Genomic DNA, 51,466 nt, shown 5'->3' on the forward strand with positions numbered 1-51,466 from the left:
CCATGCTGGCAGAATGAGAAGGGCGATCATATTACAAACTGTTATTAATAGCCACCCTCTCCCCTTTCTCATTGTAAACTAATAGCTGACATGCTCTCACACTGTATCTGAGTCTCTCTGTGCCACTCCTCTATTAAATCTAATTTCTCTGCTCCAATTCAAATATAGCTGACGCACAGGCTAGAGGAGTGTGCTCAGAGCACGCTCATGCATCAGCCAGTCACTGTAGCTATAATATATCATCTCCGTCTTCAGTCAAACATAAACTGTCATGAATTGTGATGTTTTATTGATGAGAGTTCAGGACTTTTTGCACATGAGCAATCCTGTTATGTCAACACTTCCTACAGAGAATCTCTCATATTTGTTTAAATACTAAGGGGTTTCCTGATGTGTGCTGAAGTAATCTTTGCTGATTTAAAGTCAAAGCAGTCATTTTTAGTAGAGCTAACGTGTACAATTCGTTCATTCTGGTGTTTGAACAATGAGAAAAAGCCAGACTTTCCACCTATTGGGAATGGTTGGAAATGAACCAAATAAGTGAACCAAATATAACTGAGACCAGTTGTGGAGGGTGGCTAGAAAATTGGAGAACTATTAAAGGTTATTTTTTCTGAGAAACAAACAAGTGTCCCCATTTTCTCTGTTTTTCTAAAGACAACTACTCTCTGACCCTCTATGTGGACTCTGTGGACACCATGTTGTTCAGAGTGTTGTCCAATAGAGCTCTTATTTTTAGCAAGAGTGTGTCTCCTCTGCAAAACTTAATATGGGAAAGGCATCTTAGAGCTCTCCTTTCTACCCAGTCTCATCATACATCTATCCATACCTTCAGCCCTCAAAGACACTGAGATGGTATCTGCAGCTCTCCAAACAGCCAGCAACACTGTTTTCCCTTTTCATAGCTCTAGCTCCAAACAGGTGGCTCTACAGCCTAAACATGGCTCCTCCTATGTTGCCCCCCCTTTGCTATTTTCCTGAGCACTATCCACCCTGACTGACCCCACCACTGTCATTCCTACATTTTAGACAGCCAATGGTTTGCGGATGGGCAGGATCAGTATTGTGCCCCCTTTACTGCCCCAGAAAATGGTACCACCCTCTTTAGCTAGTGACATCAGCAAAACCATGTGCAAATCTGTTTTAAAAGGAGGGTATTAATGTCAGGCCTGCTCTTCTCTAGCCTGCGGGACAAGAAGAAGACACTAAGTTGTGTTTGGGACAACATTAACTTCTTTAAGAGTATTTTAGTTGCCCTTCTACCCCGCTATCACCAGGCATTGAGAAGAAGAGTTCTTGCAACGAACAGGTGACGATAACCATGAAATGGTGCTGGGTGTTTTTAGGGGTCTTCGCTTCTTTGGGGACCCTGTGCTGGGGAGAGAAGGGCTTGGAGATCCCTGAGTATGATGGCAAAGACCGGGTCCATGAACTCAGTGCCAAGAACTACAAGTCCATCATGAAGAAGTATGACGTAATGGTGCTTTACTACCACAAAAATGTGGATGGGAATCGCAGTGCCATGAAGCAGTTGCAGATAGAGGAGATTGCCCTGGAGGTGGGTGTCTGCCAAATAATGACACTGAATGAATATGTGGTGCATGGGTGTGAAGGGGCATGGTGGGAGGAGGGGAGTGAGGGAAAGGTTTCAGATGGGCAATTTGGCACCACACTGGGGGTTCCTGGATGCAGTCGCAGCTTTCACACTTAGGGTTATTGATGAGTGGTATTACCCATTTGACATTTAAGAAGAAAGGCAAAAAAGAACAGATTATTCAGTGAGGCCAAGTTGAATAATTAATAGATCATTCAATTGTGGCATCTCACGAGTATGGCTGCCCATGGACGAATGCTTTAGAGAGGCAGCCATAATGGAGAATGTGGGGGAAAAGATGCAGGGGAGTACTCATCTGGAAGTCTAGACTATGGATTAACATGCATTCAGTCACCTACTATCAGATTATTTTCCAAATTAGGTAATCATACAATGATTCCAGTTTCAGTGTTGAGCATAATTGATGTATCTTCACACAAACTCACAGAAATAACTGAAACTTTGAAGACTTACAGGATAACCTGTCCATGTGGACACTTATGGCATATTTACATTTTATTGTGTCATGCAGCTTGTTCATTTAATCCAGCTACCTTTAGGTATGGTTGATGCTAATGATTATTTGTTCATTATTTGTTGAACTTGATTAATTGACCCCTGTAGCTGCCTGCTTACATCATTCAGGAGAGACTTGGATTCTTATTGAAGTTAAACTCAGGTGAAATGATGTTGCAGCCTTCATAGAACTACACCAACCATGCTAACCATTGTAAGAATACGTAAAATATGAATTTTGCAAAAGTAACAGCAGAACAGTGACAAAAAATCTGGTGAAAAAACAATGAGATTTACACATTAAAGTCTCACGAATACTGAATAGTCATTTTTCTTAAATTTTATTTTTGCATTTAAATTAAACATGACATGCTTATACAAAATCAACCAAAAACAATTACTGTTTTTAACATTTGTGAACTTATAAGCATGAAAGGAAAACAACAACAACAAACAAACAAACAAAAAAACAAAACCAAATAAAATAATTCACGCGGAGTGTGAGGCATGAATTATGATCAGTTATTTTTTTAAGGGAGTACTTTAGGGATTGGATTAAAATGATTTATCTGTGTCCGGTGTCCTGTATTCTCACTAATGCAGATAAATCCTCTCCCTTTCAATTACAACGCGGGGTGAGACAGGGGGATCCCCTCTCACCGCTTCTTTTTGATATAGCCCTGGAGCCCCTAGCCATTAACATAAGAAACCACCCAGGTATACAGGGAGTTAAATTTGGGAATGTGGAAAGTCTTGTTAACATGTATGCAGATGACTTACTGATCTGCCTTTCCAAACCAGAAATCTCACTCCCTAATCTTCTAAATTGTATTAAACACTTATTATCAGGATATATGATCAATTGGGATAAATCTGAATTTATGCCAATAACAGATAATCTATGCCCAAAGTTCCTCAGCTCACTCCCATTCAAATTAGTAACTACGTCTTTTACCTATCTTGGTCTTAAGATCTCTAAAAATCCCAAACTCCTTTATAAATTGAATTTCCTGGAAATGCTGGATAAGCTCAAAGAGGATATTAGAAAATGGAAACTGCTTCCTCTGTCTCTGATCGGTCGAATAAATGCAGTTAAAATGGTGTCTTTGCCACGATTTTTATATCTTTTTCAAAACCTTCCTATTCATTTGCCACTTAAATTTTTTAAGCAGCTTGATTCATTGATTCACTCATTTATTTGGGCAGGAAAACCCCCTCGGATATCCATGGCTCATCTTCAAAAAAACACTTCCTGCGGGGGGTTAGGTCTCCCTGTGTTTAGACATTATTATTGGGCAGCAAATTCAAGAGCTCTATTGCACTGGCAGTGGGGTTCGCCTATTGATTATTGTCATGACAAGCTTCCGATCTGGCTCCAGGTAGAGGCAGCAACAGTATCTGAAGCCTCATTACCGGTCTTATTGTTTTCTAACACGGGTTCTTTTAACAATTCGCTCAGTCGTAATTTTGTTGTTAAACACTCCTTAAAGATATTAAGTCAAATTAGGAAATCTCTCAAATTACCTGATTTTTCAGTAGGAATGCCAATAATACATAACTACTTGTTTAAACCAGGTAAAATGGATAGGGTGTTTTTAGAATGGGGGGAAAAGGGATTGAAATACATTGAGGACTTATATACAGATGACAAATTTATGTCCTTCCTTCAACTTCAAGAAAAGTTTCAATTACCTCAATCACATTTTTTTCGTTATCTTCAAATAAGGAATTTTGTTCAACAAAACTTTTCAGACTTTCCACTGAAGCCACGAAGTTATACTTACTTTGATATAATTCGGAAAGCAGATTTTAAACATTTGATATCTCAGTTTGTTAAGTGCTTTACAATCCCAGTTGATTCCGACCGAATTAAGAAAACATGGGCTGAAGACCTCGGGGTCCCTCTGTCTGAAGACCAATGGTCAAATTGTTTGTCCAATATTCAGAAAGGCTCAATAAATGCCAGATATAAACTAATCCAGTTTAAAGTCATTCATAGACTACACTTTTCTAAACTTAAACTTAACTGGATCTATAATTCTGTATCCCCCTTATGTGACAGATGTAAAGTCGGTGAAGGTTCCCTTGCACATTTATTTTGGCATTGCCCGGTTTTGAATGCTTTTTGGAGCCGGATTTTTATGTGGTTTTCAAACCAATTTAGGAAAAAAGTACCACGTGATGGTACATTGGCTATACTTGGATCATTTGCATCAGTCGAATCTTTTTCCTTTTCACAAAAACAGATAATTACAATGGGTATGCTGGCTGCAAAGAAACTTATTCTTTTACAGTGGCGGTCTTCTTCGGCCCCGTGTTTTAACAGGTGGCTTAATGAGATGGTGTCTGTGGGCAGGGTGGAGCAGATAAGATTTGATAGAGAGGGGAAACTGGCGAGTTTTTGTATGATTTGGCAACCATTTCTAGAATTCTTAAAAAAATAACTGATCATAACGAATACTGAATAGTCATGACTGCAAAATATATAATTTTTTCATTGTGCCTCATCCTGTTCTGTATATTTCTTAATTCCCACATGGGAATGAGGCAGGACAGTGGTGCACCGTCACCCCAGGGCTGAAAGGTCTTGGATTGGAATCCGACCTGATGGAGTTTGCGTGTTCTCCCTGCATCTGTGAAGGTTGCATTGGGATACTGTGGCTTCCTCCCATAGACATGCTTTGGTTTAGGTTTATTGGTGTGTAGTAGTTTGTCTCTATGCGTTAGCTCTGTGACAGGTTGCAAGCCCACACATGACCATGACGTGGATGGAAATGGGAAAGACATTAATATTATTCCTTTGTTATCATAAAATATTAATCCTTTTGATCTCATAGTGTTTACACAGTGGCCCATAGGGTAGTGGTTAACACATTGACCTAACACATGACCGCTCCCTGGTTTGAGACTTCGAAGAACTTAACATCTTAGCATAATTGTGTAAAATACGTATGTGGATCTACTACTTTGACCTCTGATTGAATAAGAGGGTAGCTAAAATAAGCTCTTTTTTAGAACAATAAGTTTTGTATGAATTTCATACAAGGTCATCCAGGCCTTTGTCTTTAAGACATGCTTGTATAGTTGACTTGTATCATCTGGATTAATGGATAAATAAAGCTCGGTATCATCTACATAACAATGACAATGTATGCAGGGACACATGTTCAATATAAAAAGTATCCGTCCCAGCAGAGCACACTCTGGAACTTTGCAATTTTCATGTCTGAGACTCCCCATTTCCATACACGCGTTGGAATCAGACAGACACAACTCAAACCTCTGCAGTGCAGTTCCTTTAAAACCAACAGTGTGTTACAATGTCTCTGGTAAAATATTGTGGTTAACCATATTGAATGCTGCACACAGGTTACCTCTAGCTATGTTAAGCCTAAAATGTTGTATACAGTACAAATATAACCTATTACAAATTGCTTTTAGTCTAACAACATCAATTATGGGATAACATGATGTCATGCTCATTTATCTGCATGGCATATGATGGCAAAGCCAGAATGTTGCGAAAGCAGAAGTAAATGAGCCCTTTCTCCTTTAAGCACCTCTGAGGCAGGCACTTACTGATAGATTATCCAGAGATACTGCTAATCAGCCAAAGGAGGAGGGAGAGTATGTCTGCTCAGAAGACTTTTATTAGGTGAATAAATATGAACAACTCTTTATTAGACAGTCCACAGCTGATGCACCTGGGTCCTGCTGTCAGCCAGTATATTCACCATAGCAGCCTTTTGCTTGTCAGAGCAGAAGTGTCTTCTTACAGAAGCGCAGTGTACTTTACACTAGACTGCATAAGTCACCGCTGGAAATAGACTGGGACAGAGCTGCATGCTTAGCAAGAGGCTAAAGCCCTTGTGAGAGTTTAAGGCCATATTTCACATCAACTACATCTCCCTCATTTACTACATGCCCCCCTGGACACAGGCTGAAGTCTTAACCCTCTCAAGGCAGGCATTGGCGATTTGCAACAGTTAAAAACTAACAACCTGATTACCCCACATACATATTTTATGAGGTTTTTTTTTTACTCAGAAGTACCACTGCAGGACTTGGTTGTGCATTAGCAACAAAAAGTTTAATTTGAGCCTGAGAGGGTTAAACCATCATTTACACACCCAAGTCACTGGATCTGATCAATTTCCTATCTGTGGTGCCAAGTGCTGCTTCTTGGCTGGAGAAAGAGATGCTTAGTGGAGCATGTCCCTGCTGGACTGTTACTCTCTTACTGACTTCCCGCCAGTCGTGACCAATCACGAACCATCCCCTTCTGCTCCAAAGGGGATGGTTAAAATAGCTGGTCATTACCACCTATGAATCTGAAAGTGTGAATTATTAAAGTGGAGAGCTCGGGGGCTCAGATCTTTATTAATTTTGTTTAAAAGCGAGGAATGACACGTATGATGGGATGTATTTATTCATCATTTTCTTTCTTTTTTTCTTTCTTTCTTTCTTTCTTTCTTTCTTTCTTTCTTTCTTTTTACTTTGCAACAAAATAAATATAAATATATTACAACTTTTATTAACATTGACTTGATTATCTTAATTTCAGTAAATGTCAAGCTATAGTTATGTTTAATTTAGGGTTTTCATGCATGGCCTTCATTTAAATAGAAATAGAAATGCAGTTATGTCTTGCAGACACAGTTGGTGTGCTAGCAGATTATATCAATTGAAAAGACCTGCACTCAGAAAATTTTCTATAGATGGTTTTTGCAAGTTGTGACGTATTACATATAACCTGTGCACTCTGGAATGCAAGCAGCAAGTAAAAGTATAACTGAAAATAATCTCAGATAAGACTCAAACTTTGACTCCTTGATCAAACGGTGTGCATGCTCGTGCGTCTGACCACCTGCCCATCGCTTCACACAGACTTTGTAAAGTGAAAACAAAAAGTGTTATTTCTAGGAAGCTCGAATAGACTTCATAGATTTCAGACATTAACACCAAATGAGAAGCATGAAGTTTCACTTTAAGGACTAGAAGTTGGTATCAATCACACCTTAGCTGGTTTCACAGATTTTTATACTCATGCTAGAATTATCTGAATGTCTTAAATGGCATTTAGCTGCATGTGTTTGTGAAGAAGCTCACTCAATTGTACATATATGTGGGAAATTATATGAATATCATGCTGGCTCGCCACAGACACATACACACACATCACAAATCCAGAGAGCAAGTCAAAAAGATATTCACTCACTGGAAACAAACTCTGGTAAAAAATGACCGCACTGGTGAAATACGTTACCAGCAAACTCAGCACTTTCCAGTGTGCTGCAAAGACTTACTCAGTCACTCCAAAAACATGCCAAACATGTCACCTTTGACCACAGCTGTAGTCACATTAGTCTGTGAAAAAGAACCGGTGTAATCAAATTACACCCTTTACTTGTAGTAGCTATGGTTTATGAAAACTCAAATTATAGTGTTTCAATTAGTAAGTTACACTGGCCAAAAACAGGGAAGGCACTTGACACAAAACTCTGCCAACTCTGCCAAATCAAAACCTACTCTTACTGTTACTATTTTTCTTATTGATTATTGTTGCAGTTCCTAGTTGTACCCACAGGTAAATTTCCTTAACCACTCAGTTATTTTCAAGAAACCATATCGTATTTTTGCGAGGCATTTTTGGCTTCACCTACCTTAGTCCTTTAAATAAATAATTATACATAACAAATTATATATTATTTATATAAAAAGAGCAACCCCCCCCCCCCCCCCCCCCCCCAAAAAAAAACAAAAAACAACTACACAAAAAAACCCCACATATAGATGAGTAGCACATGCTGAATTGTCCTTGCTGAATCTTCTACTTTACTGCTATAGTTAATTAGCACGTCAGCAGAATCTGGAAGTGCATTTTTTCCTTGTTGATATGTTGATAAAGAGGTAAAAGAAGAATAAAAAGTGATAATTTGATAGAAGTTTTCATGCTTCACCAGGCAACCGAGTATAAATATATCTCTCATGCATTTATTTAGTTCCATGCGATATGTGGGAGTTTAATCACACATGTCCAACAGCGCTGCAAAGTGACAGCAACAATCTGTTTAATGGACTTGAAGCAAATTTAGATGGCAGTGGTTAGACTTGAACGACCTAATGTGCTGGTCTTAAAATACAACCTCCACCTGCAGCACCAACAGCTATAAATATATCTCATTATTATGACAGACATTATTATGACAAATATTACAAAGCAGAAGTCATTAGGATATGATTAAAGACTAACGGACGGGAAGCAAAATTAACATCTAAGCGCCAAAAGCAGTGATTAAAATGAGTAAGTACTCAATGTTACGCTGGTTAAACACATGAAAATAATTGCATCAGTAATATGAAAACTTAAGATTCATAAGCAATTTTGCAAACATTGATCACAACTTGTTTTTCTGCTTTCTCTCTTCGTCCATCTACAAATCTGAACTCTGATCTTTGGTTGCTATGTACTGTAAATGCTCATACTCACCAGTCTCTCCACTGCGCTCAGATTGTCTTTTTCTTGCCACACTCTTAAGCAACACACCAGCTCTCTGTTTTGCAGACAATGTTGCTATGGTCCCCTTTGTACCATCCAGTAAACTGTAGAAAGTAAACTGTGAAAACAGCAGGAACCACATCAAATTACTCCTTCATTCTTGATTTACTCCACCACAACATCCGAATTTCAGTATGTTCAGAAACCAGTGACATCAATTTATTTATTTTTCTTAAATTGGCATGTTTTTAATCAGTGAGTAACATATTACAAAGAATTTGTCTGGAATAGCTTTAACGCTTTAGAGACTATTTTGCAAAGTTTTGTTTTCATATTCTGTTCTTGTGCTTAAGCCTTTTACGAAGGGATTTGTTCCTGAGCCATCTGGTCTGACTTAATAAGCATTTTCTTTATTAAAAACACGATAAAAAAATATACATGTTGGGTTTAAGTTTTCGTTATCATTCACAAGAACTTTTAATGATGTTGCCTCACTCATGAGTTTCTCTTTTGATCTTTGTGGAGCTGGGACTTTCATTGGTTAAACCTCACTAATACTGGCCTGGACCCACTCGCCTTCAGAATTGTCCTATTCTTCGTGGCATAGATTTAAAAAGGTGCTGGAAACTATACACATAGATTTCAGTTCATAATGACATGATTGCAGCATATAGTTAATGTTGATTTGTTGTCCCATTATGCTCTCATCCGTAATGGGAATATCCAGTTCTCCAGGCTGTTTGACTAGACTGAGATCTGGTGACTGTAGAGTTCATAACAAACTTTATCCTGCTGTAAGCAGCTATCAGAAGAGAGTACACTGTTGTCTCAAAGGGATGGACATGGTCAGAAATAATACTAAGGTAAACAATGCTTATTTAGTACTAAGGGGTACAAAGTGTGTCAAGGAAGTATCCCACATCCCATTACACTGATGCAAGCAGCCCGGGCCATTGATACAAACCCGGATGGATCCATCCTTCCTGTTTTTTACACCAAATTCTGATCACGCCATGCAAATGTTAAAGCAGAAATCAAAACAGATCAGACCAGGCAACATTTTTAAAGTTTCTTATGCTGTCCAATTTTGGTGAGCTCATGCAAATTGTAGCCTCAGTTTCTTGTTCTTAGCTGACAGGGGTGGCACCAGGTGTGGTCTTCTGCTGCTGCTGCCCATCTGCTTCAGGGTTGAATAAATGTTTTCTGAGATGATCTTTTGCATACTTTGGTTGTTCTCACTTTAAAAAGGGGGGTTTCCACTCTTGCCTGAAGTCATCAAATCAGTCCCCAACAAGCTGTGACATGTTTATTTCACATCACTTTTTCCTGTAGTTGAGTTATATTTAAAGTATAACAAAATGAACTGCTAACATTTTATATATTTTATATTATAATTTAAAATAAATAAATGCATGATTTTTCCAAGGTCATTGAGTCATGTCATAAACATCCATCCACATAGTGGGCATGTAATGTTGTATATGGAGCTGTCTATCTCCCAGCCAATTTGATACAACTTCCAGACTGAATTTAAGCAACTGTTACATAGATTTGCCACAAAAATGCAAACAGACAGTCATGATTCAAACAGCATCACACTGTCTGACTTTGGCGATCACCTCAATCTTTATATGTCTTGACAAACACGATGCACTGTCCTCCTGGATTTTACAAATATTCACAACAGCATTAAATAAGACATATAATACCATATTTTATTAACTGAATAATAAAGTGCTGGGCAAGAGTGAATAGACTTACTGTTCATTTCCTTCTATGTTTCTCCAGGGAGAATAGAATTATTAAGTTATAAGTAGTTGTTATATTAATAGCTAAAAAAAAAGTCACATGGGTGCACACAAGGCACGTTGTCCAATATTGTACAGAAAGTACAGGAAGGAGGCTTCTGAGTTGTCTTGTCTAATCTTCTTCCATCCTCAGAGAGATCCGGGAAAAGGTCACGCTGTCGCTGTGGTAACTGTTATTCAAAGTGACTGCTGAAGCCTTCCCCCAAATATAAATCAGGCTTACACTTGAATGGTCTTAGTTGGTTGGGTTAATAGTACACCACTAATGCATCTTTACCTTAGCTACTACTGAGAAATTATAATTGAAGCTGCTGGTCTCTTATTAACTAGAAATCCCATAAATTCTCCTCAAATACAGGTGTAGGATGTCAGCTTTTGAAATGAGTCAGTCAAAAAGACAGTACCTTTAATTCTTGTAATTATAATAATGTGAATTTCTTTGTGTATATAAATAGAAATCCGCAATAAATTTCAACAACAGTGAAACAGAAGTTTGCTTTTGCTGCCTACACTGTTTAAAATTAAGGGCCATGTGTTTAAAAAATACAAATAATCTGAATGGCCAGCCTTAAAAACCAACTGTTGCTGCAGCTGTTGAATAAAAAACAAAATAAGGCGTAACAATTATCAGTAAAAAATCAGTTAAATACACTCCTCTAAATCAGTGACCATATTATTGACCAGTGACCGAACCTTAACCTGATTGAAATGCTGTGGTGGCACTCCTAGAGAGCTCCTCATCAATGAATGACAACAAACCTCAGTGAACTGAAACAGCATCTTAAAGAAGAGTGGTCAAAAATGCCTCAACAACAGTGGAAGAGACTGACAAAGTCATAGAAAAAAATGCTTACACCAAGTTATTGCTGACAAAAGTAATTCTACAAATTACTGAATCCTGGGGAGTACTTATAGCCCTTTTAGTACTTTGACTGTAATATAGCTGAAAGGTCTTTTGCATGTGACACAACACAGCAATGGAGGATGTTGAGGTGATTTACCTGCTGCTCGGTCTGTGGCTTTTTGTCAGACTTGAGGACCACAGGGTTTTTGTGCAGCCATTTCCTTCGTTTTCCTTAATTTTCTCAAACGAGTCGCTTTAATGACTCATCATTAACTGACCAATCAGTGGCAAGCAGTCATTTGATGAGTTGGCGTCACATTTTTGGATCGCCTCAGATTGCTAGGAACTCGAGGCCAATAGGTACTAAAAAAGTACCTGGTACCAAGCCAACCAAGAAGGTACTACTGGAAAAGGGCTATTGTTTTTTCACAGGACTGTTAGTCCCGTGTGTCTGTCCATCCTCTTCAATAAATTGCTATGCACACAAGTCTTGAAGATAATCTGACAGCCTCTGAGTCATTCCTCCAAATTCAAGGCTAAATTATAGGGACAAATGAGAGTGACGAGTAACACACCTGTCAAAATGTAACATAGAATAACACAGCTTTTGAGTTGTGAGAGACCTAATCCTGTCTTATCTTCTTTCCTGGTCCCAAAATTTAAAGTGTGAAAGACATACTAAATTAAGAACAAATTTGTGAGATGTGATATCATTGGATACGACAGGAGTTATGCATACGTGAACTGTCCTTGGTGTTATTCTGCGACATCATCTCATCTGTGTTGATAGATAAAGATGTTTGTTTGCCAGCGAGACTGGCATTCTGGCTGCTCCAGTTTGTTCCATGTCAAAACCCACCTGTTGTTTATAATAATAGAAGAGTGTACCTCCTTATTTGGTTGGGGTGAAAGAGTTAAAATGATGTTTTTGCAGCCTTGTGTGGTAATATACCATGAAGCTTTTATGCAATGTCTGTTTTTCTATTTTTTTTCTAACTCTTCTCAATAATCCCAGGCGTGACTATGCAGCTCTGTGGTCAGTAATGCATATGGCCCGAGGATCCATGGTACAATATGATACCTGGATAATGTGTTTTTTGTCTATTCATGAAAGGTAAATATGATAAACTACTGGTCTTGGGTTGATCGCACTGAAACTCTACCAGGTGTTAAATTATCTGTTCAATCTTTCTGAGGTATAAAAATTCGAGCTAGTTAATGTGATTTCATAAAATATATTCCTGAATATAATCACAGAGACAGCATGCCCTTCTCTGCAGATGAATAGCGTTGAGTATTTTCATAAACAGCCTCCACAGATTACATTTGCACATCTGCAATATTGTTCGGTAAAACCACTTGACAGGTTTATCATCGTTATAGGGCTCCATCAAGCAGCTGTCAGCCACAGTGGGCCTGGATATGAAGTGCAGGTGCAACGGAGAGCAATGTCTCATGCCAACAAACTCAGTTTTCCCTAATGAAATTCTGCTATTATTGACTTTTGTCGTGTGGCAGGGTTTTTGGGTATTTGCTTGTTCTACCAGATAGCTTAAAATTGGTCATAATAAAAGAAAAACAGTATGGGATTGCATTCAGTTTTGAGATAACACAACCAGATGTATTTTTCTATGCTTAATTCTTTATTAACTGCTTCCATCCATCTATCCATCCATGTTACAAAGTGTGATGCTACACAGCTTGCCAGTCGCCAGTTCATGTATGAGTCGTTTTTTCCATGTGTACAATCATCTATAAATTTCCACGCTATCCTCTCTTTCTCCCTCAACATAACACACGCACACACACACACACACACACACACACACACACACACACACACACACACACACACACACGCACATTTTTGCCTTTTCCATCCTCTAAACATTCTTTAACCCACACCTCTTTTATTTGCATGTGCACCTGCCTTCATATCATTTATTCATTGCAGAAGGATGTTAGGGAAATGGGAAGGATCAAGGTGCACTATGAAAAAATTAAATATGAATTATGTGACTTTGAAACCCCAGCTTACATCTCTATTCCACAACGTGATGGACCTGAAGAAGGACATGTATGAAATTGTTTTCTTGCAGTTTATTGCGGAGATACAACCATAAATTGAACACTGTAGAAATAGAAGAAAACATATTTACGGCTAGATATTGATATTTTTCAAGTACAATACAGTGTTTTATTTTTTAGTCTTTGCAGAAATTATGGTAATGTAAAATTTGTCAGGATTCAGTAAGAGAGGCCTGTATGGGAAAAATCCCCTGCTAACTGTGTGAGTGGTTGATGGAGGTTTGTGTAGTCACAAAGAGGCACTGAATCTCACTTGCAGTTGCTTTGGTTGCTAAAAAAAATTGCTGTTCTCACCTGCAGTTCGTATGGAAGACACCAACTTGCCAACACCAAGTGATAGTGAATCAGTTATGAAAACGTGATTTGCACCACATGTTTTCATACAGCCTTTTTAAAATGTCTTGGTTAAGCATCAGGCACATCTTCTGCTTTGAAGGACTGAAGGTTTACTTGGTAAGTCACCACCTTCATGCAAACTATGGACCACATAAATCCACCTGGAATCAATCACAAGGAGAGTTTTGAGACAGCTTTTTTTGGGGACAGTTTGGGATGTTTGAGTGCTCCAGGAGAGTAGAAAAGTGTTACATAAGAATCAGTGCATTTACCATGTTTGTGACTAATTTCACTTGGCAACAGCCGGCAACCTCCAGCAACTATTTGCTGACCAGTCAGGTTAAGTTGAAATCATCAAATTTGAAGTTTTATGATGATGATTGTAGTTCTTTTTTAAGACCTTAATTGATGTGTGTTGCAGTTTCCAGTGTTTGTGCGTGGTGGAGAACAAAGGTAGCCTGGGTTAAAATGGCCGCGGTCTTTCTATGCGGACAGCATGTTCTTCCAGTGCCTGCATGGGTTCTCTCCAGGTACTCAGGCTTCCTCCCACAGTCCAAAGACATGCATGGGGTTAGGTTAATAGGAGAGTCTAAAATTGGCCATAGACCAATTTTAAGTGTGAACTGTTGTCCTGTTTACCCTGCGATAGACAGATTGTACCCTGGGTAGATGTTTTGGGTAGATGTTGTTTATGGGGGTTGGAACAGAAATACTAAAACAACATTGTAAAGTCAACCAAACAACTGAAAGCGCTGTGCTGAGGAGTTCATGATATATAGTAGAGGACATTTTTAAAAAAGTATTAGTGTACAGTCTGCAACAGCTTTTCTGGTATTTTAAAGATGGTGCACTGTAAAAAAAAAAAAATGCTGGCAAATCTAACTTCCTGCATACTTTAAGGTAACAGAGCAGTTTGTTGCAGCTATTCCATGGCTCATTTTCACTGCATACATTGTGAGTTGCTGGAAACACACACGTACCAATAACTTTAACAAAAGCTCTAATTAGGTCTCCAAGCAATATATGACAGTCGAACAGTAAAGCAGCATGGTCGGTTAATGCATCAGTTTTTACTTTCCTGTTTTTTTCTTGTGCAAGAATAAATAAATAAAAATGTATATGCTTGCTAATGAATAGTTTGCTGCACCAGTTAAATTGAAAACAGACATCATTTATCCAGATGGTTGCAGGTGTACCATTTTTGCTATAGTTGGTGAAATATATTTTTCAGTAGTACACATCATTGTTCCTAGTATGTGTCTCACTGGAAGGCAATCGTGTGTGCACAGACACTCTTGGCTGCATTGGCACACCTCTTATCTATTAAATGGCTTTAGTAAAATAACACATGTGCAGTTTTTCTCTTTTCTTCTCTAACTCTCCACAGTGGGCCTGACAAATGCAGGAGATTCACAGATGGTCCCAGACATTTCTGTCCTCACAGTGTGCTGTAGGGAATCAGCTTCTGTGCCTCTGAGGTTTCCAAAAGCTTTCCATGCATTTCATCAGCTCTCCTGAGAAAGCACGCTGAGCTGAAGTAAAAAATAGAATAAACTTAAAAAAGAAATCTATAAGATTGTTTAAAATTGTATTAATTAAAATTATTCATTTGAAAAGACAGTAGCTTTGAAAGTCTAATCTCTGTGGAAAATCCTAGACTGTCTCCTTGTGAATAGTGCAGTTACGCTCGCTAGTGGGAAGTCAGAGTGGGTTTTTTATGCGCTGTTGTGTCTGAATCTTTCATGACCACCCCGGTGCAGTGTTATGTAACAGTCTAGCGTAGAACGTCCTGATGTGTTACGGCAGCCATTACTAATTTACTGTCTGGCTGAGAGGAGGAAAACCAGCTGAACTTCTAATTTTGCACAGATCCCAGGACACCAGATTCTACAGGAAAATGGGAAATATTCCTGCTGTGACAAGCTTTTAATGTTTCTTCATTTGAAAGATTAAGCAATTTTAGAGTTGCAGACCAGAGCCTGGAGAAAATTAGTTTTCTGCCTTTATATTGTGCATGTTACAGACTGATTTGCAGTATTGTCCTGTTGATTTTACCATCATTTTCTTATTTTTTTTAAGAATCATGATATTGTTGCATTGTCAGAATTAATGTTATTTATTTTACTTAAACGTCATTATCATACATAGATAAATAGATAGATGCTGTGCATATAGTGTTGGTGTATTGATGGAAGGCATTCATATTAACATACATATCAACAGCATCCGTTATGACAAAGCCAGTATGTATCTTCAGCATATACAACAGAGAGGAAAACAAAACCCTGTAACAATGTATTCACTAAAACATCAACCTTAAGGAACAAACATTGATGTTTTTTAAAGGAGTAGTGACAAAGCTAACAGCAAATCTGCTACAGGCTGAGATCGGGTTTGTGTCCCTTAGGTTTTCACTGAGTGACTTACATCATAATGTCACACACACACACACGCACGCACACACGCACGCACGCACGCACACACACACACACACACACACATATGATTCATCAAGTGCTCATGTGTTCACTCAAGGAATAGACCAGAAATGCACTGGTGCAAAGCAAAAATGTCTCAGTCATAGCTAAACCAATGACAGAGAGGGAAACAGCAACTAGGTCAGCTCTTTTCATGAACTTTCACTGGAGGAGGGAATGACATTTGTGGTTGAGTTATGGCTGAAGAAGAATGCTGGGTATATGATGTCGAATGTGTTACTGATAACATGTCATGGCTGTGTGCAGACGGGCAGGATGAAGGGCCCAAGTGCAGGACTCACAGAGGCAAAAGTAAACTTAAAGACTCAAACAACTCAGAACAGACAACTTTGATTGGTGATACTGGAAACTGAACTTGAAACGGAACACACAGGCGAGTTTGAGGTTACAACGCGATGACAAGCAGGAGCAGATGCAGACACTAAATACAGAAGGGGAACAGGGCAAAGAGCAAACACCTGGGAGACACGGCTGACACAACAACAAGACGGAGTACACCAAAACAGAACCTGACGCACACAGACTGAAGACTACCAAAGTAAAACAGGAAGTACACTGACTGAACTTACAGACACAGACTCGCGAGCAGACACTCTGACATCACAGACATGACAACAGAGGGAACACAGAGTCGTGGGACCAGGGTAGGCACAGAACAGAGGAGGGGCTGAAAACACAAAACAGAAACCAAAACATAGGATAATAATAATCAACACAGCACAACTAAAGAATCAGAACATAACCCATAACACAGAATCACATCAAAACATAGGAAGCTCAAAATGCTGTGTCAAAAGGACCCAGAACCATGGCATAACATATTGTTTACATACCCAGAACAAACCCACAGTACATGCTGGCATTGTTGCACTGAAACTTAAGTTCAAAACTTTTTTACTGAAGTCAGTCAGTTATGCATGGTGAACTTTCAGCATGACAAACAACACCTTGTTTTTCTCTTGAAATATAAAGGTGGACATAATAAAAGATCTCAAGAAGGACTCACTTTTCATATAACATGTCTGACGCTTGCTAAATACTTTGTTTAAACAAGGTGAAAGGATATAGATCTGACACTAAACTGTTTTGCATCCACCTCTCAAAACTATAATGAATCAATTCAACACACTTTTTATTATAAGTAAAAATCTTTTACAGGATCAGATAATAGAGGACATAACTTCACCTAGCTGTTATTAGGTGAAGATGTGTGATTCTGATTTAGTGGGTGGCTTAGTTTTAATATACTTTTACCACTATCATTTTGAAGATCCTCCATTGAAACTTATTATAGAGAAACTTAGAAATATAAGTAAAAATGGAAATAACTGAAAGAATGGATGTCTGTCTCGATAGATGCTGTGTATATAGTGTTGGTGTATTGATGGAAGGCATTCATATTAATATAATTATATTCTTCTAATTTGTGTCTTGAATTGTTTTAGCGATATATGTGAAGTGTCTGGACACGCACACACATACATATACACTGATATGCACACACTCATCCCCCCTCCCTTTCCAAACGCCTTCAATACTTGTTCCCTCTTGGGAACACGGTGGGTCTGAGCCCGCGCTGGAATGGTAGCGCTGGGCAGGATGGCTGCTGTGTTTGCTTCGGATTACTCCTCACCCCCCACCCGACCCTGTGGCTTGTCACGTGTTCCATAATGTTGTGCTGTGGACACTTATGTGCTTTTTTTGTGCAGAGGAGTTTTTTTGTTTCCTGTTCTCATGCTGTCCTCCCAGGAGCCCAGCATGAGTAGAGGTCTCTTTTTTTCCTCTTGTACTTTCCCATTGTAGTGTATATTTCAGTGTTTTTTTTCTGTAACGCTCCCGATCTCCGACCTGTATCCCCATGTGATGTCTTTGTTGTGTGTGTAAGGTCGGGGGCTGGGGTCCTATTTCACTGCAGGGCAACCTGCACGTTGCGAATAAAGCCTTGATTGATTGATTGATTGATTGAGATGTCAGCAAAATTTTCTAGTTCCTTCTTGTGGGGGATGCTGAGGTCAGATGAGATATCTATTTCTCTGGCGAGTTCTCCGTCTGCTCCAGGGTCTGCTTCCAACTGGGCATTTCTGGAAACCCTCCAATGGGATCCTAGCCAGATGCCCAAACCACCATTGGCTGCTTTTGACACAAATGACTATTTACAAATTTCTTGTGAAATAGGAAATAATTTCATGAATGCATATATAAGCTTTGATGCTAAATTTGTGCAGTCGAATTTTGCATTATGTACAACTGATGCAATTTTACAAGGGTTTCTCAGTAGTACAAACATCTTCCACTCACACTGATGATGCTAGCAGGCTAACCTGCTAGCATCATCAGAGTAGGCAGTGGACAGTTGTATATTGGACGAAATGTGATCCCCTATTGCACTGTACAGTCTATGCTCTCAATCATTTCTCAGCATTTGATGCCACAGCCAAGCGCAGCAGGGAGCCAGAGCATGTTTTTGACAACTCACCTTGGTGCTCTTCCTCATCGGGATCACGTGACAAGCCGACTGTGACTGGGCATTAGCAGATGGAGCCAAGTAATTATGCTGCTGACCTCTAACTTGGCTTCGCGCACTCAGATTTCAGCATGGGTTGGATGATAGCAAGGGAACAGATAAGTAGGGGTGAAGTGAGGTGAGATATATAAAAAATACATATATATCTCAAGATGGAAAAGGTGTGATCTTGACACTAGAAAAGAAATGAGACCCTGAAGACAAAGCTGGTCAGCTTGATTGGATTGGATGATTGAAGTAAATCTTTACTTTTTGTGCATCATCCTCTATTCATCAGCTTCTTCGATTTATCATCTCTACCTGCCTTCTCTCCCCACAGCAAGCACCCAGAATATAATCTATTATACTTCAGGGCCTCTTGTGATAAATGGCTTCTGATACTGTTGTTTATTAAAGCTACTTTAATTCGAATTGCCTTATAAAACTCTATATTTGAATAAAAAAAGTAAAATGTAATATTGTATTATCCTCAAACAGAAATTTCTCAAATAAAAAAACATCAGATGCCACCGCTAATTTGTGACTTACTATTTTCAAGCCACACGTTTGGCATGTTGGCATTTTTGGAACCAGAAGTGATTGAATTTAAATGTAGGATTCACAAAAAATCAGTTCTTAAAATGTCTTTCCTCTTAGATATTCCACAATAAACTGTAAGCTGTTTTATTCAAGAGTTTCAGTTTTTCAGTTTTCACTTTTATTTGTCATATGCAAGTTAGCACAGGGTCAACATTGCAATGAAATGTGTTTGACGAGCAGCAGTCACTCAGCAGCATGGTACAGTAGAAGAAAATATAATAAAATATAATAAAATAAAATAAAATAGGAAAAAAAAGAGCAAAATATTAGAGAGACGTGGTAAAAGAGAAAAGATAACTAAATATATATGTGTCTATAAATATAAATATATGTACACTAGTGATTAAATAAGAAAATCTTGAAAAGAAATATGACGGGAGGGCAGATGGGATATTGCACAGGAATGAGCAGCAGAAAATTACAGTATTGCACTTTTAAATATAAATATCAATGACAATACAATGGAGTGACCAGTGCAGATTAAACAGAGTACTTGTGAAGCTGCAGGGTAGCTTCTGAGTGCTGTGTTGTGTGTGTTTAAGTGTTTTGGTTGAGGTGTCGTATGGCTTGGTGGTAAAAACGGTTTTTAAGTCTTGTAGTCCGAGCAGACAGACTCCTGTAACGTCTGCCAGATAGTAAAGAGTGGTAAGAGTGGAAGCTGTAAGGAAGTTACGAAGCAGGGTCACTGAGTGCTGAAGTGCATAGTATCTATATACCAAGACTCTGCTTATTCATATAACTGCAGAGTTGCAAACCTCATCTGGCATTAACATTGTAGCATGCACTGTCATGGCATATATTTCCATGGCTGAGCATCTCCTGTAGGCGTAATATGTAGGTGGACAAGTACTTTTGTCCATATAGTGTATATCTGGAATGGAAAGTAGAGTGTGTAGTTACCTCGAGGAACTAGTTTTGTGCACTTTTGGACTTTTTCAACTCCAGAGGTTGCCACTTGGAATGGAATAAAATAAACCATTCAATAATTGAATGTAGCAGTTCCACTTAGTTATTTTTTTTTAATTTGCAGGGTCAGTATTTCAGTACTTGGAGTACATTTGTGCATGAAGTCCTTAGGTCATGATAGTCCTTCGAATAAGCTCAGTGTAAGCCTTCTGTGTGCAGTGAGGGCCTTTCCAATTTGCTGTAAATCAAGACACTGTGCATTCCCCTAAAGCATTACTTCTTCTTGCAGTTGATCACAAGTCAAGCAGCATTTATCTATCAGGTATGTTAAGGTCTGCCTCTTGTGTCAAGTGTTTCAAAGCTGGGCTGTGAAATAAGGATTTCTCTGCTGCTGAAGTATCTGCTGATTGTTCCAATTCTTCTACTCGTTGACTGATCATGTGACGTTACAACATGCACCACAGACCAAAAAAAGTCCAGCAGCAGCAGCAGCAGCTTGGGCTGTGCAAGTTTAACTTCACATTTCTGAAAAGTAAGTGTATACTCGTTTAAAAGCTTGATCTGTTCATTAAACTCTAACATGTCCATCCATCCTCCTGCCTATTTATCTATACAGCAATGCAACCATCGGCAACAAGGGACTACTTCACCCAAATCATTAAAAAAATAATGTTGTTTAATTTTTCATACAACTCTTTATAGTATTTAGTTTGTGAAGACACATTAAAATTAAAACTAATGAGCTGTACCTCAAAATAGTTAAAAAAACAGCATGCAGGTGCAGTGAAGCGTGCAGGTGAGGTTTTATTTAACACAAATTGTTTCAATTGTTCATTGGTGGAGAATAAGTCAAATAAATGTATTTCTTAAAGAAAAAAAGCATTTTGAGATGATAATTACTTTCAAACAGATAAAGCCCACTACCAATTGTATCATGTTTTGCTAGCAGGTGGCTAGTTTAGCCTAGATTAATGCCTGGAAAACTGCTAAAGCTAATATAGCTAAAGCTAACCATGCTGCTTTTCATCAATATTTATAACAATATCCTCTCAGTATAAATTGTGTAAAATAAAGTGGCAAAAACATGATGCAGTGCTATGGAGGTTTTGTTCTGGGATAATCCCACTTGTGGAAGCTACTTTGAAAATTCTTAGTATCCATAGACTAAGAAAGAGTGCATAAGTGTTTTTGTTTTTACTGATTTGGGAGAAATTAGCCTTGAAAAAAAAAGACAACTCAGACATAAGCTACTCAGTCTGAACTTGGGAAACCAAAAGAATGGATGGCACTAAAGATTGTCTCTAAAGTGAAGCAGGAGATGCTTTCCACAGTTTACGGCTCTTACTGCTGGTGCTTTGGAGCATTTTGTCACTTATGAATGCTACCCATTTTGCAATGATGCTTTGCAGGCTGCTGTATTATGCTTTTGACTCACTTCATAGTGCAACCTTATATTTAAATGGTCGATCGTCATGTTATGTATGTAATGTAATGTATGTAATAAAAAATAAGAAGTGAGTACAAATGGAAAAGTGTATATGTTTGAAATGGTTTCTGAACTTGTGTGAAGAGAAAGAATAAGATGTATGTTTACAGTTTGTTTAAATATGTATGTGCATGTATACTGTATGTTCAGTAAATATGAGCTGCTCTTATTTCCATCACACCTGTTGCGACGTCTCTTATCCTTGACGTAGTTGGCTCAAGTTCTGCCCCTCTTGTTCTTCTGGAAAGCTTGCTGCCGTTCCTCTTCTCTTGCCAGCTATGAGGGCTGTCAATTGTTGGCTTTGGTTTCACCGAGATTGAGAAAGTGCAAGGCAGCAATCCAAAGCTTTGGCCTTTAAGCCTTGAAAATGAGATGAAATGCCAAGGGTTTACTTGTGTAAATGAAATCAAAAATCTGTTTTCAATGGTGTTCAGGGATTAAAAAATGCCCACCATTGTCAGAGCAATGAATCACAAATATCAGACTGAGACATAATCAGCTTAGGTATGGCAGTAGATTCACACAACATTCACTTTATTTGCTTTTTTTCCATCCACATGCTCAACTCATTTCTTTTTGTCTTTATCCCTTTATATAGCTTGCAGCCCAAGTTCTGGATGATTTTGATGATGAGGACATTGGGTTTGGCTTGGTGGATGAAAAGAAGGATGCCACTGTTGCCAAAAAGCTTGGTGAGCATGACAGAAACATTGCTGGAAAATTAAGGGTCTTTGGATCAATGCAAATCTATGACATCCCACTGTTTCCCACTTTTCTCACAGCCTTTCTTTATGCTGTCACTTTATGTACAGAAAAAAAGGCTCTCATCAAATTGATTCAGTTGATTCTTTTTTTTTGTTAATGAAATGTTTTAGTTATGTTACAGCACCTAATAATACCCAAAACATGGTACACAGTATTGCACTATTGAATAACTGACAGTATTGCTACACCAGAGCAAAAATAAATGTGATTTAAAAATCTATGAAATTAAATATTATTATAATGAAACACTTTTGTTGCACCAGGTCTTGATGAAGTGGAGAGTATCTACATCTTTGCCGATAACGAGATTATTGAGTATGATGGAGAGCTAGCTGCCGACACCCTGGTTGAGTTTCTTTATGATGTAAGCAAATTCTTGTCATTCATTAAGGATGTTTAAATTCAAACGTTGTTAAGTTCAGACATCTTACGATACACCTGTTGTACATGCATGTTTCAGTTGTATTATCTTTTAAAAGGATTGCTAAATTAATTTAATTATTATTCATTTCTATCCAACTTTAAGATGCTAATAAACTGAACTTACAGTTCCATCATTTCATTGTCGTTTTGTCAGGTGATTGAAGACCCCGTGGAGATCATTGGCAACGACCGTGAGCTTAAGGGTTTCTACAACATGGATGAGGTCATCAGGCTTGTCGGCTACTTCAAGAGTGAAAGATCTTCTCGTATGTTAAAAATTAAGACTGAAAGGCTGAGTCTCAAAAAGACCCTAAGCAATTAATACTGCTTTTTTTTTCAATGTGGAAATTTTTTTTTCCTGTTGTTTTTACCACGCAGATTTCACTGAGTATAAAGATGCTGCTGAGGAGTTCCACCCTTTCGTCAAATTCTATGCCACATTTGACCCCAAGGTTTAAGCTGCCTGATTGAGTATTTGTATTATTTTGGGACATTTTAGCAATTTTAATTTCAAATTTTAAGGTTATATAATTGAGCTTGGTACCGTATATTTTATAGTATGCATTTACTTTGTATCAAGTGCCTAAAACATTTAAAAATCACTGCTGTGCTACTTTATTTCTACCTTAGTTCATTGTTTTTTTCTTTTCTTTCAGATTGCCAAGAAGCTGAAACTGAAGATCAATGAGGTTGATTTCTATGAGCCATTTATGGATGAACCTATGCCTATTCCAGGAAAGCCCTACATCGAGTCTGAGATTGTTGAATTCATTGAGCAGCATGATAGGTGGGATACTAACATAAAGAGCTTAAGGATATATGTGGCTGTTTGTGTGTTTCCAACATTTTTAGATTGGGTTTCTCAGAGAGGACCAAGACATATTATTATAGCAGTAAAGTCCATGTGTGTGTGTGTCGTTTTATATGTAGTATAATGTAGTTTTGTCCTCATGCCGAACACTAATCTAGCAGTTCCATCTAGTGGTCGCTCCTATTACTCTCCTGCACTGTACTGTTGTTGATAGTAACTTTTAAAGCAGTTGTTATGCTAGAATATGCATGATCTTTTGCAAAAGTCCATTGTTAACCATAAACATGAACATTTTAAATGTCAAACAATTACAGTTTTTAACTTAATTACAATAATGGTGGTGGTCGTGTTTCAATATAGCATCATCTTATTCATATAAGTGATATATGACAAAATACTCTCGTCATTTTTATGTTATACTAAAAAAACTGTTTTGTGTTTATAAACTTTAAGATTGTTTTATGTTTCAGGCCCACTCTGAGGAAACTTGAGCCTTACAGCATGTATGAGATCTGGGTAAGAGATCCGAGATTGCTTTGTAATAAAAAAAAAAACAAACCTCCAAAACATTCAACTTATCATATTCAGAGTTACTTGTGTTGTTATTTTAGAGCATAAATATTCAAAATGCTTTCATGAACCTCTTTTGCACTTGCAGGAGGATGACATTGACGGAGAACACATTGTTGCCTTTGCTGAGGAGGATGATCCAGGTGATTTTCTGCCTTAGTGTTAGAACTAAACAGGTGAACCGATGTGGACACACTGAGGCAGAGGCTGTAAAAGAGCCGGTGATAAGAAAGAAGAGGCTAGGGCTTTGGCTAAGAGGTGGAAACCTGGGATGAGGGCTTGGGTTAGTGGCTGCAGGTGGCAGAGCTCTGTTCAGACACCAGAGCACCTTTTTTCTTATCCAACACACCAGCACAGGGTGGATGGGAGGAAATGGCTCATGAATTAAATCAGTGCGAAGTTCATATATGAACCCCATACTCCAGTACCACTGGTACAATAGCTGACCTTTCTTTATCTCTAGATGGCTTTGAATTCCTGGAGATTCTCAAGGAAGTGGCACGTGATAACACTGATAACCCTAACCTCAGCATCATCTGGATTGATCCTGATAACTTCCCTCTGGTATGAATTTTCTCAGTTAAAGTGCATATCTACTACATTGGAAATTATTTGTGTTCATGATGTAGTCTACTTACAGGATAAAAATTACCCTAATGATTTTTTTTTTAAAAATAGAGTCTCCATTTAATGCTTTCTTTTCTTTTCCTTTTTTCTGTTTCTCTTTTCAGCTGGTCCCATACTGGGAGAAAACCTTCCGCATTGACCTCTCTTCTCCTCAGATTGGTGTAGTTGATGTTGAGGATGTAAGAAAACTTTCAGCTAACCCATAAAAAACAGGTTATCTGTACAGCATGAGATACTCAAATGGTCATTACCTCATTTGATAATCAAAAGAGGGAAAAACCCTAAAATTCATGTGTAACTAATCATCCATCCATCCAGGCTCATTTTTAATTGTTTAACAATATTTGCTCGTCACCATGGTCTATTTGTTGGTGCCATTGCCAAACAGTCTCTGAAAGATTAAAGCACTTTGACAGTAACTTTTCTTAAAGTAACTATAATTGTTATTGTCTAACAAAAATGTATCAAATGTGACACATATACAACAGTCCTGATGAGGCCTTAGCTGAATCAGATTCTTAATGGAGCTTAATAGTAAGCTCTTTGTTTAGTTTCATGGTTTCTAAATTTGCCATTTTGATTCACTTCCTGGCACTCGTTAATGACCAAACAGGGTTGAGGGTAGTAGAGGAGATCAAGTAACAAGTTAAAGGAGAGGGAAACTTGCCCATCCAGCAACTGTTAACAAGTAGTCAAATGAACCCTGAAGGCAATCTATATGAAAGAAAGGGAAGACTTTGTGGGTCCTTTATTGTCTAATGTGTGTGGCGAGCACATGCCATTAACACACAACAGTTATATTGTCCTAAAGGAAATGAGTCGCCATGCAGGGCCCATGTGCATAAATGTGAATTTTTCTTTTGAATGTATAAATGTCTGTCACCGGCAGGCTGACAGCGTTTGGATGGAAATGGATGACGACGAAGACATGCCAACAGCCGATGAGCTCGAAAAGTGGATCGAGGATGTTCTGTCTGGAAAGATTGATCCAGATGACGACGATGACGATGATGAAGACGACGAAGATGACGAAGACGATGATGATGATGACGATGACGACGACGATGATGATGACGACGATGACGACGACGACGATGATGACAACGACGACGACGACGATGATGACGATGATGACGATGATGACGAATAAATGTTTTCTACTATGTTTAACTTCACTATGATTAAGCCTCTAGTGACAGAACACAAATGTAGTGCCAGTTTTTTCTATCATCATGTGGGGAACACACCCACAGGTTTCCTACTGGGGACAAATGTTATGACCTTACGGGGAACTTTATAATGTCAGTTAGAAAAGGAGATTTTCAGAGATTACTGTCTTTGCTGATGAACAGGTTGCAGATTAAAATGTTACAGTATTTACTGTATGCCCTTCTACTGCATAAAACAGTAATGACTCAAAATGTTCACAGTGAATGTGAGTATAGAGACAACTTAATGTTGTAATGTAATGTAATAGACTGTGGTTCACCCATTTCTCATTTTCTTTAATATACTGTAAGCCTGTTTCTAATGACATGTTTTCTACTTGAGGACAAGAAACACTTTCTTGTAAAGTTTTTAAAGAAAATAAAGGTAAAGATACTCGACAGTCTTAAGATTGTTGCAGTCTTGTGAAGTTTATGTACACTAAGTTTGAGCAGTTAGAATTAGCAGAAGAATTAGTTTAATCTTTCATATTTAAATGCTTGTTGCAATGCTGAATACAAAACTCCGTGTTTGGTCTGCAAGAAATATAATGGGGTTTGTTTTAGGTTTGCTTGTTAATACTTTAGTTAAATTTATTCAGTTACATCTAAGACAAAATAACAGGACACTCTTTGCTTTAGATTTATAAACAGCATGTATAATGTTTCAAAATAACAAACTAGTGGTAAATAGATATAGAAATCAATGATGGCACTGATAAATGGAAAAAAAAAATTGCTTTTATTTAGTGGAATTTGAACATGATGTCATTGTGATGCTTAACAATAAAAATACCATCTTTCTCTCAGACTAACCAGTATCCTAAATATTCAAGGTATTCCAACCTAAATAGGAATGTTAACACTTTCTCAAAGAAAATCAAATCAAAACAAAAATAAATAACTTTTTTTATTTACTGACATGGTGAAGAGAGCGTTTGTTGAATTACAAGCTGGTGTTAGTAACTGACTCACAACAGGTACAAAGGTCAGTACTGTTTCTAATCACTGGTATTTTGAGCTGCAAGGTACTGGTGCAACAGCTGCTGCCAGACACAAATGCAAAGTGAAATAGCGTGACATAAATTACTAAGGAAAATCAAAAGTGAGAGAAAGCAACTTGTCATAGCTAGAAAAGGGTTGACAAGATGGAGCACCCTCAATTTCATTGTACATGTACAATGACAATAAAGGGCTATTCTATTCCATTCTATCTTAAAATATAGTTCTGGGTAATTGTAGCTGTGTGTGTTAGTGCAGTTGGACAACTTAAAAAAATTCCAGAAACATTGGAAAAAATAAACAGTAGGCTTGGGATTTTTCATTATGTAGGCCTGCTGCAAAAAGCAGAGGTTAAATTAATTCTTCATGTAGCACACAACTACTATATTACTATATAGTAATAATGGAGACAGTAGAAATGCTTTGTAGTAAGTGCACCGTATAACTTGTGGAATTCTCTGAAATGGCTCTAATAACTGGAATGTAGATTCCAGGTCTTGCTGATAAAAGGACAAAGGTACCTGGTAGTGCAGATTCTGAGAACTCCTTCAGCTCCTCGTATTGTTGCCAAAACAACAGTTAGGGAATGTCAGGGTACCACAGCCAGTGAAGCTACTAGATTCATTGTGTGGACACAGTTACAGTAAGATCTTAATGTGTGTGCTACAACTTCACTCTTAGAGAAAAGTCGAATGAGAGGACAGAAGGGCAAGATGAAAGAAGATATTAAGAGGTAAGGGCTGCTGGTAAGTTGTCTTTGATGAACTGGAAATTTAAAGCTTAAATGTTATGTTCTAATTCTTGTTAGATTTTTTTTTAAATCTATACAACAAATGTACATCAAATTAAATTTGTGATATACGGGATATTTTAAATGTTTTAAGTACTGGCTAAAGTAGATAGTTTACAGCATTTTGATCAAATTCCAAGTAATAGGCCACGATGAATGGTGAATAAATAAATGGTTACTACGAGGTTAGGCAAAGGTTAGCAGTAAGCAATATGAAGTTTATGTATACTGACTTGGCTACAGGATTTGAAGCAGTTATAACAGCTCATGTATTCATGCAGAGGTGACCACAGCGGGTAGCTATGCATGTTTGATTTGACAGCTTTTTTACAGCAGCTAATGTTCCTCACACGACCAGGATCAGACCCCAATTTGGTTGATCCACAGTCAAAATCAGAAGGATCAGGCTGATCACAGAAAAATCTACAGCAGTTCACAATTCAAATTATTACGTTATTTTATTTCTATACATGTCATATTCCCAACTGCTCCCATTTGACAAATCTCACTTTAAACTGAATTAACTATTTACTAAACCCGATTTCATAGATGTCAAGGTAATTCGGTGTGGAGCAGAGTGACTGGCAAAGTGTTTATATACGGTAAGGCAAAGTAGGGGAAAGGTCTGCAGCAGAGGTCCTGTGCTACTGGGTATTGACATGGATACTCTCCATGAAAGTAGTTAAGCTAAAATAATATTTTAAACAAATGTAAAATTTAGATCAGATGTTATTATTTGATCCCTCATAAATAAAGGGATTTGGAACTGAAGAAGCAGCACTATATAAGATTCTTAACTCCTAATAGATTGAGCGGAAGTAAAACACAATGAGAAACTGTGAAGAGAGTGAGAGAAGAGTCAAGAGTTTAATAACCAAAAAACTGAAAGGCTTTTCAGACGGTCCCCAGTTTACGGTTACCATTGTGCATCTCTCATAGTTTAGCCTGGACCTTCTTTCAGTGTTTGTTCCAAGTCATCGGTGTAGATATGCCAGAAAGGGCCAGCGCTACGAACTGAACTGATTGTAGACACTGCCGTCATTTCTTATCACTGTTATGTGAAATAACATTTTATCTTTTGTTAAAGGGTCCAAGGGCTTACTTATACCACTGGTGCACTAAGATACAGCCTTGGTCTTTTTTTAGAGAAAGTCAAAATATTTTAATCATATTATGTAATATACTTCAACCCTGCTTTAGTATTATGATTATATTCATTAAAGCTTTTAGTGCAGAGACATTTGTAGTGATTCATTCAAAATTCTGTTTTATTCATGTTTTTTACTGTCCCTTAGCCTCATACCCCCGGTCACCTCTGTCTCCCATGTCAGAAGAGCATGACTGTATTTCAATAATGACTTCCTCTGTCAGGATTTTCAGATACCTGCACCAAACCTAACAAATAAACATTAAACCAGATTCTTATAGCGTTCAGTTTGTTTAAAGATTGTCTGGTAATTTTTAACATATAAGATCTGGCTTTGATATCCAAGACTTATTTTCCTGATCCTATCCACACCAGTTCTGCAGATAGATATGGAGGATGGGGAAGTGGAAGATGAAAGTTATAACGTTATAAACGCTGTCAGCTCAGAAACTCCTGATATGAGCCACATTAGTTAACTGTACTTACAAAACATACACCAATTAATAATTTGATTTTTTTCGTCCAGATATCGCTTTTTCCAGCTCTATCTATGTCGCGACTGTTTCAGGTCATCTAGTTTTCTAGGGCTGTGTCACTAATGAATGAATGAAGGGATCTATGTCTCTGCCTCTGCGTGTCTGTCCTTCACTTTCGAGAACTGTTTATCCGATTCAAATTTGAGGCCATATATTGCAAGTTATCTGAGTACAGTAAGTGTTGTGTCAAGGCTTAAGTTTTTGGGATAAGAAGGGTTTTGTTGCCCTGAGCTGATTGTGCTGCTTGGTTGCCTTGTGTCTGATTGTTATCTTGTTTCAAGGTAGCTGGTATTTGCCTTTCAGGTTTAGTAGCATTTGAAATGTATGTTATTGCAAATCTCATAAAAAGACACTTTTTAAATCATCTTTATAGGGACATGTACATCTTTAAAGTAAACATTTTTTAAAGTGAAAAGGAGAAAAAAAAGTGTTTTTTCTCTGTTGTTTATCCTTTAAATATTTAAATCATGAACACACAGAGGATTATTAGGTACACTTGTTCAGCTGCACATTTAAATGTCTAATCAGCCAATCACATGGCATTAATTCATTACATTTAGGAATGTAGACTGGTCAAGAAGACCAGTTGAAATTGGATGTAAGGATCAGAATGAAACAAAAGCTCAACTCCTCGCAAACTGGTTTCCCACTTTGCCCTTAAGCTTACAGAGTTGCAGTTGTAGATCTCTTTTACTTACTGATTTTTCAGTTTTACTTAATTTTTATTGTTCCTCTCGAGTGAAGTGTAGCAAAATACTTAGTAGCTACTCAGACGTAGATTTTTACTTAACCCTTATATTCTCATAGGGACATTTTTTTTCCAGTTTTAATATTTGACTGCTTAAAAATATCATTTTATTAATCATTTTACTTTAAAATGACTTAATTTTCATTCTTTTAACCTGAAATTTGGTCAGTTTTCCTAAAAGGATCTGTAAAAAACAACAAACAAACAATAAAACCATGTTGAACACTGAGGCTGTCTGGGGTCAAATCTGACTTGACATTTATATTAGATCCACCAAACAGTGATATCAGGGAATCTTGAAACTGTGCATATCATATCTGTGTGTATTTTCTTTGGAACAGTGGTGACGGAGGTCAAAAGGGAAAAAATAGCAAAAAATGACATGGGAGTGATCAAGAGGTCAGAGGTCATAAGATGCCTTGAGAAATGCTGCCCTGACACAAAGGGGAGACATCTTTAATCGAGTGACATGGTGGTGGAGTGGTTTAAATCCTTGCCATTCTCCACAGTCACAGCCCTTCAGGTTCCTCCTATAGTTTAGTTTTAGGAGTGAGTCAAATAAAGTGTTGTATGAATGTATAGGTTATGTGAATTGTAGTAAAAGCACTTTCAGTCATCAGGGAAAAAAAGAAAGGTGTAAGTACATTACATTTTCACCTACAAGTGTCCTCAGTGTGACAAAATAGAAAAAAATAGAATCTGCCAACTGTGGGCAAGCCAATGTTACAGTAACTGAGATTAAAACAGAGATAAAAAGAGAGGATTGTAATACAGTAAAGCCACCAGACTTGCCATTTCTGTGACTGTGGGTAGAAAATATAAAGTCTCACATGCTAAAGTTATTTGTTATTGCTTCTTTGAATTCAGACTAGTGTGTTCCAAGTGTTAATTAAGATTGAATTAATATTGCAATTATAAATGCTAGTTATAAAGATGTTTTTTGATAGCAGTGAGGACAGCATTTAATATAAATTATTATACATGGCTATAAAAAAATCCAAACAATTCCAGGATGTTCTTTCCATTTTCACTTTTAATAAAACACAATTAAACCATCATGACTGTTATATTTCATATCTTTGGTAAGTAAAACAAGGGATATGCTAATCTTTTTTTTACTTACAAGATGCTGCGTGATAACTGATAGAGGTGGGCAGATCCAAATACTGAGAGCATTGATATCAAAACTGTTATTGCAATTGGAATGATACTAGTGTACTTTGTTTCTATTGTAATTTGTTTGTATCCTCTTACTCAAGCTTGTCCTAGTGTTGTGGATCAGTGAGTCAGTGCCTTGCTCACTCGTGGCATACAGCTTGATGTCATCCATGTAGCAGAGGTATAGAGGGTCATACACAGCCCACTTGAGTGAAACTCCAATTTCTGTCAGTGTAAAGAAGTTTAACTACACATATAATCAATAAGATAGCTTCATAAGAGACAAAGAAGAACAGTTTCAACCACATGTCTCAGTTTTTCTTAGTGATAAAGGAATGCTGTTTTAGTAGATGAGAGAAATCTTTCTGCTCTTTGGGTTTACATTGTAGGAGATACATGTGTAAAATTACTGAATGCTAAAATGTGAATGGTCATGAGGGTGAGGGGTGTTCATTAGTAAGATATGCTGTAAAACTTGTATAAATAGAATTAAAAGTCCAAAGTTTATGTTCTCCTAGACATTTTCCAAAGCCATCCTATGGGCCGGATTGGAGTCGAATTCTGGTCCCCTTATGTTTAAAAGCCCTTCTTTAAGTCCAGTATGTAGCCCACTGAATGGTGCTCAGTATATCTCAAATATGCTCTATGAAAAATACCTGAAACTTTTTGTGTTGTCTTTCAGGTCTGTTCTATTTAATAGCCCAGAGCAGCGGTGCCCTACCTTTTTTGTGCCACGGACCAGTATTTCACACTCATGGACCAGTACCGCTCTGCGGCCCTGTGGCGGTTGGGGACCGCTGGCCTAGAGCACATTTAAAAACCAGAAGTTGACCCAAGGTGCTTTAGAGACAGGCACATTTACTTTCTAGGCCTCTAAAAACACCCAAAATTCGAAATTCATGACAAGCTGCAAGGTGTGTTTTGTTGTATAAGCTAAATGTTATGGAAAGTAAAAGTCAGAGTGACTTAGTGGTCATTAAAATGTATGCACACACTGCTCTCCTCTACATAAGCTGCCTTTGTACTTAACCTATATATAAGTATTGCTACTGGTATCGGTAACAATGGCCCTGCATTTACTTGATTTCAGATTGATACCAAAATTTGCAGTATCATACAGCACCATTAACAGATGGTTTTCAAAAAAACAAGTGCAAATCCCGTAAAAGTACATTTTCTTTGTTCTCTGAAACATTAATTAAGGATTAATCATCCATTTTTCAATGTATTGATGGCTATTTATCCATTCTATTGATCTGCAGTTGGATAATTGCTATAGACATTTATCAGGAATGTCTATTCATTATAAATGTCTTTCATTTTTTATCTTTTTCAAAACTTAACATACTCTAAAGCAGTGGTCCCCCGGGCCACAGGCTGGTGCCAGTCTGTGAGTCGTTTGGTTCTGGGCCGTGAGAGTTGAGGCTCGGGTGGAAATTTATGGTTTTCAGGGTTTTTATTGTTAACACGGTTTCCCTGGGTCTTTTCCCGTGTTGTAGTTGTGTGTCTTATTTTGAAATGCTGCTAATAAAGTTACACAATTACACTTTGAATTTGGGTTTATTATTATATTTACAAAATATTACCACAGTTTTTGTCTTAGTCGTATGATTTTTTTTGTTGTTGTACTATCTGCGACAACTTAAAATATTGTCTGACATTAAAACCGATCCTAGGCGTAAAAAAGGTTGGGGACCACCGGTCTAAAGTCATAAAATATGAACAGTATGTAAGGGTTAAGGAGTAATTTAGCATGACCTACATGTTACGTGCTCCTTTAAGTAAAATAGAACAAATAATAAAAAATATGAAATAAATGTGACACTAAAAAGGTAAAGCTAATTTAAAGTTAAGTGTATCAGATGGAATCAGCTTCATTTTATTGAGTGTTTTGATTTTTTCTGATTTGATTTAAGTTCACCACTTTGTGTTTTCTACGCTATATCACTCTAATGTTTTTCTTTGGATATGTAAACACATCGAAACAAGCTATACAACTGAAGATGACTTACCTCGCTTAATCTTTTTATAGTTTGAAGACTGATGTAAAGAAAATGTAAAATCACTAAATAAAAGTAAGTAATGCATCTGTAACCAGTGTGTGTGAAGTCTTTCATTTGGGGGTACATTTAATGTCTTGCAATGATTCTGATATTTTTCCATAAAAACATCATTTGAACATAACATGCTTAACTTGAGTGCTTTACCTGAGTATAGGTTCTACATATTTTTACTCTATTGAGTATTTCCATTTTATGCATTATTCATATGACAAAGACAAATGCACTATATTATACTCTATATTATACTCTAGTGCACTTGTTATGCAGCTCTTACTTTTAATATTACAATTATAATGGCTCTCCACTGACATTTGTGATTTTTAAAGTTTTAGATAAACAAAAGGTTTGTAGGGCATTTTATAAGTTGAGAAAACAGTCCTCAAGTCCTAAAACTTATTGTCATTCCTGTTGTTAGAAAGGGCATAATTCTTATAAGCACTTGATTCACCTTTCTTTCAATATTTTTTCTATTAAAAATCATTTGAATGACAAAATGCCCCAAAACAGGCGCCCCTGTGTTTGACAAGAAAATCTTTGAAAATCTTATGTGTATCCCACTGTAACTTTACTGTATAAAGAGCTAACATCTCCAAAATTTTTGGAGTAATAGGTCATTATAAGAAGTGTTTGTGAACTAAAAATCAAGAATGTGGGATTCTGTTTTTCCGTGATTTGGACAGCCCAGCGTGTGCTCCTGACACAGGGGAAACAAATTCTGTTGGGGAGACCTACCTTGGCACCACCGCTGTGCAGATGAAACGAAAGGCAAGTTGTCATCATATTTTCTAGTCTTTGGCTTGGAAGGAAGTTGGTTTGGAAACATATTTGGCAATGCTTCATCTTCTGCTTTGCATTTGTGTAGGAGTCCCGTCAAAAACCTGTCCGGGCATGTTTACACACCTTTCCTTGTGTTAGAGCCCTTGTGTTGCTTTGAATAATGGCTACTGCATTATAGGAACAGTAAATTCAGCTGATGGACACCACAACAAAAACTTCCAGCTACAACTGATATGTTTTTGATCTGTGAATAAGTGAATAGGTATTAAAAACAGTATAAATATTAAAGTACAGCTGCTGCCTGAGCTGTACAGTTCAGACAAATCGCTAAAACACTACTGACTGAAAGAGATGCATAAATCACAGTCAATTGTAAGATTTCCAACCAGCATCAAACTTTATATATTGTCATTGCATAAAAACAACTCACTGGTGATAACATTATACTAATATTTTGAATTATTTCTTTAATGTGCAGCAGCATTCATGGTATAATGCAAATTATAAATTGGAATAATTTTAAAATAGTTTGCTTTTACTCTCATGGTCCCACATCATGCTAAAGTTAAACAACCACAAAAGGGCGAAGTGTTCTTAGTCTCTGAAAATAAAATTGTATAATTTTTAACATGACACTGATGAACCTGCTTTCAGCCACAACTCTTCTAAAAAATGAGTCAATTTCCTCTGAGCTAAAATATACCTCAGTAAGTGACTTAACTTCACACTAATCCTACTTTACTGCCCTTTTGCCCTTGTTGCTTTTGCAGAAACCTAGACCTTCTTTCTGTCCAGCGTGCTGAAACAGATTAACATCCCCTACAGAATAACTTCCTGGGCTATTAGAAATATTATTCTGAAATGAAAAGAAATCCTAGCCCAGGTCACTCAGCACAGCCTAGTTCATTCAGCTAGTCCTCTAGCCATCACGAGTCACTTCTTTTTTTTTTTTTTTTTTTTTTTTTTTTTTTGCCTTTTAAGTCAGTAGCACCTTTTGGGTTGCTTAGCATTAATGGGTAAAGGTTCCTAAACCTACAATTTCAAAAAAGGTTTCTGGTTGGTCTATGTTATGCCATCTGCTCTTCCTCCAGTAGAGGGAGCCATTTGTCCACTAGCAGTTGAAACTCCAGATTTGACTGCTGTACCAAACTGTGACTTGGCTGAGGTATGTAGCACTTTGTCTTCCTCGCCATTAACCACGCAACTGCATTATAGCTCTGTTACCAGCTGCTTCTCTTTCCACTACCTGCCTGCCTTCTGTATCTCTCTAAATGTCTTTACTGTATGAACTACCAAAGACTTAACATTACTGTGAAGAAAAAGTACCCAGTGCCAAATCTCTGCAACACCTGGTACTAATAAGAAACACATGAGCGGAAGGCAGCCGTCAATACTCACATGATGACATTTAGACTTTTCTTTAACAGTTTGGAGGAACATGTTCAACATGTGAGACAGGTCCTGCAAAGACTTTCAGAATAGCTGAACCACTCACCAGATGCGCATCAATCAATCCACCCTTCATCTGGGATTCTTACACTGGGCAAGCTTCACTTCTGCCCCCATGTTCAGCTAATCACACCCAACACATCAGTTAACTGTTGAGGTGAATGGTTCTGATTCTAGAGTAGATGTAGTGTTATCACAGCAAATTGATATCAAATTGCAAGCATGACCTTTGTTCTCATGATGCCTGATCCCAGACAGCGTAATTATGATGTGGGTAACTATGAACTTTTTGGCTATATAATTTGGCTTTTTTGAGTTGAGGCACATTTAATTTGCCAAGCATCTCAACTCCTACTGGGTTCCTTTTTTTCTTTTTTGCTGGCCTGGTGGAAGGAACATCAAAATTAATGCATTTCCACACCAGTTCTCCACTACAGATTTTTTAGAGCAGCTACATAATAGCAGCATATAAATGCTGTGGGATCCTTCTCTTGGGAGGGTGAGTGCAGCACTGCAGGTGCATGTGGTGATGTCCACTATAGCAAAAGACATTCTGAACTTAATGATCTTTCAGTGTGTGAACATTTTTTTTTTTGCCTGTCCCGTTTGGCTCTTTTGCCATCAGAATTGTTGTCTAAAGGCAAAGAAAGATGCCCAACAGATTTACTTTACCAAATTGACCATCCCAGCCTTGCCGTAATGGTCCATTTGATTCACCTTTTATTGTTTATTTTATTTTCACTTACTGAATACGGGACAGACTTGACTGGGGGAAAGAAGGGGAGAAAGAAAGAGGGAAAGAGAAACAGCTGAGAAGAAGGACGGGGGAGAAGGGCAAAAACCAAAAACCAACAGAATGAGCAGAAGAAAAAAAAAAGAAGAAAAATGCATATATCAATCACCTGGATCACCTGCTGAGAAAGAAAAAAGAAAACAAGCAGAAGAGAACAAGAGTAATAGAATAAACAACATCACAATGATATATAGGAATATGACAGTAAATACTAAATGTTAAACATTATTGTGCAGCACATAAGATCAACATAACACAGTGTGCTTTGAGGTAGAAGCCAAAAAGGGTGTAGTTTGTGGGTGTGAGCACCCGTGTGTACACCTGTGAGCATGGACGCGCTTGTTTTTTTAAAAGGTTCCTTCATGTAATGATCTGCTAGAGGGTGTGTGTGTGTGTGTGTGTGTGTGTGTGGGGGGGGGGGGGGGGGGGCACAGCCCCGTCCTCCAGGGCATGAAGCAGGTATGGAGGAGATCAAAACTCCAGACATCCAGAGGCCCCCAGAACATTTGAACATTTCTAAGGTTGTGGCAACTGATGTCACACTACTCTGCTCATTCATCTTTTCTTGTGAAAAGATTTATATGTGATTTATATTGTCTCTATCAATTTCAATTCAATTTTAAGATTTTAAATTCTTAAATTACAAAAAATGTCTTTTTGGTGTCCTTACACCCACAAAGGTCAATGAGGTATCTGGCAATAGAGCTCCACTGAGACATACCATGCTGAAACTTTGCTTGCCTGCATGTATAATTATTTATACTCCATTTTTTTTGTATATTTTTGACAAACTGATAACATTCAAGGCCACATTGACTTACTTCAACCATACTTTTAGTGACGGTTTATTTATCTTAGAGTTTGGCACCATGACAGTAAACAATAAAAATAATACTGTAGGATAGAGCCAACTAGCCTCCAAATTTAATTTATTAGATTGAGGAAAAGTTCATAGTTTAAAATAAGTTAGTTCACAAACACAAATACAAATAGTAAAGGCTATCCAGAACCTCAAAACGTGACAGTCCTGAGTTAATGAGTTTGGAGTGAGGTCAGGCTAAAAGAAGCAAACGTGAAAACAAAATCATAAAATCATAAAAGATCACGGTTTGTGTTTATATACCCCAGCTCCCAAACTTACATGTGCACATTGAGCACTCAAGCCCTTAAAATGTGACATCAAAGAGTCCTGAGTTAATGAGTTGGGAGTGAGGCTAGGCTCAAAACTGCAATAATCTGATAATAAAATAATAAAATGGCACAATAACAGGAAGAAAATAAGGTTGTATTCAATGCAGCAACTGGTGTTGATGGAGAACTTTGACCGTTCAGCAGAAATACAACTACACATAAATGGTGGCAATGTTTACACTCTCTCATAGGTATTAAAAAAATCTGTTTAGACTTTATCTCTTGGAATGATCTCTCGTTTAAAGCAATTAGTTTTTAGCTACACTAAAAGTGTTTTGCCAGTAAGTGTACTAGTTCCTTATTGATCTGGGTTCAACTTGTGCAGTTACACAGATACACAAAAGATTTAACAACAAGTCTATTGATATGTTAGTGATTAACAGACTAAACTGCATAAAAGGAGCATCAACCATGTTAATCAGAGGTTTGAAGATTGCGTGTTGCTGATTCAGCTTAGACGATGAGCGCTTTATGGTTTATTTTTCTGTTCTGTGGCTTGAGTCTGTCACAGAGTGATAGTGAAAATGCTACTGGAACACAGCTGTGCCATCCTGCCATTTATAATTTCTTGAAAGAATTTGGAGTCATGACAGAAAAAGTTAGATCTATGGAAGCCAGACTTAAGGACAGTGAGACCAAGCTTAAGGAAACTACAACCAGGCTGGAGTACAGTGAAACTAGGCTGAAGGAGAGTGAGACCAGGCTGAACGACACTGTAACCAGGCTGAAAGACAGTGAAAAACAGATTTTGGTGCTGCAATACAAAGGTAAAATTGTGGACAAATAATCAATTTCAATGAAACATTACTCATCCAAGATAAATGTCAAAAGACAGAATGCTGTCTCTTGTCAAAGAAGTCATAATTATGTCTGCAAGAGATAAAACATATTCTCATATTTTGGTTTGGGGTACTCAAACTAGAACTAATGATGTTGTTCTTAATTCTCCAGAAAGAACAAAGGTAATATTCAGCGCAGCAGGAGGAAGAGGAGATATATCAATTGGACCCTTCAACACAGAAACTACATTAGCCTTCAAAAGAGTGATTACAAACATTGGAGATGCGTATAATAAATACACAGGTACGACTCGCAATATTGTTTGTGTTAACTAAATAAATTAGAAAGAAATGATAGTATCATTTTACATATACATATACTTTTCAATTTAACTGAAAAGTCAAATGACAAGTACTGTTGTATGCTGACTTAATAAGTTTGATGTGTCACATGGCCCTCTTCCTATTGAAAAAACAAAAGTTGTATCCAAGATGGCCGACTTCTAAATGGCCACCATGGTCACCACCCATCTTGAGGAGTTTGCCCCCTCACATATACTAATGTGCCGCAAACAGGACTTTAATATCACCAACCATTCCCATGTTATTACGGTGTATCCATATAAAAGGCCCACCCTGTAGTATTGAAGTATATTGCTGATTTGCGATGTTGACTTTCTGCTTTTAATTTACAAACTGTGACCAGAATTCTTCTTTTTCCTCAGGAGTCTTTATAGCACCTGTCGCAGGAATTTACTACTTTTCAATTTTTTATCATTCTGGAAGAAACGGAGCACTGAAACTGTACATGAACAATCATTTGATTGCCATGACCCATCATGACCAGCCAGAAAAACATGGATCTAAAAATGGAGGAAATGCAGTATTCCTGCAGATGCAGACAGGAGATCAAGTGTATGTGTGCTTGGGTCCAAACTCACAAGTTTGGGGATCAAACTATCATACGACTTTCAGTGGGTATTTAGTTACTCCAATATGAGAAACTGAATGAAGCTAATTATTACTGGCTCATAAGCTCAGGGAAAGAAAATGGAACCATGCTTCTCTCCCCTTCTTCAGTGAGGAGAGAGCTCATTGTATCTGCCTTTTAGTTTCTTTCTTTTACCTTTAATTTAACTTTTCTTCTGCTTTAGTCATCTGTGTGTTATTTTATATTTTATAACTAGATAGACAGAAAATAAATAAATAAATAAATAAATATGAGGTTGAGTTAAAGAACAGCAAAAGGTAAGACTGAGACTGTGCAAAAGAGTGGTGTAAATTGCATTAATAAAAACAGTATGCAGACTGTAAATCTACAAAAAGCTGCAAGTAAACAGAAGTATGTGTGTGAAATCTTACGCCTGACCTACATTTTCTTATATTAAATAGAGCACAAGTGTCATACAGGGTAATCATTTTCTAATATCATAGCAGGAGGTGTATTATTTCCTCGTTTTTTCATTCATTCCGTAATTTTAGGGAGCAACTTTGAATATATTTGTAAGATGATGATTACAATTTTTTAAAAATTTGATTGAGGATGGTCATAGTGCTACTGAAACACAGTCATGCTTTCCTGATTTCACACCATCTGCTTGTTTATACAGGGTTATCAAGCATATAAGGATCGTTCAACACAACTCTGTAATATTAGAGTCAAGATGACAAGTGTCATTTTGTAACAATAGTAACACATTTCTCGCTTGTCTTAATCCTTTTTATCACTTATATAATGCATTTTCAAATGTTCCTTAATGTTAACCTAACCCAAATAAACATGTCTAAACTAAATTTACTTTGCAAATACATGTGTTATTTCCACACTGTTCTTTCCCTGTAATTACTTACTGTTTATTACGCATACTTTGACACAAACAGATAATAAAGGTTTAAGAAATGCTATTGATTAACAGATGATTATAAAACAACAAAAGAGAAGCTGAAATATGAATAACTATAAACACATTTTCAGCCAGGAACGTCAATAAAGAAGCACATGAGGTAATAAACTGAAACCATTTACTGAATGATACTGCTGATAGACTATTTGATGTTTCAGTCATTACTTTCAATGAAACATGATGAACAGCGGTTTATTTTCTAAGTATCTTTACAGCATGTACTAAAATTCTTTATTATTTTATCTTCGTCTGTCATGCTGCCAGTGTTTGCTTACAATACAGTGAATTGACAATTAGAAATATTAATACACTGAGTATGAAACAGCATGCATGTATGCAAAATATGTGAAACTGAAGCATTTCAGAAATACGATTTTTGTATGTCTCTGAAAAAAACAATAACAATTTATTGGTCAACATTTAATACACACCTGATAGACATTTGTTTTGTAATTTTGGCTGAAAATATAACAAAATTAAAATAATATCATCTTTCAGCAACCATTCAAATTTCCTCTCTAATCCAAATGGTTAAGCACTAAGGCAGTGTGAAGAGCACCTGGTGAAATCAGACAGAGCTGGTTGTTTCTGCTCGTCTTCAGACAGGAGTACCGTGTTAGTAGTACTGTGATAATTATATGCATTTATACTTATTTGTACACAAATAATGCCCAAAGAACAACTTGTAGTAAAATGCTTGTGTCCAAGCTGCGGACAGGCTGCAGACGTAGCCGTGCCATTTCAGGGGGTCTACCAGGACCCTTACTGGATACTGGGTGGGAATCACACATACAGTGGGGCAAAAAAGTATTTAGTCAGCCACCGATTGTGCAAGTTCCCCCACTTAAAATGATGACAGAGGTCAGTAGTTTGCACCAGAGGTACACTTCAACTGTGAGAGACAGAATGTGAAAAAAAAATCCATGAATCCACATGGTAGGATTTGTAAAGAATTTATTCGTAAATTAGGGTGGAAAATAAGTATTTGGTCACCTCAAACAAGGAAAATCTCTGGCTCTCACAGACCTGTAACGTCTTCTGTAAGAAGCTTTTCTGTCCCCCACTCGTTACCTGTATGAATGGCACCTGTTTGAACTCATCATCTGTATAAAAGACACCTGTCCACAGCCTCAAACAGTCAGACTCCAAACTCCGCCATGGCCAAGACCAAAGAGCTTTCGAAGGACACCAGGAAAAGTATTGTAGACCTGCACCAGACTGGGAAGAGTGAATCTACAATAGGCAAGCAGCTTGGTGTGAAAAAATCAACTGTGGGAGCAATCATCAGAAAATGGAAGACATACAAGACCACTGATAATCTCCCTCGATCTGGGGCTCCACGCAAGATCTCATCCCGTGGGGTCAAAATGATCATGAGAACGGTGAGCAAAGATCCCAGAACCACACGGGGGGACCTGGTGAATGACCTGCAGAGAGCTGGGACCAAAGTAACAAAGGTCACCATCAGTAACACACTACAACGGCAGGGAATCAAATCCCGCAGTGCCAGACGTGTTCCGCTGCTGAAGCCAGTGCATGTCCAGGCCCGTCTGAAGTTTGCCAGAGAGCACATGGATGATACAGCAGAGGATTGGGAGAATGTCATGTGGTCAGATGAAACCAAAGTAGAACTTTTTGGTATAAACTCAACTCGTCGTGTTTGGAGGAAGAAGAATACTGAGTTGCATCCCAAGAACACCATACCTACTGTGAAGCATGGGGGTGGAAACATCATGCTATGGGGCTGTTTTTCTGCCAAGGGGACAGGACGACTGATCCGTGTTAAGGACAGAATGAATGGGGCCATGTATCGTGAGATTTTGAGCCAAAACCTCCTTCCATCAGTGAGAACTTTGAAGATGAAACGAGGCTGGGTCTTCCAACATGACAATGATCCAAAACACACCGCCCGGGCAACAAAGGAGTGGCTCCGTAAGAAGCATTTGAAAGTCCTGGAGTGGCCTAGCCAGTCTCCAGACCTCAACCCCATAGAAAATCTGTGGCGGGAGTTGAAAGTCCGTGTTGCTCGGCGACAGCCCCAAAACATCACTGCTCTCGAGAAGATCTGCATGGAGGAATGGGCCAAAATACCAGCTACTGTGTGTGCAAACCTGGTAAAGACCTATAGTAAACGTTTGACCTCTGTTATTGCCAACAAAGGTTATGTTACAAAGTATTGAGTTGTATTTGTGTTATTGACCAAATACTTATTTTCCACCCTGATTTACGAATAAATTCTTTACAAATCTTACCATGTAGATTCATGGATTTTTTTTTCACATTCTGTCTCTCACAGTTGAAGTGTACCTCTGGTGCAAATTACTGACCTCTGTCATCATTTTAAGTGGGGGAACTTGCACAATCGGTGGCTGACTAAATACTTTTTTGTCCCACTGTATATAGATATAGATATAGATATAGATGTATTCAATATATACTAGATTTGAGCTTAGACAATGGCAACTACACTGAGACTGTTTCCTAGTAAATGTATTACTATTTCCTCAATACTCTTCTGTTGAGTTTAACTAGTACAGACTGATAACAGCTGGATAAAATATTTTTAAAAAAAGTTTATTAGTCTGTTCATAGTTAACATGTGAATGTTAACTATTAACATAAAAGCATTATAGCATAAAAGCAGGTAGATCAATCACATTAATCAGATCTCTGCAGGGTGTGTGACACTGAATCAACTTGAAAGATGGATTTCGACATTTTATGCTATATTGTGCTGTTCTGTGGCTGGAGTTTAGCTCACAGTCATAACAATGCTACTGAAACAAAGTCATGCAATCCTGACATGTGCAAATTCCTGGTAGACTTTGGGGCCATAATGGAAAAAGTGAACTGTATGGAAGCTAAGCTGAAGGAAAGTGAAGCCAGGCTGAAGGACACTGAAATGAGCCTAAAGGAGACTGTAACCCAGCTGAAACAAGACAGTGAGACAAAGCTGAACCACACTGCAAACAGGCTGAAGGAGAGTGAAAACCAGATTTTGGAACTGCAACACAAAGGTACATCAAGAGCAATTTTATTGATTAATCTAAACACTTTTTTCATAATTGTTTTTGGTTGAATCCTCAGCTTGACTGAACCTTATGTAATCATCAAGGAATAATGTGAAAAGACAGAAGCTGCATGTAAATGTGTTTACTGTCAGAGAGTATAAAGGTACAATTTTGAACTGCATCTCCAGCAGTGGACAGGGGAAAGGACTGGACTGACAATGAATGAAAAAGCAGTCCAAAGAAAAACCCTGAAAGATCTTTACAAAACCTGGAAAACTACTGCCCAAGTAATACGATTTGAAAGTCTAGCTCTTTAGAAGTAAAATGCAAAGAAATGAGCTTAGTCTCAAGGCTTTGGCATAGTTTTGTTTATTTACAGCAATGCAAATGTAGAGTGGGACACAGAATAACTGCATTTTCAAGGGACTCTCCTGAGGGCCAAAGCTGCAAGTTAAAACCACTTTAAAGAATCTCAAATTTTCTCCAGCACAGTCAAGTTCTGATGATCACAAAAAAATTGTTTTTCTTGGTCTGTTTCAGATTTATCATTGTGCTTACTTACCCAGTACTATACAAAGGTACTTCAAAATGCACCAATTTATGCATATACACAGGATGCTGTCTTTGCAGCTGTCAGTACATTTTTTGTACTTCTACCTTGCCAATAAACAATAAAATTTAATTTTAAAAATCTGATCTGATTTTTAAGATCAAGTGAGATGAATTTGATGTGTCACGTCATAAGAGAGCTGGTTGTCATGAGAAACTGAACTGAGCAACTGAAATCTTTTGAAAATGGTTTCAAGAAAAGTTGTTTTTGTAGAAAGACCAGATATAATCAATGCAATAATAGGACTGGGAAATCGAACATGTGGACACACTGTCTTTAAAACAGACAAACAGTTACTATATAGAATAATGAGATATTAGTCCCTACCAAGAACTCACAGGTAGGACTGATTAGAAGGTATCAGTGAATGGACTAGTTATGTTTAATGAAATTACAAGTGTGTTGAAGGATATTATTGATATTGTATTGTAACTATTGCATCTTTTAATAACAATGACCAACAGCCTTGTGTTATTTACAGTGCTTGTTTCTTTTTTCTTGAGTTTGGCTCAGGGTGATGGTATGGCAGAAAGTAGTTGTGCTAACATCCTAAAAGAGTTTGATGCCATAAGGCAAAAACTCAGAGATCAAATACTGAAATACCAAGAAACTCTGTCTTTTTTTGACGAGTCATAATTCACAAAACTGCAGGAGACATAAGACAAAATACATGTTTTGGTGAGGAGACAATCATAGATTTACTTTACACAAATGTATTATATTTTTTATGATTTGTTTTCCACAGAAGCAACCAAGATAATATTCAGTGCAACGTTAAGAGGCAGTGGACATACTGGACCTTTCAACACAGACATAATCCTAGTCTACAAAGGAGTAATTACCAATATTGGCAATGCCTACAGTCCAGTAACAGGTAAGAGTTATGCAGCACTTTTTACACAAAGCAAAATAACGCATATAATCAGTTTATTAAATTTTACAAAGCAGTTTAAAAAGCAGACAGTTGTGACATATTTATTTGGTTGAAGGACAATAAAAAGGAAATACAATACTGCACAAATGATCTCCAGTTTGAGTTTTCAGATTATTTTTAATGTGACCACTGCTCTTCTACTCTTCAGGTGTCTTTACAGCACCCATTGCAGGTGTTTATTACTTTACCCTCTTCTATCATGCTGGAGGAAGTCATATACAATACCTGTTTCTCCATAAAAACAGTGAAGTGATGGTGATGACAAATGATCACGTGACACACAGCGATGTAGCTGATAATGGAGGCAACGCGGTGTTCCTGCAGCTGCAGCAAGGGGACAAAGTGTACGTGCGCATGGCTGCAAACTCACATGTTTGGGCATCCGAAAGCCAAACAACCTTCAGTGGTTTTTTGGTCACTCAAATGTGAGGAACAGCAAACATACATACAAGATAACAATAACAGGGTGAAGTTAAGGCATTTTTCATAGACTCACCTATGTAAAATGCACTAAAACAATGAAAACCTTTTTCACATGTCAAAACATGCAAAGTCATTCAATCACTTCTGCTCTGTGATCAGCACCCAATATTGTAAAAGGTATTTGTGTAAATGAAGATTGTGAGGAGCCTCAGTAAGTATGATAATCACTGTCTTTGTCACAGTGTGGGTGAAAAAAGACAGAGCAGCAGCTGTGCTTGATGTTGGGATCAAACTGGTTATATTGTAGTGGTTTTCTTATGGGGAGGGTTTTGTTTTCCTTTGGTTTGCTGACCCCCAGACTTGGTCTATTCCAGATGCTCACCTGACTCAGGTAGAGTATGACAGGAAGCCATTTGCTTTTCAGAAGGGTTGGATTCTTTGCTGTATCACCATGTGTTCTCATTAATAAAGTACATTTTACTCCAGTCTCGTGCTATTTTAGTGGAAGTGACCCATGACCGTCGGCCAAAACTGACAATATGACTATTAAAAGTCTGAGTAATACTGTAATTTTCTGCTGCTCATTCCTGTGCAACATCCCATTTGGCCTCCCGTCATATTTCTTTTCAAGATTTTCTTATTTAATCACTAGTGTACATATATTTATATTTATAGATACATATGTATTTAGTCATCTTTTCTCTTTTACCACGTCTCTCTAATATTTTGCTCTTTACTATTTTTCTATTTTTTATTTTATTATATTTTATTATATTTCTACTGTACCATGCTGCTGAGTGACTGCTGCTCGTCAAACACATTTCATTGCAATGTTGACCCTGTGCTAACTTGCATATGACAAATAAAACTGAAAACAGTAAAGGCAAAGGGAACACATCAAGTAAGGATTTCACACTCCCACTCACAACGGCACTTTCAAAGCATAAAGCCAAATATTTCAAAATTTCATTTTGAGGCATTTTAAAAATGAATGTGTTTGAGTTTCATTGCTCCAAAGCAATGTTTTCATATAAGCAAGACAACAACCAGTTTGCAACCATGTAAGTACAGTCCTCTATTGTGAACAGACGTGTTGGCAATCTGTCTGCGTTTATAAATTAGACAACAGTTATTTGCAGATCTTCATCAATCTGCCTGAGAGTGATTGCAGTCGGTCTGAGTTGGACTGCAACTGTTTTGAGTCAGGTTGCCTCCAAGGAGGCAGTTTATTATTTTCCTTTCCTAGTTGGAGAGATGGCTGTTGTTTTGTTTTTACTGTAGTGTGCTGGGCCATTAATGGCTCAGGGGCTGCAGCGTATCCGCGCCAACACCTAAGGCCAACGTGGAATCACCGGTCAGACTAACATAAAGAAAAAATCTGTTAAATTACACATTTGTATTCATTAAGTCACAGACAATGAAAACAAGCAGAAATCAAGATGTAATATTTTTATAATTTTATTGATGTTAAATTAAAGTCCCAGCTTAGTTATGTTGTCAGTGCAAGTCACTTCAATCTGTATAGCACCAAAGGAAACAATGGTGTTTTCAAGGTGCTTCACACTGTAAGGTAACAACTTACAGTATTAAAAAGAAAACCCCAAAAGAACAAACCCCTCTGAGCAAGCACGAGGCGACAGTGGGAAGGAAAAACTCCCTTTTAAGAGGAAGAAACCTTCGACAGAACCAGGCTCAGGGCGGGGTGGCCATCTGCCGCGACCATTCCTGGGGATTTCAAAAATGACTTGATCTGATCTAAATGTAAAACTAGCTAATTTAAAGTGTCCAGTGAGTTTTAGAAAATATCTTGCTGTTGATATCACGATGTCACTATAAAGGGGAAACTTTGTTTCCTCCCTTAAACCTCCCAAAAAATGCACGCACCGCTGAGAAGCACTTAGATATGCAACTTGGTTCTGGGAATATCTTTCTTTTGAAAGTTTTAACAATATCTTCATCAAGATCTTGGACGTTTAATTGCCAGGATGTCACAATAACCTCTGCATGCTTCCATCTTTTACAGAGGGATTTGTAAACCCTCTTGCTGAGTTTCTTGAACTTCTCTGGGGGGATTTTGTCGTATTCTGCCCTGATTTCAGTCCAGATTTTCATGGTAAGCCGGTTGGAGATAGCTTCAGCATTTTCAATGCTGAAGACTGTGTCTGATTTTTTTGCAACCCGGGAAATCAGTCCTTCCACAAAGATTTCCACTGAAAGTCTGCATCTTTCTTTCTTTTCATATGATTCCAGTCTATCGAGAATTGTTACTGCCAACAGGTGTTCTTGGAATACTGAAGTAGTTATGATATTAAATATTGGTTGTCCCATTAAATTCATTGAATCCTCCTCCCCACTCCTCCCCATTTCCAATGATGTTAGTGACCAATTATATAATTGGTCACAAATATCAGTGAAAATGGCATTAGCAATGCAGTCAAAATAATTCTGCACTTTTCGGTCTAAATGCAAATCCATCCCCTTGAATTTGTCCAAGAGTAGATCCAACAAACGTTTTTGGTGAGAATGAGGGCACTTTAAAAGTTTACCAAGCTTTGAAAGCACAGCCTGAATTAATGTCTCTAACCATCTTTCTGTATCAAACTCCTGCTCAGCAGAATCGTCCAAAAATTTCACAGGTGACAAAAACGTTTTGCCAGTGGTGGTGTGGACAGAACAGTTTTGATGTACAGGGGAGTTCTGGGAAGACCTCAGTGGTGATACTGCTACTGACTGTTCACACAGGTCCGTTACGTCCTCTACAAAACCTGCAAGCCGCTTAGCGGTGAAGCAATCCGGATAGCCTGAGGTAAGCTCTTCCCACTGCTTGTTCGAAAAACTACTGAACAAGTTATTCAAGAGGGATACCAAAGCATCTACTGTAGAATTATCCCGATTGGTCTGAACTGTTTCATCATTTGTCATTGTGTTACAGTTTGAGCTTGCCATTTCACTTTTTTGTTTTTTATGCCTAAAATGTTGTTTTGTGTTAAACTCCGTGTTTGAACGTTTAAAGCGCTGCTGTCCCGCTGTGTGAATGCGTTTCAACTGAACAGCCAGGTCTATATATAAGGTCGGTTTCTTTGTAACGTCACCAGTCAAAGGACTGGCCCGGCTCGTCATAACGAAAGGGGCGGGACAAATCTGTTGCTTAGCAACTGAAAAAAAGGCACACCGCGCTGAATGCTACATCCATCCTGCGACGGTACACCGCCTCCGCACCACCGTTTAAACATGAAGTGTGGATGTTAGAAGATCCCAAATATGGTGAGCTACTGGAAAATTACTCACGTTTTTGTTCTTGAGAGTGAGCGATAATAAGCGACATTTTATTGAGAAATTACAGTAGTCTGTCTGTTTCTCTTCATAGCTCTTTTCAAAACACGGTTACCTTTGGTTTGTTTGGCTCGCAGCTTAAAACGTAGTTTCAGTGTTTTTTCGCCTTCTGTGATTAATTCTGGTTTGCCTGCTTTATGGAGCTCAAACCAAGGCAAAATTGAAGTATCAGTATTTAAATGTAAATAGACTCAAACTAGGAGTGGTTCAAAGGGGGTCCTTTCAGGTGCCAAATCTCCACTGCTAACATTTTATGCATGTTTAGCTTAATTGTAGAAAAGGTGCTTGTAATAATGTTTGGGTGAATAGGTGAATGAGGCATGTTGTATAAAGCGCTTTTTAATGCACGAGCAAAATACAAAAACCCTATATAAAAAGCAGTCAGTTTACCATTTATGTATTTGTTCCATTGAACGCTTCTGTGAAAATCAATTTGATACTTGTTCAAATAAAAAATTTGAATCGATTAGTTGTTTTCTCAACATTTATTAATCGACTATATGCAGAAAACTGTGACACTGTGGAACCCTTATTTTAAAGACCTCGTAGTTTGATAGTTTGCTCCCTGACCGTGGTTCTGCCAGAGGGTGCTTCCTGTTAAAAGTGAGTTGTTCCTTCCCACTGTATTGAGGTTTTTTCTTTTTAATTGTAGACTTTCTACCTTACAATCTATACCACCTCGAGGAGAATGTTGTTGTGATTCAGATCTGCATAAATACAATTAAATCGAATTAAGTGGGTTCAGCTAATTTGTGAAATAAATGTGAGTGACACGGTAAGTAATAGCCTGCATGTAACTCATTGTAAGAAGAGCAATATCGCCCCCTCCTGGTTCAACTTTTTTTTCCTTTGCAGTAATCTTTCCAATAATAATACATATGCACTAACCTCATGCTTGCTGTTAACAATAGCAACATAAATCAAGTTTAGTTTTTTCTTTAAGTTTATGTTTTTTATATGGTTGGCATTTATTTTGTTTCTTTTTAATAATTATATTGATTCTATTGATTGTTTGCCAAGCACTGAGGTCTCTGCTTAGACTGTGCTACTGGGATCACTGATTTAAAAATGAGGCAAAAGCACCAAAGTTGTGCTCAAAAACAGTACAGTGAGCTACACCTGTTGCTGTAGTAATTCTAACACACTTATTGTTTTTTAAATACATACATGTTTAGTTTTTTTAAACCTAATTATATAATTTTTTTGGCAAAAGTGTCACCTAAACACCCAAATATACGTAATTCAAAACTTACTTTAATTATTACCCTTTTGGCTGGTAACATGGACCCAGTCTGATGGATAGTTACTGAACAGATAGTCTTTTCTTTAAAGGCTGCAGTCAAAGCAAATCATTGTAAAAACAAGACAAGTCAATAAAAAACAAGTAATAGCTATAATACTAAACTACAATAGAGAGAAAATCCAGTAAATATAATTATATTATGTAAAAAAATATACAAATATTTACCTCTAATTTAAAAAGACATTACAAGGGTACTAGTTTCATTTGAATCTAAACATAATCTAAATTGACACTAAATCAGTTTAAATATTACAGCTGAAGGTGATTTTAATAAATGTACTGCTGCTTGACTTTGTTTTACTACTGCAGTATAATTTATCATGTACAAAAGCTCCAAATGTTGTTTCTCTGACTTAATGTTCTGATGACGTTTGTGTTATTTTGCAGGAAATAGTCAGGACCCAGATGAACCTGTGCTGGAATTCAGTGTGGGTGAGTAATATGAGCATTTATGAAGGCTGTCCATGACCCGTAATTAAATTTAGCGTCATTAGTCTTATTTTGTCTCTCAGTGCAGGTATGTAATGTGACAAAACCTCTAATGATCTGATATGTTTGGGATGGATGGGCTGTGAATTATATAGTGAATTGTCTTATTTTGTCGCTCTGTGCAGGCTTTCTACTTACAGGGTGGTGGGTCTCAGAGGACAATTGCTACCCCTGTTGAAGTGAACAACGTGTGGAGTGCAACTGGCTTTGTGGCATAGCTGGCTCTGGCCTTGGACTGTGTGTTTTTACTTTGTACCTAAATGGGACACTGGACTTTTAACTATTATTCATTGTGTTTATAAATACAATTTTAGAATTTATTGACTGTCATCTTTTTGCCCACAGCGGAGACGTTGGTCAGACCTAGAATCTCTTTATGTGTGTGTGTGTGTGTGTGTAACATCAGCAGGGTTTTGCATAAAAGAGTGTGAGCAGGTCAAAAGGTCAATTCATTTATTGTAGTTTTATGGCAGCACCTTCTAGTGGCCTTGAAGCAAACAGTCTCCTAACTAAGCCATGGCATCTCCGGTCTCTCCTACTTTTGTGTGCTGTGCTGGAGGAGCAGCATTGGATCTAGTGATACTGAGTTAAGCTGATTAGGACCGCCTGGAGAATGTGGTTTGCAATGAAGTATCAGGAGAAAAACAACCTTGTGATTGTAAAATAATAATAACACGAATAATAAATACTTTTCATGACATTCATATTTCCTGGACTCACGAGTTCATAGAACATTAATGTTACGAAACATTGAGATAAGTCTTAAAACTACATTGTATACTTATTATTTATTTACTATAATCAGATTTGACTGTATTTTTAAACATTAAGTTTTTGTTTCCTTCAACTATTGTATTTAAGCTTATGACTCACTCACAGTATGTTTATATAACTGTCTAAAAAAACAGTGAGGATGTGGCCAGCAGTGGCTGAGAAGCAAGAAAGGT

General features: G+C 37.6%; 3 protein-coding genes across 4 annotated transcripts; all 3 read left to right on the forward strand.

The window, feature by feature from the left end:
• Window positions 1-1,148: 1,148 nt before the first annotated feature.
• casq1b (calsequestrin 1b) lies at window positions 1,149-26,490 on the forward strand. 2 transcript variants are annotated; one of them, XM_040038376.1, is made up of 12 exons: window positions 1,149-1,558; window positions 20,482-20,514; window positions 22,277-22,370; window positions 22,707-22,807; window positions 23,021-23,132; window positions 23,245-23,318; window positions 23,523-23,653; window positions 24,148-24,193; window positions 24,336-24,390; window positions 24,711-24,811; window positions 24,979-25,053; window positions 25,764-26,490. In XM_040038376.1, the coding sequence occupies exons 1-12, from the start codon at window positions 1,322-1,324 to the stop codon at window positions 26,022-26,024; spliced, it is 1,320 nt and encodes a 439-aa protein (XP_039894310.1). In that variant the 5' UTR covers window positions 1,149-1,321; the 3' UTR covers window positions 26,025-26,490. The 2 variants fall into 2 exon arrangements, with proteins under 2 accessions (XP_039894310.1, XP_039894311.1); XM_040038377.1 differs by lacking the exon at window positions 20,482-20,514 and having other exon boundaries at window positions 1,150-1,558.
• A 10,659-nt stretch (window positions 26,491-37,149) lies between these two features.
• Window positions 37,150-40,459, forward strand: LOC120737636 (collagen alpha-2(VIII) chain-like). Its single transcript, XM_040038464.1, has 3 exons — window positions 37,150-38,500; window positions 38,685-38,816; window positions 39,238-40,459. Exons 1-3 carry the CDS (start codon window positions 38,194-38,196, stop codon window positions 39,510-39,512), a joined length of 714 nt encoding a protein of 237 aa, XP_039894398.1. The 5' UTR covers window positions 37,150-38,193; the 3' UTR covers window positions 39,513-40,459.
• Window positions 40,460-43,102: 2,643 nt separating this feature from the next.
• On the forward strand, window positions 43,103-45,413 carry LOC120737635 (complement C1q tumor necrosis factor-related protein 3-like). Its single transcript, XM_040038463.1, has 3 exons — window positions 43,103-43,433; window positions 44,783-44,911; window positions 45,120-45,413. Exons 1-3 carry the CDS (start codon window positions 43,121-43,123, stop codon window positions 45,398-45,400), a joined length of 723 nt encoding a protein of 240 aa, XP_039894397.1. The 5' UTR covers window positions 43,103-43,120; the 3' UTR covers window positions 45,401-45,413.
• Window positions 45,414-51,466: the final 6,053 nt, after the last annotated feature.

This window comes from Simochromis diagramma, unplaced genomic scaffold (genome assembly GCF_900408965.1).
Source record: "Simochromis diagramma unplaced genomic scaffold, fSimDia1.1 OVJJ01000413.1, whole genome shotgun sequence".
In the NCBI taxonomy this organism is placed as follows: Eukaryota; Metazoa; Chordata; class Actinopteri; order Cichliformes; family Cichlidae; genus Simochromis; species Simochromis diagramma.

Coding starts and splice junctions, on each gene's coding strand:
- casq1b (XM_040038376.1), top strand. CDS start 1,322: ATGAAATGGTGCTGGGTGTTTTTAGGGGTCTTCGCTTCTTTGGGGACC. Junction 23,133..23,244: donor CAAGAGTGAAAGATCTTCTC/GTATGTTAAAAA, acceptor TTTACCACGCAG/ATTTCACTGAGTATAAAGAT. Junction 24,194..24,335: donor ACAGCATGTATGAGATCTGG/GTAAGAGATCCG, acceptor TTGCACTTGCAG/GAGGATGACATTGACGGAGA.
- LOC120737636 (XM_040038464.1), top strand. CDS start 38,194: ATGAGCGCTTTATGGTTTATTTTTCTGTTCTGTGGCTTGAGTCTGTCA. Junction 38,501..38,684: donor TTTGGTGCTGCAATACAAAG/GTAAAATTGTGG, acceptor TTAATTCTCCAG/AAAGAACAAAGGTAATATTC. Junction 38,817..39,237: donor TGCGTATAATAAATACACAG/GTACGACTCGCA, acceptor CTTTTTCCTCAG/GAGTCTTTATAGCACCTGTC.
- LOC120737635 (XM_040038463.1), top strand. CDS start 43,121: ATGGATTTCGACATTTTATGCTATATTGTGCTGTTCTGTGGCTGGAGT. Junction 43,434..44,782: donor TTTGGAACTGCAACACAAAG/GTACATCAAGAG, acceptor TGTTTTCCACAG/AAGCAACCAAGATAATATTC. Junction 44,912..45,119: donor TGCCTACAGTCCAGTAACAG/GTAAGAGTTATG, acceptor TCTACTCTTCAG/GTGTCTTTACAGCACCCATT.